The sequence below is a fragment of the Gracilinanus agilis genome, chromosome 2 (assembly GCF_016433145.1).
Source record: "Gracilinanus agilis isolate LMUSP501 chromosome 2, AgileGrace, whole genome shotgun sequence".
Classification (NCBI taxonomy): Eukaryota; Metazoa; Chordata; class Mammalia; order Didelphimorphia; family Didelphidae; genus Gracilinanus; species Gracilinanus agilis.
This window is the reverse complement of record NC_058131.1, coordinates 684,864,887-684,925,834: the sequence shown is the minus strand read 5'-3', so window position 1 is coordinate 684,925,834 and position 60,948 is coordinate 684,864,887. Positions and strand designations below refer to the sequence as shown.

Genomic DNA, 60,948 nt, shown 5'->3' with positions numbered 1-60,948 from the left:
ATAGAGGAGCCAATTAACTCTACAAGGAAAACAGACTGGCCTCAGCCAGCTAGTAATTAGTGCCTTTTCATTATGTCTTAGTTAAATCTGGGTCTTTTTTGTTGTTGTTGTTTTTGTTGTTTTTTTTTTTTAAACCCTTGTACTTCGGTGTATTGTCTCATAGGTGGAAGATTGGTAAGGGTGGGCAATGGGGGTCAAGTGACTTGCCCAGGGTCACACAGCTGGGAAGTGGCTGAGGCCGGTTTGAACCTAAGACCTCCTGTCTCTAGGCCTGACTCTCAATCCACTGAGCTACCCAGCTGCCCCCAAATCTGGGGTTTTTTAAAAGCAGGTTAGGATGATTCTATACATCTTGCCAGGAAATGCTATGAAAAGCTTGGCGCACCCTTTTAGCCCTGTTTTGTTTGGATCGGGCAGCGAAGGTTTTCTTTGTGGTTTCCTGAGAGTCTTTTTTTTAAACTTGTTGTTTGGGAAGGTGCTTGGCAACATCATTTATTTCGGCTTCAGCGAGACCCATTTTCCAAGTCCTCAGAAGTGATGGGTCTTTGCTCTAATTTTTTTTTTTTCCTTTTGGGGCTGAGTAGCTTTCTCAGGGACGGCTGAGTGCCCCAATACTTAAAGCTTCGTCCTGGAGAGAAAAAGCCCCGAGCTAGCCTCGGGTACACCCCGTTTAGTGCAGTCTCAGTGGCTTTGGTCCTTTCTGCCTCCCCAGCACGGGGAGGGGCCCGCAGGGCGGGGTTACAGCTACTGACCTTCAACCCTTATGGCCTTTGACCTCAGGGCGAGAGACGCCCGGTCAGGTGCCCTCTGTTGTTAGTAATGAAGGGTCAACATCCGGGCCTCTCGTAACCGACAACAGCCTCCGAGGTAGAATGGAGGCTCCGCCCCTCGAGCAACCGCCTGCGCTGGTCGCCGAAGCCCCTCCCCAGCGCGGTGCTGATTGGACGATCGTGTGAGCACGGGCCTGCGATTGGTAAGGGATGTCACAAAGGGGGTAGGTGGGAGCGGGGAGTGGGCTGGAGAGTTGGCCTGGCCGGTCCCCCCTCCGGCTCCGCTCCGGGAGCGAAACCGAGAGCTGAGTGTCCGAGGGGCTGCCTCCGCCGGGGGGCCGGGCTGAATGGGGCCGGCGACTAAACCCGGGGAGCAGGTGGCCCCAGGCTGTCTCGCCGCCTCTCCCTTTTGAGGAGGAGACGAGTCCTGGGCGCCGCGGCGGGTCTGCGCAGGTGAGCGCCCCCTCCCCCCCTCTACCTCTCCGTCCTGGTTCGGCTCCGCCCTCCCCGGGGCGCCTCGGTTCGGCCGTAGGGGCCGGGGAGCCGGTCAGTCGCCTGCCCCGGCCCCCGCCGCGCATGCGCGAGCCAAGCCACGCCCCCAGTCCTGACGCCTGGGGGCCCTCGAGCCCCGCCTCATTCTACGGACCAGCCCTCGGAGGCCGGACCGAGCCGGTGTTAGCCCAGCAATCCTCTTTCATAGGTGGGGAGCCCCGAGAGTGTCTCCCCAGACAGGGTCCGCCGCGTGGCTGGTCTTACAAACTGCGAGACGGCAGAACCCCCTCCGGGCATCGTTTTATGGTGATCAATTTACAGACAGGCAAACTGAGGCGTCGGACCCCTGGCAGTTGCTTTCCAACATCCCTCCGTTGGCACCTCTCCCCGCCTGGGGATCAATCTGATAGGGTTCCTACCCAGTCTCGGATCCCTCACTGACAGTCTCCGGTCGCGTTTCCCAAACTAAGCACCCCACCCCATGTTCACTTTCCTCCCCCGCCGGGATTGTGAGCCCCCCTCAGGCGGGTACTTTGTGGGGGTTCCTCCTTGTAGATGCAAGTCTCCTGCTGGCAGGGGCTCTGTCGGCCTCTTTACTCCCTTCTGTGCCAGCCCGAGTGTGGTGCGGAGTGCTCCACTAAGCAGGGGGTCAGAGGCTGAACCGAAGGAGGCACTTCATGGCCTGGTCATGTCTCTGCTGATGTATCGTCCCTTCCTCCCCCAAGAACACCTGCTTCTGAGGTGGAGAGGGTGGGGAGCAGGCCAGAGCACCCCCATTTGTTTCTAGGGCGTTAGGATGCCCAGCCATTGGGCTATGGTGGTGCCCTTGTTTGCCCCCATTTGACTAATGAGGAAACCCCTGTCAGGTCCTCCAGCTAGTGCGCTTTGGAGCTAGAATTCCAACCTAGATCTGATTCTGAGTGGAATCCTTTTTCTGCTGCATAGTGCTTTCCTTGAGTGGCTAAGAAAAAACCTTCCTTGCTGATGGGGGATGCTGTAGGAGCAATTTGTTTGAATGATCTCACCTCTATTCTCAAGCTATTCTACAGAGACTTAATGGGTTTCTTCCAGGCTTAAGAAAGGGGCTTCATTGGCCTCAATAAAGAAAATAAGAATAAAAGTAGCCCTGAATAAGAACAACAAAAACTTATCCCTTGAAGATTCTTTTTTTTTCTCATTTTTTAAGTCTGACAGAGAAGGTGCTCTGATATTTTAAACTAACTTAAAAGGTCCATTTTGGGAATTTGAAGAATTTATGGTTCTCCTGAAATCTTTAAGGTAGTCAAGAGAAAAGTCTAAGGTTAAGACTGAAGCTGTAAGGACCAGTAGATGAAATTCATATATCCAAAAGAAAATCATTAACAGAAATGGTTTACATGGAGAATAATGGTTGACTATTTTCCATCCTGCTTAAATGTTGGCTTAAGACTTCAAATCTTAAGATCATAGAACTGGACGGACACCCAGTGACTAGATGGTCCAAAACTCTCACTTTACAAATGAGGAAACAGGTGTAGGGAAATTTGGTGACTTCCCAAGATCACTCAGGGCATAAGAGAAGTAAGATTTGAACCAGATCCATCCTCTCAGCTCCATACCCAGCATTCTTTTCCGTGTACTACACTTTATTTTGCTGTTGCTGATTACTGTTTTGACCATTAGAATGAGTAATGGTTAGAGAAATGTGAGAAAATATTCTTTGGGAGTATTTACAAACAGGGTGAAGTAATGGATATTGTTAGTGTGAAATCGTATGCTATGAGTGTGTTTCAAATCCACTTTCACTCAGATTCTCCTTTTATAGCTCTTTTGTTTCATAAAGCTTTAGATTGAATCCTAGGGATTGATGGTTATCATTCAGCTATTTCTGTGATGAGTTTACAAAGGGTACAATAATGATAGCTCATATTTAGAAAGCATTCACAACCTTCCTGCGAGGTAGGATAGGACAGTTATGTTCCATGACATGGTGGATGGAATACTAGAACTGCAAGCAAGCAGACCCTTAGTGTGACCATCAACAAATTACCTGACTGCTCATTTTGCCCATCTGGAAGATGTAGCTGTTAATAACTGTAAGAGCTACCTCACGAGGTTGTTGGGAGTTCTAGGCTACAGATTAGGAAATGTTACATTTTATCTGTTATAATTGTTAGTCCCTTCATTTTACAAACAAGGACTCTGAAGCTCCAGGGTTGTGACTTGTACATTGCTCCAAAGCTAGTGGATGTCAGAGCCAGACTTTGAACCCACCACTCTCCTGATTCCAAGTTTAGTGTTCCCAGGAAGATTCCAAGTCAGATACTTATCACCTGTATGACCTCAGGCAAACCCTGTTTGCCTCAGTTTCCTCATCTATAAAATGCACCTGAGAAGGAAATGATGAACCACTCTAGTATCTCTGCCAAGAAAACCCCATGTGGAGTCGAGAAGTCAGACACAACTGAAACAAAGGAACCCAACAGTGCTCATGAATTAATTAAGTGTAGATAAAGCTTCTATATGCAAAAGGATATTCTGTAATGCAAGTTTGTTGTAAGTGCCCAAAAAGTGCTATAAACAAATTCTGAAAGAATTTAGTGTCAAGAGAGGAAATTCTTGGCTAACTTGAACAGAAATTTTCACCGACTTGTGAGTCTTGTTGGATAGGTGGAATTTTTACAACCAGTGAAGATCCTGGAAGGCTTTTTAGACAGTGATAATTTAGGATGGGGTTGTGTTCCAGTTTATGCTTTGGAACATTGAATATTTTTTCCATAGAGTGTTACAAATGGTAGCCAAACCTAGGCCAGTCCAGAAGAACTGCTGCTCCTTTTTGTACTATAGTACATAGTACTATAGGCCCCAGCTCCCATTCTTCCATGGGAGAATATGTTTCGATTTAGGACATTTTTTCTCTCATCCTTTGGTTGGGATTATGGGCTCTGTTGGAACCATCAGCTGTTTGACTCTCACAGGAACTCTGCCCTTTTGTATAGTTTTGATGAATTTATCATAATCAAATGTTTGTATTTAAACTTTTGAAGCTGAGGGTTATGAGAGTTCTCAAATATTCAAGCTCTAGCTATAAAAACAATTGGATGATTTGGGATTATAGTCAGCTTTGGGATTAGTTAGGCCCTTGGTTTCTCCCTTCCCTTTCAAAGCTTTATGTTTGGCTTAGGCTGTTAACAGTCATCTGTACCCCAAGTGGGTATGATCAGTCTCTCTAGATTTGCTAGGAAAAATATCAAGGTAATCATTAGTTTATTGCTATTTCACACTCTCTAATTCTGGAGGAGGACTGCCTGTTACACCAATCAGGAGATAGTCTTGACCTCCACCAGCATCTCCTGTTAAACATTCTTTTCATAACTCTCTCAAAGCCATGAAGATAGGCAATTGGAGCCAAGTTGTTGCCAGGCATCACAGCTCAGGGGACTTGGATGTCAGGTCACCTCAGGGATCAAGTCACCAGTTAATCATTAAAGGAGGAAACCAACAGTTAGCTTTGTCCACATCTTTCTGTAAGAAGTTTTGGGTTTGATTTTTAAGTTAAAAGTCCTGGTAAATAAATTTGTTTTTACACTCTTTAAGCAGTTTTTAATTGCTAAGGCATGCTTGATTACCTGGACCAGAGTGAACTGGTTGTATACAGATAGATTTCCTGTGTAAATCCAGCCAGCTACTTTTCCCAGAATTTCCTATCCAGCCCCCAAGCTTCCCCAACAATTACTTCTGTCAGAAGATACAAAGGATATACAACAAACCTGAGTTCATTTATTTTGTCATTATCCAAAGTCGGCTTCAACATGGCATCCCCCTGGTGCAACAAGACCTGAAGACTGCAGAACCCCCTTCACTCTCCAGAAGGCTTGTTTTTCTTAAGTGCCTTCCTCAGGCATTTGTGACTATGCCCCCTTCCCTCACCACTTAACTCCTCTTCCTCATGAATCCATCTCTGGCGTTGTGCTTGGGCACTGAGCCCAGACACTCTTATAGTTCCTTCACTACTTCTCTTGTCCCTCTTGTTCCTGCTTCAGCTCTTCCCTGCTCCATCCCATCTTATATTTGGTATTTTCACCACCTTGATTGAGTGCCCACTGAATGTATGTAGCATCAAGAAGTAAGAGAAACAAGTCCTATTCCCAGAGAGCTTCAAGCCATCTGGAGTCAATAAAACACTGCGTCAATAACTGAAATCCTTATTAGAGCTCCCCAGGGGTAGAAGAAAGCTACTGCAGCGGAGACACTTAACTTCAGGCCTGACAACCAGGGAAGGTTTTGTGAAGGCACAGCTTTTGAGTTTCACCTTGAAAGCTGGATTGGTTTGCACCAAGCAGAGGTGAGAGGGGAAGGAATTAGATAGAGGAATGTGGGCAAAAACATGGAAACGAGGGGGTGACTGGGTGTCTCAGTGGATTGAGAGTTAGGTCTATAGACAGGAGGTCCCAGGTTCCAATTTGGTCTCAGATACTTCTTATCTTTGTGAGCCTGGAGAAGGCACTTAACCCCTATTGCCCAGCCCTTATTACTCTTCTGCCTTGGAATCAATACACAGTCTTGATTCTAAAACAGAAGATAAGGGTTTAAAAAAAAAAAGGGAACTCAAGAGTTTGTATGATGTTTGCAAAGAGGCAGTAAGCGGGTGGCACAGTAGATAAAGTGCTCAATTGGAGTCAAGAAGACTTGAATTAAATCCACAACCACTTACTAACTGTGTGGCCCTGGGCAAGTCACTTAACCCTGTTTGCCTCAAAAAATTTTAATTTAAAAAATTTGTTTTTAATGAGATAATATAGTATAAAGAGAAAGTATAAGAAGTATGATATACCTCTTACTGGAATACTTGGTTGGGAAAAACATAAAAAAAGTATACTAATGGCTCTGAATAATAAATATTTTTATATTGAATCAGTCTAAGGTAGATGCCTAGGAATAGTAGGAAGGATTAAAGAAGAAAGTTTCATGATGATGATGATGATGACAGGACATCTCTGAAGACTCCATTTTGCTTCTATTTGAAAGGTCATCTTCCCCCTTCTTCCCTTTTGATTGTCTAGAAGTCTCGGTTTTATATCCTTTAATAGCATCAAGAAAAGGACTAAGCTCCAACCAGAATCAAAATTAAAGGAACCCAGACCCAGCAAAACTTTACAGGATTATACTATAGGTCTCAATCCAGAATCTAGCAGAACACAGTCCACAAAGTGGCCCTGTTTTTCTTACTAAGAAATGGTCCTTAAAAAAAATACATAATACTTCTATAATGATCCTATATCTACTTGACTAATTAGCATATTCTGAAAAGAAACATTGTTTTCAGAATCACTTGTGAAAATGAATCATCCTAAAAATGTACTTTTGCCAGTTAAAGTTCACCAGTTAGTAGAAAAAACCCTAGTGATTCTGTCAAAATAGATTTAAACTTAAAGAGAGGAGTTTCAAAATGTTATTCCATTTGTCAGGAATGTAAAGTATATATAGTAAGGAGTCAAAATGAAAACACTGTAGTAGAAAGGGGCCACACTGGAGGGACCCTGAGGAATGTGCTTGGGCTTTATAAGTTTTAAGCCTGAGGAATGGCATTAACAGAACAATTCATTCAGAAAATAAATATGGCATTATTATGTAGAGGATTTAACTGAAGACAGATCAGTTAGGAATTATTGACAATGATCCAAATGAGAATGAATAGACTCTTGGAATAACTTCCTGCTGGGCACTTCCCCTTCGGACCCCTTCCTCTCCATTTTTCATTTAGGTGCCAGAATTGTCTTCATAGGACACATTCCCCTAGTCACAAAACTTCAATGGCTCCTCATTGCCCATGGGATAAAATAAGAATTTAGCCTAGTTATAATATATCATTTCAGCTTTTTCTTTAATCCCTTTTATTGTACATCTCAACCAAACTGGACTACTTCCTTTTTATTCTTTTGTCTTCCTCAGTTTATTCCCACAGAATATCCCCCACACCTAGAACTCCCTCCTGCTCTATTTGAATTTGAAATCCTTCACTTCTTAAGGTACTCAACCTCCCTTCCAGCCTCATCTCTACTCAGTCATTCACAACCTCCACAGGCAACCTTCCCTCCCTTTCTCTGAAAACTATGATCAAATCACCATTACTGTTTTTGTAAAGAGTGTATTAATGGGTTACTCTCTTCCACTCACCATCTTTGTGACTGCAGACCATAACTTTCTCTCTCCTGTCCACTCCCCCCCCCCCAAATATATATCCCATTTTTGCATTTGTACAATGTGCTTGGCACATAAGTGTTTAATGCTTATTCATTAAAGGCAGTTAAGTGATGCAGTAGATAAGAGTGCTGAGTCTGGAGTCAGGAAGGCCTGAGTTCAAATGAAACCTCAGATTTCTTTTTTTCTGTAACCCTGGGCAAGTCATTTAATCACTGGCTGGCTACTTAGTTTCTTATACTGTAAAAAGGAGATGTCATGGCACTTATCTCCCAAGGTTGTTGTGAAGATTAAATGAGATAATATTTGTAAAGTCCTTAGCACAGTGCCAAAAATAGGCAAGTAAATACGAAATGCTTTTAGTCCTCCCTTCAATGTGTACGTGTATTTGCTTATAAATTCTTTGAAGGTAGATGCTGTTGTTTTTCATATTTGTTTCTCTGGTGTGTCTACCTTGGTGCCTTACATATAATAGGTCTTCAATAAACTGCTTAGAACGGAATAGAGAGCAAACTAGAATTTCAACAGGAGAAAGGAGAAAGGGATTTCAGATGTAGTCAAAGACTTAGCTACCTGTGAGAGTTGCTAGAGAGAGCTGGCAGTGATAAAATCACAAAGTATTCAAGTTGGCCATCCAGTCCAGGATTCAAAATCCTTCTTCAGCATATCCAACAAGAGATTGATTGCCTTGATTTTGCTCTTGGGTTTTGTTCAGGGGGTCCATTGCCTTGAGGTGGGCTTTCGAACTTTAGACTCCTTGGCTGGAGATTTCCTGATATCACACTTTATATTGTTTTCCTTCAAACCATCACTCAGTGCTCCTTCTGAGACCAGACTGAATAACCCAAATCTCCTACATGTCAGCCCTGCAGATGTTTGAAGAAAGGAGTTACCATGTTCCCCATCAAGCCTTTTCTCCAGATTAAACATGCCCCATTTCTTTCTGGATCCTCCCTTCCTTCCCAAGATGTACTGTCTGGAATAGAACACAGTGTGACTGACTGGAGAAAGTGTTATTGGTATTCACAGAATTTGGGAAGCATGAGGGAGAGCAAGTTTTAGAGGAAATGTTGAATTTGAACGTTTTTTCAGTAATATGGCCAAAGCTCCTCTTGAAGCTGTTGCCTCTGCTTGACATTAGAGATTCTTCATTACTTCTTTTCTGAGTTTTTGTCAGTGGCTTTGTACCTCTTGGTTCTTGAACTACATAAGTAATTGCTCCTTTATTATCTCTTGGGTTGAGACCCTCTTATCATGTCTAGTAGAGCCAAGGTTCTCTGTTGGGACCATAGCTCTTCTCCCTTTATATTCATTTTGTTTGTGAGTTCAACCATTCTGGGGTTTTGTCCTACTACTTAGAGATTATAGATCTCTTAGATGTCCTTAGTTTTCTGTGGCACATTACTTACTGTGGTCATTCTATCTAGAATGGAATATTCTGCCCTACAGACTAGGTTCAAAGCCGTGTAGGGAGTCTTTGACCCCTGCTCTTCCCTTGCCCAATTCCTAGGAAAGAGGATTATGGGATTTAGAGCTGGGGCATGACTTTAGATATCACTTAATCCAATCCTCCCACTTTACAGATATAGAAATAGGCTCAGCAAGATTAGGACCACCTGCCAAAGGTCACATAGGTCTGGACTCCAAAACTAGCACTTCGTATACCATCCTATTTCCTTTTCCTTAATATTGCTTGGATTTTATAGAATTCAACTCAAGAAACATTAAGCAGCCTACTTTTTGTAAGGGATGGCAATACAAAAAATGAAAGATTATTCCTGACCCTCAGAGATTCTCAGAAATCAGTGAATCGGGATCAAAAGAGCTAGATGAAATCTTGGATCCAGTCAGGCCTACTCTCTCATTTTACAGAAGAAACTGAATCTGTAAAGAAGAAGGAAGGGACTTGGCAAAGTTTACAGTCAGTGTTTGGGTTGTTCTTTTGACATTGAAACTCTGCTCTCTCCCTCACATCTTGCTAGTTCCAACATCCTCCTTTGCCCCCCAAATCCTAGTCATGTCCTGACATGCCTGGATTTTGAGAACCTCATTGGCTTCCTTGAATTCCAGCCCCACCAGTTTTGGAGAAAAGGGCATTATCTGATTCATGAACACTCAGCTTATAGTTTCCTTGGGCACATAAATAACCTGTACCCCCATGTGACTCTCCCCCCTTCTCACTACTGCTATGGCAGCCCCGCTCCCTCTGCTTCCGGGACTCTTGCCCATTCTTTCAGCCTCTCTGTATTTCTTTCTCTGCTTCTAGTCCACAGAATCCAGAGGGACTTGGGGTCCTGTTCTTATATGGTTCTAGAAACCAGCCTAATCATCATTTCTTCAGCAAGTGGTACAGCTAGTGGGTTTGGGGATGTCCAGAAAGTGAGTGTGGGCCAGAGGCTCAGCAGTGCTCTCAGGAGGGGCTTGGCTTGAGCTAGGACTGATACCGTTATTCTTATGTTTTAGGTGCAGAACTCAAAACATGACCAACAAGATATATAGCCAATGTTCAGAGCTAATTTGGCTAGAACTGGAATACAATTGTCTACAGCATATCCACAAGGAATCGGAAAAGTCAATCTAATGGCTAACAAGAAAGAACCTCCGTTCTTTAATGAAGATAACGTGGGACCATTTTACTACAAACTTCCTTTCTACGAGACTATGGAGCTCTTCATTGAGACACTGACGGGAACGTGCTTTGAGTTGAGGGTTTCACCTTTTGAAACTGTCATCTCTGTGAAAGCTAAAATTCAAAGATTAGAAGGTAGTCGTATTCTTAATTCTTACTACTAAGTGTGATGGAAATTCAATTTATGCTCTTAGTGTAGGCTATTGCTACTGAAGTGGAGTGATGGCTGGATAAGGAGGCAAACCTGGCCTGGGGTTTAATCTGTGGAGGAAGATTCTAGAGGGGAGGCTTTTTCCACCAGTGAGGATCAGCAGATTTTCTGTGACTTGGAGTCTAACAGCTACCTGGGACCCTAAGGGGTTATGTGCCTTGCCCAGGATCACAGCCAGTGTGACCCCAGGGATTCCATACTCCAAGGCCATTTTGTCTGTTCTCTCATTTTGCTTTTCATCTTTGAAATGACCCCAAAATAAATGACTTTATTTCCCCATTTTATTACCCCACAATAAATAGCTTGTTTATGAATTTAGAAAAAATTATTTCTATGACTCCCAGTTAAGTTGTTGGGTTATTTTACATGCAGATAGACTTAGAATTATAGCTGAGAAAAGTTGTGGCTTTCCAAAACATTTTCCCAAAATTCTAGGGCCATATTATTTACAACTGCTCACTTACATTTTATGTGTTGGGGACAGTCATTAGACCCTGACCTTTTTTTTTTTTTCCAGTTTCTAGCTTTTGTATATGCCTTCTAAGTTCCCATCACATTTCTCTTGATGCTATGTGCTTCTGAAAAGGACATAAGAATCCTTGGTTTTCTTTTCAGATTAGTGGGGTCAGCTTCATCAGTGACTTCCTTGCTCCTTCTCTGGATGTGTGTATAGCTGGCTTTGGCTCTGTAGTGAAGGGGTAATCATCTCCCTCCTTCTCTGCCAGAGGTCAGGGACTCCTTGGAGAAGGTTTTCAATGCCTTTTCCTCTGATACCTTAGCAGAGAGAGGTGGAATGAATCTGGGCTTCCTCTAGACCTGGGTTGGCAAACCTATGGCACTCAGAGCCCTCTCTGTGGGCACACGCACTGTTGCCCTTGCCCCAGTACAGTTTGCCAGAGTTTGTTACTAGCAAGCTATCAGGGCCTGGCTGCTCCCCTTCCCATCTCCACTCATGCCTGAGGGCATTTCTCACTTCAACTGCCCCACTACCCAGCAGCCAATGGGAGTACTTCCTCCCTCCCCTGTCTGGGGTAAGGCAGGGGCTCACATGCAACATGAGGGTTGCAATTTGGGCACTCAGTCTCTAAAAATCACTGCTCTAGGCAATAGAATCTGATTTTGATAGTTGCAGTATGAGAACCTTTTGTTCTTTATTAGGATCTGAAGGCATAATTCTGTAAGAATCCTGTTCTGCTTTTAGGTTTCTGTGATATCTTTTGTCATATCTCTGTCCCCTCTTCTTCATTTACAGAAATAGTTCAGGCCTTCCCACTTCTTGTTAGACTATTGCTATATGCTTCTAATTGCACTCCCTGCTTCATGTCTCTTCCCAGTCCATCCCATTAATGCTTCTTTCCTTCCGTCTTTCATTTCTTCTCCTTCCTTCCTTCTTTCTGTCCTCTTTTCTGTATGTTCTTCCTTCTCTCTCTCTTTCCTTCCATCTATCCTTTACCATCTGCTAAAATTATTTTTCCGAAACTTAAGTCTAACCATGATCACTTCTCTATTCAGTAAACTCCATGGTTCCCTAGTATCTCTAGGATCAACTATAAAGTCCTGCATATTTAGCACTTAAAACCCTTCATAACCATCCTCCCTTTCCAGTTTCCTTAAACTCTACTCCTCTCCTAAACTCTCCAATCTGAACCTGCTTCCTGTCCCTCACATGCAGTGCTTAATTTCCCATCTCCCTGCCTTTCCATTGATTGTCCCTCTTTGGTTGAAATACTTTCCTTTTTCTCTTCTGTCTCTTAGTTTTCTTGGCTTTCTTTTTAAGGCTCACCTCTAATCCCACTCTCTGCAGGGGACAGTTAGGCAGCACATTGGTTAGAGAATTGGCCCTGAAACCAGAAAAATATGAGTTCAGAGCCTGATTTATGAGCTGTGTGACTTTTGGGCTAAATCAGTTAATCTCCATTTGCCTCAGTTTCTTTAACTGTAAAATGGGAATTAAAAATAGTACCTACCTCCCCCAAGGGCTGTTTTGAGGATCAAATGAAAAGATATTTGTAAAGCACTTGGCACAGTGTCTGGCACATAGTAGTGTTATATAAATGTTAACTATTATTATTCCTATTAAATGAGAGTGGCAGGCACATAGGTTTTGCTCATTTCCTTCCTTCCTTCCCTAATCCCCAGCTACTATTGATTTCCCCTCTTGAAATTATCTTCCATCTTCTCTGTATGTATCCTCTACATAACCTAGTCGTTTTCATTTTTGTTACTCCAATAGAACATGAACCCCTTGAGGACAAGGGATTCTTTTTGCCTTTCTCTGTATTACTGTACTTAGTACAGTGCCTGGCTCATAATGAATATTTAATGATCTTTGTTGACTTTCTAACTTGTCCCTTAGAATCTCTCTCATAAGCCAGTTTACAGGATAAATTGCATGTAAATAATCAGACAGTTGCCTACGTAAATCCAACAGACTTTGCAAATGTGAAACTGAAGTTTGGTTGAGTACACAGAAACTCCACACCACAGACTTTTAAAGCAACTGGCAGATCCAGTAATTGGACCCTTCCCTGTTGTTTGGGCAGTTGTAACATCTCCACCTCATTTTGAACAAGGGACTCATCATAACTTGGCTACCCTGTTCCTTAACTCCATTGTTCACAGTGACCTTGTACCTGCTCACTTCCTCTATTCATCATTCCACCCCCCACTCCACAGCCTTGGCCTGGTCAGAGAAAAATAGGAATTATATTTAGTGTGGGTATGAGTATTAGTGGGGAAGATGTAGCAGGGTTAGCAGGTACTTCACGCCCATTCATGCCTCTGAATCAATGAAGGACTTCTCTTACCTCAAAGTTCCTGGAGCTGTTGATGAGGATAACACTGGCATGAATAGTTCTCAGCTGAGAAAGTTTGGGTTGAGTTGGGAGAAGAGGACTGGTCAGAACCTCACCGGGCTTATTACGTGAACCACTGAGTGGCAAGTTACTCTTGTCTAATCCAACCGCTCCCCTGAAACCTAACACTATATTCTTGGACCCTAAAACTTTTAACTATGCTTCTTTTCAGCCCTTTTCTTGAATCTTCTTATAATAACTGGTTTTGATCCTTTTCCCAGCCCTGATTTCATTGCCCTCAGTATGGTTCTTTTCTAGCTAATCTAATAAACCAGTTTGGGGCATTCATATTTTGTCCTGTGTACCTGAATTCATTTCTTAGAGTAGGAAGAGTTTATATTGAACCATTGACTCTGATCTCCTGTGGTATTCTGTCTTTATTTTCTTAAAATTAGTTTATAGCTGTGGAAGCTATTATGGAACTCCAACTGAGATTCTTATTTTCAAAGTATCAAATGACTTAATTTTTATAACTTATCTAAAACTATAAGGTCTTCTTTTGATTTCATGTATGAGTGATTTAGTGTAGGCAAGTATACTTTTCTGGGTTGGTTCTGTATAGCTGTAAGCAGGGCTGTATTTCTACTAAAGACTTTTTGGAGATCTAATTGATGTATTCTGTTGTCTTCATGGAGGAAAAGATTTTAAATGGCCTATGATGAGAAAGTGGGCTCCAAAGTGGGGCACAGGCAGAAAATTTTGGAATATAAGTGTTTATGTTTTATTTAAAAATCACAAAAACATCAAGCATATATTCTGTTACTGGATACACTCAATTTGTATGTGATGCAGTCATGGGTTATCTATAATGTGGCAGGTAACTGGATAGAAGGGAAGGAGGGAGTTCCACAGGGCAAAGTGCCCTTATTCATTCCCTTTTAGCTTATGATGTTCCTAGTTAAATAGATTCTGTTACCAAGTTTCAGCTAAACTAAACTTCATAAGATAGAAAAAGTAGCATACAGCTTCCTTGCTGATGCTCAAACAAGTCTCCCTCTGTGGGCTCTAGGCACTTTCTCTAACTGCTCCTCATATCTCCCTCCTCCTATCTGCCTTTTGGCTTCCTTTAAACCTTAGCTAAAATTTACCTTCTGTAGACATCTTTTCTGATCCCTCTTAATACTAGTACTTTTTTCTCTGTTGATTTTTGTCCATTTTATCCTGTCTATAGCTTGTTTATGGTTTCCCCTCATTAGAGTATGATCTCTTTGAGGACAGGGACTTTGCATCCCCAGCACTTTGCACAGTACAAGATAATTAATAAATGTTTATCAGTTAATATTAATAAAAGGAGCATAAGCAACCAGCAAAAAAAAGGCAGAGCTGACATTCTATTCCTAGTACAATCCGGAAGTAAAAAACAGTGATCTAATCAGAGTTGAGAAGTCAAAACTATCAGGAATAGTGTTTGAGATATGGATTTACATCCAATATACCTAATAATAAATAAATCTCACCATCAATATATTGATATAAGATATTAACAATGTGAAATTCTTACAATTATCAAGGCATCTAAAAAAAACAAGCTTTTGTTGCCAACAAAGGCATGAATGTCATGTTCACACACTTTAACAACTTTGAAGCAGAATGCTTTTACCAACTTCTTTAAAAATCATCAGAAAAGTTTCAAGAAATTTTGAACCTGTTTGTTAAAAAACATAAAAAATGCATTGCCGCGCAGCTAGTTTTCAAGAATAACAGGTTGTCATAAAGGAATATGAAAATTTACTAGTCCTCTTTCAAGAAAAACCTTTGCATAATCTATAGACAGTATTAAGAAAATGATTATTATAATTTAGCAAATAAATTTAGCCAGCAATGCAGTTCTCCCATTTGGAACTATGTTTGTTATCTTTTTTAATGTGATAGCCATTAAAATTATCTTTAAATTACTGTTTCACAAAGTGTTCAGCCAAGATTTTAAAAAATAATCAAGCCGATTGATGACACATGTTAAAGCCAGTGGAAATGCGTGTCAGCTGGGGGTTGGGGTTTGGGGATGTGAAGGGGGAAAGTAAGAACATGAATCATGTAACCATGGAAAATTTTTCTAAAAATAATCAAGCCTATCAAACTGCATTGGTGTCACTAAAATATCATTTAGTAATAGTTTAATAATTCTAACAAAAGTAAAAAGGTGTTTTGTACCTTACCACTAGTAAACAAAATGAGAAATGTTTTTTTTTGAAACTTGTTTATTTCGTCTTCATCCCAGCCTTTTAAAATTTTTGTGTTTTATAATTAATGTTAGTGTTTTGTAATTAATATGTTGATGTGTTGTAAATATAGTATGTAAATTGAGGCACGGACTGTATGGAACCTAAGTCTCTTCCCTCAAAGGAGAGCTACGCCCTGGACCGCTGTAAGCACAGACTTTGCCTAAGACTTCTGTCCCCCTTTCTCTGAAGAGGTATCAAGTGCCTATAACATTAAAACAGTCCTTATTAAGCAAGGCCATAATGTGCATGGGAACAAATTGGTTTAGTACCAAGAAGCTCAAGTATAGCTGGCCAGCACTTATTTTTATAATTCTTAATGAAAAGGAGGCAGGAAAGGGCTGATTCAGGGAGTTACCTGGTGTGGTATGGATGAGAGTTCTCCAGGTACAAGAGGGAAGAAAGATATCTCTGGTACATATTTTTAGCACAAGACAGTAAGATAATAGTATAAAGAGACTTATTCTGAAGATTTTAACAATATAATGACCCACTGAGTTTTACGGCTATATACATATAAACCATAGCTGAGACGCAATAAACTAAAACAGAGAGAGAGTCTAGAACCAGAGATAACAAATAAGGGACTATACAAAGTACAATGACTTTAGTTCTTGTGAGAGCTGGCTGGTGGGAGAGCCAATACCTGTCAGCCAGGCTGTAATTGTCAAAGACAGTCAGTTTCTTCAAATCACATTTGAGTCAGTCTTACACATTCTCATCACCCACATTGTTCATCAACTTTAGCATATCTAGATGGTTATCTGGGTAATTTGCACAAGAATGCTGCATAATTAATGAATAAATGGACATAGTTTGAGGTGCTCTGGAATTTTTTTACTGTTAGAGGATTTTGATCAAAAAGGTTTAGAGGTAGAGTAAACCTAAAATCATAACCTAAAATAGGGACTTTACCCATGATTCACCTTCTTTACTCAGTGGGAGGTGAAAACCTCGAAGCAAATGAGATGCTCATGACATGTTAAACATCCCAGGGCAAATCTCCCTCAAATTTTAGCTTCTGAGGAGGTTCCAAGGAGGGAAAGTCCCTCACTTATTGTGCCTATGCTGATTGGCCAGTTGCAGAATTCCAGTCCATGTCCTTCTAGTAACCCATAGACATCAGTATAGCAATCTATATGGCAGCCCACATCATAAGTAATTAGAAAGGTGTTTTTCTTTGCTAATAAACTGATTTTAATTTTTCATGATTGTTAAGGTTAGGGTTAGAAACACAATGTAATTTTATTGCTACAGGATTTAATTCAGCAAACAGTAGATGATCTTAGATTTTCTTATATTTTATCTATTCAATAGTTCCACACCTGATAAATGGAACTTGAAGCAGTATAGAACTGTATAAGATAGACCTATAGACTCTGAATACTTAGACTTAAATCAAAGTATTGGGCTGATTCATAGTTGAAGTTTGAAAATATTTTGCTCAGATTTTTTCCTATTAGTAGTCTTTAAAAATATTAGTTAATATTTTAATTAGTTTACTTTGTGCCCCTTTGAATTAAACTAAATTTTTATCTAGAACAAAAGAGACCCCCAACATAATAATATCCATTTTTATCCAGAGATTAGAATTCCCATAACTTTAACCATCTGGAACACAATCTAAAAATCTTTAAGTAGGCTAAAAAGGCTTCTGAGAAGCTGAAACAATTAAATCCAGGATACTTTCTTAGCGGAGTATAAGAACTCTGAACCTGGGAGTCAGGAAACCTGGTCTTGAGTCCCTCCATCTATACTTACTAACCCAGTATCCATAAGCAGTTGGTCATTAATCTTTTTGAGTCAGCTTCCTCATTTATGAAGTACAGGCAATACTTCATGTACTCCCAATATTCCCATTGTTTGGGGGAATATGCTTCTGCACTTGAAGCAGGATACGGATATATTAGTTGTTGTGGGAGAACTCATCAGAACATTTTGTCTTTATACCCAGTTTTAAGGTTGACACTCTAGTTTTTCAGAAAGGGACAAGGGAATATTGCTATATTACCTACATGTAAAAAAGGGGTAGGCAAGGGATAGCTAAGTGAAGTAGCACAGTGGCTAGAGCTCAAGGACCTGGGTTCAAATGTGACTTCAGACAAGTCCTTGCTATGTAACTCTGGGCAAGTCACTTAACCCTGATGGCCTAGCCCTTGCTATTCTTCTGTTTTAGAATTGATACTAAGATAGAAGGGAAGGGCTTCTTAAGAGCAGTGGAAGAGGGGAGTATAGACAATATAAAAATCATTTTTTAAATAAAAGAAAATACAAAGTGTTTAAAATGTTGTCCATAATGTAAAATTACTTTCTAACCTACTATTTTGGAAGTGCTTTTGAATTATTAACACATTTTGGTTTTCTCCTTTTAAGGCATTCCTATCTGCCAGCAACATTTAATTTGGAATAACATGGAGCTTGAAGATGATTATTGCTTAAATGATTATAAGTGAGTATACACAGTTTTAAAAAATTCTGATGATATTGAAGAGTAATCACATTGATGCCAGTTTTTTCCTTACTGCTTTAATTACACCTCATGTTGCCCCCCCACCCCCCACCCCAACCACTCTGGCAGCCTTTTTATAGAACTTCACAATTCCTCTAGGATCAGATCCATATTTCTCACCCTAAAGTGACTTGAGTCCTTTGCTTGAGGTACATCTTCTTTTACTCTTCTGTCCAATCTTTGCATTTCACTTTTGTAAAACTACTTAACTGCTCTTTTTGCAAGCTCACCCTACCTTTAAAATTTCGCACATTCCCACTGTTGGTGAAAGTATGAACTGATAAAACTATTCTGGAGTGTAATATGGAACCGTACCCAAAGGGCCATAAGACAATGCATATCCCTTGACCCCAGCAATACCACTAGTGGGTCTGTATCCCAAAGACATCAGAGATAGAGGAAAGGGGCCTATTTGTGCAAGAATATTTGTTGCAGTTCTTTGTGGTAGGAAAGAATTGGAAACTGGGGATGGGGGTGGGATGCACTGCATCGATTAGAGAATGGCTAAACAAGCTGAGCTGTAATGGAAAACTGTTGCACCATAAGAAATGATGAACAGGAGGAGCTCAGAAAAACCTGGAAAGACTTACATGAACTGATACAAAATGAAGTGAGCAGAACCAGAACAGAGTATACAGTAACAAAAACAATCAACTATGAAGCACTAAACCATTATCAACAAGGCAAGATTCCAATATAACCCCAAGGGACTCATGATCTAAAACCCCTATCCACAGCCAAAGAAGGAACCATTGGAGTCTGAGTGCAGATCAAAGCACACCATCCTGTGCTTTATTTATTGTATATGTGATTCATGTCTTCAGTCACAACATGGAAAATATGGAAATACATAATGAATGAAAGCCCTCGTGGAAACCTATGTTATACTCTCTACCACCTCAGGGAGGGAAGGAGAGAATCTGAATTGCAAAATGTCAGAAAACAATTGTCAAAAATTGTTTCTACATTAAACAATTACATGTTTTTAAACTTCATGCATTCTCTCCTAATGTTAAATGAGGGAGTAGAAGTAGGCCTTGTCTAAAGTCTCTTACACCTCTAAATCTATGATGCTTTTATTTTCTAGAAATTTGAATGCAATGACTTCCTGTCTCTAAGTGGTCAAATTGCTTCCCTTTTGTCATAGTCAAAAGATAATAAAACTTCACAAAACCTTTCAGTCTTTGATACTTAATGCTGTTTCTTTTTCCTTTTTTTTTTTTTTTAAACAACAAATTTCCACATAAGTTTTTCAGGTTATATGATTCCAATTGTCTCCCTCCTGGGAAAGCATTTCAAACTGGAATATATATTATCACATAAAACATAATTGCATCTTAATACTGTTTCAAAGAAAAGACTCCCATTGCCTTTCCCCCTGAAGAAGCACTAAGGATTTGTAAATAATCTACATACTTAAAAGACTACATAACAGAATGAATCTTGGTGTCAGGAAGATTGTGGTTCTGGTCTGTGACTTATGATGATTGTGACCCCTTTTCCTCCAGCCTTGTAGTTACCTAACCTGCTCTCTGAGCTCTCTAAGCTTAGTGTCTCTAAGATTCTTAAGTTGCAAAGCAGGTACTGACTGACTTGCATTGATAGAGGAAGCTTTCTCACCAAGAGTTCCCTATGCCAAATGAAATCCCAGGTCAGCCCAAGTAAATTACTGAAGGGCTTGAGTTGGTGTTCAAGCAGTTGAATGTATGGCCTTTTCATTTTTTAACTTAAAACTGGCCTTATAAATCCAAATTTCTTAAACATAGGCACTCTCTACAGCCAACTAGCATATTATGTGAATTTTGAGCAGTAAATATATTTTGGTGATGTGTTATTTTCTTCTGTTTTTTTTTTTGTTGTTGTTGTTTTTTTTATCTACAGCATTTCAGAAGGTTGTACCTTGAAATTGGTATTAGCTATGCGTGGTGGACCAATAAACACTAGAAGAGGTAGGCATATAAAGCACAACTGGAATATGCAATTTTTTTAATGTTTAGTTTTCACAAAATTTCAGCTAGGACATGATCTCTGTCTTTCTAGCCTAAATTGTTGGATATGTTCTACCATTGACCATCCAGCTCTTGAAGAGTTCTAGTAAGAAGGAAGCCCCTGATTCCTAAGGCACTACATCCCACTTTGGGGTAGCTCTAATTATTAAGAAGCCTATCCTTGAATGATGCTTAAGTTGGCCTCTTTGCATCTTCCACCCACTGGTCCTTGTTCGAACTTCTGAGGTCAAGCAAAACAAGCCTCAAACCCCTTTCTTATGATAGACCCTTGGCTGTAATAGGGAAAGTAGGAAAATGGGAGTGTGGGGGAGGGAGGAATTGGTTGTGTATTGAATGAGCCAGTTTAAGTGCTATGTGATAGGCCTAGTTCAAGCTCTCTAATGGGAGTTGGAGATGCAAAACTGGAAGTCAAGGGAGAGAAGTTATCATCTCTCCAGTATGTCATGCGCACACACACACATATACGCACACAGACACAGCTAGGATGGGATACTGGGCTTAGTGTCAAAATGACCTGAGTTCTAGCTTCAGACATTGATTTGTGACCCTGGGTAAATCACTTAATTTCTGTTTCCCTCAGTTTTCTCAAATAGAGATAATAGCACCTACCTTCCCAGGGTATCAGTTATCAGTATTAAATATCATTATCAGTATCAAATGAGATCATAATTATAAAGTGATTGCATGGTACTTGGCACATAGTAGGCACTTAATAAATGTCTGCTTCTTTCCTTCCTATATATCTTGTTCATATAAAGTTGTTTTGTCTCCTCCCCATAAGTTTATAAACTCTTTATGTTAGAAGAAAAAGAACTGAGCAAATCTGATTTTATTATGAGAGCTACAGTTCACAAAAGTCAGGGTCCGCAGACACACCCGGAATGGTCTGAAACTTTGAGTCTTACAATTTAGAGATATTTATAGCATAAAGTGAAAGTCATGGGCAATGACACAATAAAAACCCTTAGGTTGTTCTCCTGGGCTGTCTCCAACCCAACCCCTCTTTCCCTCCTCCTTCAGATATGGAAAGGTTAATGACTTAGTTGCATCACTGAAGGGCAAGATTCCTTTCTATTTTTTGCCACAATTCTGAGAGTATACAGCTTAGGATCAAAAAGTACACAGAGAATCTTTAGTTACTAACACAGAACACTTTATGATTATTTCTTGATTATTCTTACTGATTATTATCTCATACACAGTTATTCAATCAATCTAATAATAAGCTGTCTCTTACTACAAATTACACAGTTACCACTTAACAAAGTGATTAAAAGCTACTTAATTAAATTTCTTCTTATATTTGAGACCAGGCTTTTGCCTTTTTTCTTTAGCACAAAGCCTGGCACTTAGTAATCACTTAATAGATGCTTGTGAACTTGACTTTGTTGACTTATCTCTTGTCTTCAATTTCTTTATCTTTAAAATGAGGAATTTATACTAGTGACTTCTAAAGTTCCTCCTAGCTCTAAATCTTCTATCCTGTGAACATTTTCATAATTATAATCCTGAACTAATGAAAAAACAAGGTACTTTTTGAAATATCAAATTAATGTTGTGGATATTCTCTCTGGCTTCCGGTGACTTAATAAGGATAAGCATTGCAGCAGGCAGTTAAAAATTGTTCATAAGGAATTGATGCAGAGTGAAATGAGCAGAACCAGGAGAACATTGTACACAGAAAGTAAAATATTGTGGAATAATCCATTGTAATGGACTTTGCTACTAGTAGCAATGTGACAAGCTAGGACACTCCTGAAGGACTTATGGGAAAGAATGTTAACCACATTGAAAGAACTGTGGGAGTAGAAACGCAAAAGCAAAACATATGACATCACTTATCACATGTCTGTATGGGTATGTGATTTGGGGTTTAGGCTTTAAAAAATCTCTGTAGCAAAAATGAATAATATGGAAATAGGTATCAAGTGATAACATTTGTACAACCCAATGGAATTGCTTTTTGGCTCTGGGAGCAGAGAGGGAAAGAAAATGAATCATGGAAACATGGAAAATATTTAAAAATAAAAAAATTTTAAAATTGTTCATATGGAATGTTTTCTGAGATTCAAAATCAAAACTCAAATCTCCCATATATATTGAATCAGACCTTAGTCCAATCATATACTTCACAGGAAACTTGGCTGAGTATAAAAGTTGTCCATAGATAACCATAGATGATCTCTGCAACAGAGCTAGGGACAAATTATTGCATGAGGATTGAAGATTGCCTCATGAAGGGTGGAGAGGCTTCTGACGAATGTTGGACCACTAGTGTGGTGTTAGGGGGAGAATTGTGGGGTTTGGTTGGTTGTTGATTTTGTCAATGAAATGATGAAATTCTGCTCTTGAAAGATGAAAGTAAAAGATATATATACGCTAGATAAGATTGTTTATCCTGTTTTGAAAGTTGTATTTGTGCCATCTGCTTTTCACATTGTAATGATTCCTGCTATGTCTACCCCACCCCGATAAAACCACCCTTGTAACAAGCAAAAATATTTTTGCATCAAAGCAATAAATGAATTTATGGGATACATGCCATCTCAGAAATATATGTAGTGCCTTTCAAATGTAATTATCCCTTCAGTTATCATACATTTGAAAGATTATAATTACCATCCTGTTGGTTATTGGTGATGTTATCCATAAATAATGCTAAATCTAGACATTTTGAATTTCTTAAAATAATTATTACATCTGTTAAGTTTTATTTGTTGTGTGTATATTGTATTTGATAGTTTTTTGAAGATGGATTTTTTTTTTCCAGTGTGCACATAAGGTACCTGGGCCCTTTCAGAGAGTTGGAAAAGGAGTCTCAAAAATCTCTTCACCTGGGGACAGATAGATGCTTCAATGGACAGAGATCCAGGCCTAGAGACAGGGTCCTGGGTTCAAATCTGGCCTCAGATACTTCCTAGCTGTGTGACCCTGGGCAAGTCACTTAACCTCCACTGCCTAACCTTTACCTCTCTTCTGCCTTGGAACTAATACACAGTATTGATTCGGAGATAGAAAGTATGGGTTAAAAAAATCTATTTGCTTATATTTAAATAATTTAATGGATTTATCTTATTAGATTTTTTTAGAGTATAAAATCTTATATATGGACTGCCAAGTAGAGCTATATGTAAGTTAGGCTTGTGACAATAACTGTTACCCATGGTTCTAGTCACCCTGTGAGGGTTACTGTTCAGGTGCTGGAAGTTCCATTTACCTGTAATGTTCACAAATCTCTTTTAAAGTCTTAGTCACAGCACTTTGCAACATTCTGTAAAGACTTATTAGTAAGCATTGCAGATTTTGCTAGCATGACTCCCAGAGGATGCTAACAGCTAGCAAGGAGAATAGGTGCTGACATTACATATGCTTTCTCCTGGGATCACATGTGTAGGAAATCAGAGGGCCCCTCCACTGAATAAACTGAACTTATTCACCCTTGTGTAAATCCTTCTCATCCTGTACCTTGTTAGGAGGCTCTTTGCCTTTGGGGCTTTCTGTGCTGTTTCTCTATTGCAATAGATGAGATCCATTTGTCTTTCCTTGTTAGGGCTGGGGAAGTAGCTTCCAAGGAGGCTAGTGGTGCCAAGTGGCGTTGTGGTAATTAATCCCCACAGTCACATACAAGAGTTATACTTCTGATATTTAGAATTAGAATAATGCCCAGGAGAAGGTATAGAGCCCAGCAGCATCTCTGGAAATTGTGTTGATTTTTCTAAAAGGAAATCAATGCCATCTGGGTGAAATCTAGTAGTTTTAACACTTTTTGCCAATGCATGAGAGCAAGAATTCTAACACTGGTCCTTTTGCAACACAAAGTAGTCCTATTGGTGCTGTCCTTTGAGGGAATGCTAAGATCCTCACATAAAATTCCAGACTGGGTAAGCCAAGAAGGCCCATAAACAAAAGCTCTCCTCAGTGCTACTCCAGTTCTAGCTTTTAGGTTATAGAATTCAGAGAAATAATTAATCTTTTTGTTTTTAAACCTTTACCTTCTGTCTTAGAATCAATACTGTGTATTGGTTTTAAGGTAGAAAGTGGCAAGGACTAGGCAATGGGGATCAAGTGATTTGCTCAGGGTCACACAGCAAGGAAGTGTCTGAGGCCAGATTTGAACCCAGGACCTCCAGTCTATAGGCCTGGCTCTCAATCCACCGAGCCACCCAGCTGCCCCTGAAATATTTAATCTTTTATAAGACTTGGGGAAGGCAGTACAGTTTGTGACTTGTTTTAACCAGTTTGAAACTACCAGTGGCTTAAGATCTTGGGAATAGACTGTTTGGTTGTTGCTTTGGTATTGAGAAGGTCTCTAAGACTTCCTCCCACACTAAAACCAAACCCTGATAAATATTCCTGTGTATAACTCATAGTTGCCTCCACCACACCATGCCAATCTGTTTTTTCTGCATCATGAATCCTAAGGCCTCATAGCTAGTATTTACTAGGATATTGGATACTCACTGAAAATAACTTAGAAGAATTAGAGTATTGACTATTTATTACATTTCTGCTTCATTTGCTTTAAATAGTACTCCAATATAATTAATCTTCTCACTTATATAGCTGCTTTCTGCCAGGCTCTCTAAGAAAGTAAGCCAAAGGTCATAGGTTTGTTGCTTCTTCTAATTCTGTATATCTATTTCCCAATATAATATACCTGGTGTGTTACATGTTGCTTTTTACTGGCTGGGGTTTAGTTCCAGTGACAGGGTCAGAGAAAAAGGCACGATTATCAAAAATATCATCTGTACTGTTCTTATCAAGCACTTTGTAATGGATGCTGCACTGACATGATGAGACCTGTTCTATCTGGAGATATGACCAGTGGAACCCGAGAACTGGAAATGTTTTACTCTACCTTTCATATGGATGGAATGTAGAGAATGGTTGTATTAACTGCCAAAATGCCATAAATTTTCTTAGAGAAAAGTGTTACCTATGTAGTAAGTACAAAGAGTCATAAGTCCGAGAGAACTTCTTGTCAGGTCCTGTGAGCATAACTGAGATACTTTAAGCCAAAGAGAAATTGAGAACCTGTTTATCATTCTTTTTTCCCTTTGTAGTTCCAATGGAAGACCCTCTTAGGGAAATGGCTGAATACATGGACTCCAGTCGAGATGAGGTCTGGGAAAAGGCCTCATGCAACAAACAAGTCACCTTTTTGGTGTACCGAGAAGGAGATCAGTTGAATTTCTTCCGTGTAGTAGATAGGGGAGATGGCACTTTAACACCATTATCTGAATCCTTAAGGTAAAATGGGCTTGAATCTCTCTGCCTGCTTCATTCAGAAAGGGGGAAGTTAGCAGAACATTAAGTAATATGATAAACTTTTTAAATTTACTGAAATTTATCCAGATGATTTCATTATATAGGCAGGTGTTTTTGTTCAGGATAGCCCAATGGATAAAATTGCTTAAGAAATTCTAGACCTACCATCAGCTTGTTAATTCAGATTATGTTAATGTTGATGCTGGCCTCTTTCAACTGAATGTTTACAGTGGACTATTTGAAGGGTAGGCTCCTTAAAAAACCTGAAAATTGCTTATGAAGTTGGATTCCTCTCCCTCCCCCGTTTAGAAAAAGCATGAAAAGGTTGTATGTAATTTACTGTATGAAACTCTTATAATACACAGTATGATAAAACATATTATAACAGCTTATTATTACATTGATTCAGATACTTTTGGGGTCAGAACATGTCCCACTGACATAATCAGTAAAAGCTAAGTACAGCGTGTTTCACAAGGAGAGAATTTCCTTTTCTAGGGGCTGCATTGTGATCAATGTGGACAAATTGTTCAGTAAGTATGGAGGTATTGAGTTCTATAAAAAACCATCACTACCTAGAAGAGGTAGGATATTTGTAGCAGAACAGTGGTGGAAAGAAGACTAGTCTTAAAGTTAAAGACCTGGGTTCAAATCCTAGCCCCAATACTTCCCTATATGATAAAAGACAAATTAATTAACCTGTTTTTGTGCCTTTATTTTCTTAGCCATAAAGTAGAATGAATAATACTCACACTGCCTACTTTAGAGAATTGTTGTAGGAAAGCTCTCTGGAAAACTGAATTGTGAGAAGTTACTGTCTTGGATAGGTGTTATGCTCAAGTAAACTCTGGTTCATAGGGTTGAGAGTTGAGTGGACCTTCAAGATCATCTGATCCAATCTTCTCATTTTATAGATAATTCCATTGACAAGGCCTAGAGGGGTAGTGTGTTTTGTCTCCAATTATCCTTCAGTTATTTGGCAGAAGCAGAACTTTGAGGATAAATTGGAAGACTTTGTAGTTTCAGATCTAATTGTCTTAAGTCTTTCCAGATGTGCTATTTCTTTGATAATTCCAGTATACGGGAACTGAATCTTTCTTTGATAATTTGAAGTCCTTATGTTTCCAGATTATAGATATGAACATTATTTACCCCATGTGTGTGCATGTGTATGATTGTGTCTAGTATATTCTGACTACATAGTATACCAGAAGTACCGTGTTAGACAATAGAAGATGTATTTCACAGATCACTCAAATCTAAAATAGCCTATTTAAAATTTTTTTGTTTTTTATTTTATTAAAAATTTTAATACTTTATTCAAGTTTTATTTAAATATTTTAAAATACACAAGGAGGATGTGAGCAAGAGGCTATGAGATTGCTTCCAGTTGGAGAACCCAGGGAAAGTTTCAAGGAGAATATGACATTTGAATTCAACCTAGAAGAATGGATAAAATTCCCTCAGGATGGGAGGAAATCTACTTGTAAAAAAAGTATAAACAGAAATTTAAAGATGGGAACTTACAAAATATATTTGTTTAGAGAGTGACTAGTAAACTCCTTTGATGGAACAGAAGAACATGAGAATGTGTATGCTTAAAGGCTGACAGCATGGGTTGTATAGAATCTCTGATGCCAAGCCAAAAAGTCTCGAATTGTTCACGTAGTACCTTATGGGGAACGGTTAAAGGGTTTTGAGCAAATGACTTGACATTAGCAGGTCTATTCTGACAGTGGTGTGTAGGATGGATTAGAGAGACAAAAGACTCAGGGACATTTGTATTAGTGCAGGTAAGAAATAATGAGGACATTAGTTTTGTCTTTTTCTAAATAAGTACTGGATATGAGCTTTTTTTCTTATCATTTCCCTCCTTGGCCTCAAACTGGAGTGTTGTTCTTGGCATTATTTTGTTTTTCAAAGCTTTCCTCTCGTTCCTTCCTCTCCCCTCAATTAAAATCCTAGAGTGGGATGAGAGTATAGGACTCAGTTGTTGCATTAACAGGACAAGGGCCTAATAAGCAGCAAGAATATAGGGTCAGACTACCTCAGAGCTTGATAGTTCCCATCAGACACTTGGTGGGGTACAGAGAAGCAAAGTCACATGAGAGACAGAAAGCACCTGCCTCTCTTGATGCAAACTGTGCAGCCTGACAGTCACTGTAGCAATTTGAATCCTGTTAGCTCATGTGGACATTGTGAGTTGGGCACTGACACTGTTTTGCCTATGTTCTAAACAGGGCATTATTTGAAGTAAGATAATTTCTGTTGATCCACTCATCCTAAGGATGTCACAAGGCTAGTGGTAGCTTACTACCTAAAAGCTTTTCAAACGAATTGTGACTAGATTTTTAAAAGCTAGTTCATGTTGAATAACCATTCTATTTAAATGTCAGTCCTCCTCCAATCTTACCATATTTCCATGAAATTCCATAGAAATGATCTTCAAGTAAGTCCTTTAGAACCATGACAGCAAAATCCAAGCTCTGATGTGAGGCCTGATTTCTCAGAACAGCCTTTATGTGGGAACCCAGCAACACCTTGTTTGTGCTCTGCTCTAGGATTATTGTGGCTAGGAGACAGGGAGCCTCATTTGAGAGGAGCTTGGCAATGGGGCAGCAAGATGTTTTGGCCATTGCCACTGATAAAGGCATGGAGGGCTTAGAAACTGCACCTTTTCAGAGCAACCAAATACATCAGGCCCAGAGGTTTCCAAATATTGACATTTCTCCAAATTGCTATTTACTCTAAAATACTAATATAAAGTGCTGTTTTTAGTCTAAAATGATAGCTATCCTGATAAATTACAGCTGTTTATAACTTTAAAGGAAATTTTGCTAAGATGACCCCATAATGAAACTTAACGATGAATCCCATTTTGTGGAAAGATTCATACTTATGAAGCCAATTTTTTTCTCTTCTGGAAATAATTGAATTTAATTTTTTTTATTTGTATATATTTTTTAATTCCCAATAAGTAATAATCAAGCTTCTGCTATATCAAAGTCATTTTGCAAAAGGATTCACCATGATTCCTTGAAACTCTGAGTTTTCCTGATACACAGGAAAATTGTTTCATTGTCTAAAATTAAATTTACACCAAGAAACGGCAAACTACAGCCAGAGGACCAGGATGGAACTGCCACCTATTTTTTTATGGCCTTGAGCTAAAAATGATTTTTTTTTTGCATTTTTAAAAACAATAAAACTTTGTTGTTTATTTGTGTCAGACTCTTAATGACTCCATGGATCCTGGCTTTCAATGGGATTTTTTATTGACAGGAATACTGGAGCAGTTTGCCATTTCCTTCTCCAGTAGATCCTTTTATCAGGCTATCAGAAGTTAAGAGTCACATAGCTAGGAAGGTTCTGCAGCTGTATTTGAACTCGGGTCTTCCTGCCTCCAAACCCAGTGCTCTTAACCACTAAACTACAGCTGCCTCTACTAAAACTTTATTTAAAATGTAAAAACTATTCTTTGCTTAAGGTAGGTGCAAAAATAGTTAGTAGCCATATTTAGCTCAGACTGAGGGTGACTTACCCCTGATTTGCACATATCATATAAATTAAGTCCACTTGTAATCATTAGATTCTGTCACCCACAACTTTTCTTTGACTCCCAGGAAGACATACTCTTTCCTGTGTTTAGGATATTGGAGATCATGTGTGAAACACGGGCCTCAGAGAATTCCATTGGACCCAGTTTGACCATATCACCTAATTTGAGGATTATATGTTCCCTCCTGTTGCTTGGGGAGCGAGAAGATTTGGGAAAAGTCATCTCCATTCTTCTTTTCCACCAGGATAGGACTGCTAACCTGTCACAGGACTTCGATAGAGCAGTTGCACCTGAACAGGGATGACAGTTTTTTCCATTCTCATAATTAAACTTACTTTTATTCTTTATCTGTTCATTTTATAGACATTAACCATTTGCCTCAATTGTATTCCTTATATTATCTTTCTGGAAAAGAATGATAAAGATAAGACAGAAGAGATAGTTGGTGGTGGTGTTACACTTATTTGTGTACTCACTGTGTGCCATCTGTACTATAGTTATTTGTGAACATGTCATATTTTCCTGCTAAACTGTAAGCTCTTCAGGGCAGGGACCATGTCTTATTTAATAGGTACATCTTCAATTAGTGACTAGAACACTGCCTTGCTCAGTAAAAGTTTAATCAGCATTTGATGTTTGAAAGAATTTGGTTTAAAAGCTTAGAAAATCTGTCTACTTCTAAATAGGCTTCTGCATTGAGGGTCTAATATTTTTCCTATTTACTATCAATAGATATGAAATAAAATCAAATATGCATTTGCAAATGATATTCCTATAGTTCACCTTTGCAAATAAGTAGTTCATACTAGGTTTTATGTTAAAATTTTATTGTTGTTCTCTGAATTTTAAGACTACTGGACACTTTTTTTTCCTCTTCTCTTTTCCTTTTATTTATAAGAATTGATCCAGATCCACAGGATCAGAAGTGCTTATAAAAAGGGGAAAAGACATAGAAGCTAGGGGAGTCAGAATACCTAGATTCAGATTCTTTTCCTGCTATTAATTACTTGTGGGACTCTGACCAAGTCATTTAATCTCTTAAGGTCTCAGTTTTCTGATCAACAAAATGAAGTGGTTTAACAAGAGAATCACAAAGTATTCTTCCATCTCCAAAGTAGATGACTTTCTGAGGTGGCAGGAACATCTTTTTTTTTTTTAAACTCTTACCTTCTGTCTTAGTATCAATTCTAAGACAGAAGAGCAAGGGCCAGACAGTTGGGGTTAAGTGACTTGCTCAGGATCGTACACAGTAGGAAGTGTTCTGAGGTCAAATTTGAACTAAGGTCCTCCCAACTCCAGACCTGCTCTATCTGTACTACCTAGCTTCCCCTAGCACGAACATCTTAAAAAACTACTTCAAACTTTTATCTGATCACAACTTATAAATCATTCATTTTCCAGTGAAATGACTGTTGAGGATTCTGCATTACTAAGAAAAAGCTGGGAGGACTAGGTGCTCGTTAAAAGATGGCATAAGAGGCAGCTAGATGATTTAATAAATTGAAGAGCCAGGCTTAGAGATGGGAAGGCCTGGATTCCCTGGGGTAGTCACTTAACCCAATTGCCTAGCCCTTTCTGCTCTTCTGCCTTAGAACCAATATACAATATTGATGCTAACAGGAAGGTATGGGTTTTAAAAAAAAAAAAGTGGCATAGTTCTGAATATCCCCTTAGATCCTTACTGGCTCTGTATTCCAGACACAAAAGCTCCATTTTTCCATCTTGGGCCTCGGTTCCTCTTTTCTAGTCTAATGTATTGAATTAGATGAATTCAAAGGTATTTTGATCTTATGAAATTAGTAACCTTTATTTTGCCACTTACTTTTTTCACCATTTCACTTCTCAAAGTTTCAATTTCTTCTATTTAATTAAAGGATTAGGTTCTTTATCTCTTTTAAATGAGAAGCTTCTGCCCTGTTTCCTGTTCTATTCTGCCTTCTTTATTCTTAGGTAAAATCTGTCCCGAGCCATTTTTATTTTTCTGAGAAGGTACTTCTTTTGCTGCTTCAAAATGTGAGTGATTTTTCATTCATTAAGCAGAAAGGAAAAAATCAAGATTCTTGGCCATGAAAACCATGTTGAAAGTCTTATCTGACATTGGGGAAAGAAGGCACTACATGAAACAGAAACACTGCAAAACTTTCTGGGCCATGTACATTGGATACATTAGATATTTTTTTCAGTTAAATGAGGCTGTGTCCTCTATCCCAGTTCTTTTTGTTGTATTTCTAAATACAGATTTTTTTAAATTAGATATGGTAAGCAGGAAAAAAATTTATCTCCTGGCTATTTACCAATGTATCAATAAACTAGCAACATTCCTCTATTTAAAAGAATTGTATGCTATTCACAAGATCTCAGAAATCAGGCTGGTTCCCCAAAAAAGCAAATTTGTAGAAATACTTACTAGTATTCTGACATTATAGAATTCATGCTGTACATGTCAGAGGGATTCGATTTCTCCCTGTGCATCCATATTATCATGCCTTCTTTTCTAGAAATAGCAAAGCATCCTGGATTTCATCAGTTAAAGATGAAACTCAGATTTTGAATTGAAAAGACAAAATTTTAAATGACAATTAAAAACATTTCCTTTCTGACACCACAGAATGAATTTGAACTATATGGGGAAAAGGGGATCCCCAACCCTCTTCCCAGATATAGCTGAAATTGAAATGAGGCAGCTTTCATGCCGTATGCCCTGTGCCTTGTTTTAAATACATAAAAGTGACAAGGTGGGGCCTTAAAGACCATTGCCTAGTTCATCCTTGGGTAAGGCTGCTTAACCTTGCAATAGTTGCAAGGATACAGTGCCAAATAAGTTAACATCCATGATTCAAAAAGCTACTCTAGTCAGAAAAAGCTGCTGAGTTCACTTCCTTTGAAATTAAAAACCTTATAATCTCCACTCACTTGAAGTGGATAGGTTCAATCATTTCAAGTCCCTTTCTTGTATATTTTCCTACTACCTATACATATGTACTGATATGGTGGGCCTCTTTCCTCATCTTGTCTAGAAAATTGATGAACACATCCCCACTTTCATTAAATGGAAATGAGGCAAGTGAACTGTCTGCTTTCCTCTCTTGGGTAGAAGTGAGTGCTTCAGAAGTATTACCAAATGTGCCGTTATTGGCCAATGGTCACTATCCTGATATTTCAACCTTGTACAGCCATTGACGGTAATAAAATTTGCATCTAAAAACTTTTCTTACACAGATATATTCTTAAGTAATCTTCTTTTTAACCCTTACTTTCTGTCTTAGTAATAATTCTTAAGACAAGGGCAAGAACTAGGTGAATGGTATTAAGTGACTTGCCCAGATCCTTCCAACTCCAGACCTGGCACTGTATCTACTGTGCCACTTACTGCCCCATAAGTAGTCAATCTAAACAAGAAACACATCCAGACTTGATGCCTACTCAGTTCCATTCTGGTATATTTAAATTTTAGCTATTCCTAACATATTTACACTCATATCTCTTGAGTGTTTTTCCATATTTCTTCTCTCCATTGTCATTCCTCAAAAGTCTCAATGGAGTTTCCCCCCACCTTAATAGTGAAATTGAGTTTGGAAGTAAACTCCAACACAGTGATTTTTAACCAAAATGAAGTTTCTCAAGTTATAAATGAGGATTGTGATGTTGCTTCCTTTAAAGCTTGTGCAAAACCATGATTTCCTCATCATAGACACTCATACCATTGTTGCAGACAGTACAGTCTCTTCATACTTTAATAAACAAGATGGTGGTCATTATACATTGTTATATACCTCTTCCTCCCCCTCACCAAAGAAAAATCATAACTTTGTGGCCAGTTTTCAGTGGATAAACCTTAACTGGTCCCTAAATAATAGAGATATGTTCTGCTGCCATACTCCAAGGTTTTCCATTTTGACCAGAGTGGGCCAGAGTTTACAGTTTAATAGTATAACATAAGAAGGCATTTGGAGTGCTGCTAATGGATGTTTTATTCTCAGAGATCATGTCATTTGGTTTATTCCTAGTCAGGGCATGATATTTCAGATTAGTCTTAGACACTTAAGATTTATAAGCACTTTTCCTCAGCAGTTCTGTGAGGGAAGTACATATTTTACAGATAGAGTATGGTGATCAGGATGGTCAAGTGACTTGTCCTTGGTCATATAGCTTATATTTGGGCCAGGACTCAAACCCAGACCTTCAGACTCATTGACTCATTGAATCTAGTATTCTTTCCACTATTGCCCATTCTCCCTTTATCAAAGCATTTTTTTTTCTCTATCAAAGCATTTTAAAAGTTTCTAGTGACTCAAGTCATGAATTGCTAGGGTTGAGTTTTGGTTTGGTTTGTTTTTTTTAGATCCAGGGCATTATGGGTGGTCAGTTACATATCCAAGTAACACTTAGGAAATCCTTAAATTTTCCATCTTTTTGTTTTTTTGTTTTGTTTTATTCTTAAAAGCAGAAATAGAATGCCATATCCACACGAGTGTGTCAGTTCCTAAATGGTGCGAACCCCCTCGGGATGGATAGAAATTTGGACTTCCCTTCCATGCCATTGTCTGGTTAATGGAAAACTGATCAGCCTGTGATCTGGGTTACACAGTTAACAGCTTTGGCCATGCCAGCAGGAGACCCTTGTGGAACTGGATTTTGCCTCTGTGGGAATACTATAGTGAGTGCAAAAAAAAAAAAAAAAAACACAGTGTAATTAATTCCCAGAAGCTCAATTATCCCTATATTTTTAGCATCTCCACTTCATGGTCTCATATTCATTTTATTATTTTTTTTCTTCCAAAAACTGCTTTTAAAAATATTTTTGTTTACACAATGCTGACAGATGAATCTATCATTTTATCTGCAGTCACAACTGTACACTGTATATAACAAGATATTTTGGTTTTTTGCAGTGGTGGTTCAGTTTATAATTTATATACAGATGATGATGAAGAAATTGAGCCTTCTCCCTCTGGGCAACAGATTATTGAAAATTCAATCACTATGAATAAAATGAAGCTTCTGAAGGCAAAAATGGAGACCATGAACCTCAGCAAAAAGGTGAAGCATTACCATATGACCAGGCTTTTCCATTGCTTTACCATAGCAAAATTTTAAAAATACCACCTTGTTGTTTTTGACCTTATGTATAATAGTTTTATTTCTATATATAAAATTGTTTTGGATAATTGGCCTCAGTCATTTATTGGGATATTTAAAGTGCTATGTTTATTAACAGTGCTATTTTAATGTGAGCATATGCTTCATTTGTTATTTAAGTTACTTATTGATTTGCATGTGTATATGTGGGTCATAGAATTATAGCTCTAGATTTAGCCCAGACCTGAAATCAATTTTTTCTTAAGTGCTCTCCTAAACACATTTATTATCAATCTTACATCCTACATTTTTAATGGGATGTTTGCTTTCCTCTGCCTGGGGCAACTATGCCTTACCTTCTTTCCTTCCTGGTTTGACCAAGATGGTCCCTAGGATCCTGTTTGAGGAAAGAAGGCAAGGACAGAAGCTCATATTTTTTTGACTGTGCTTCCCTCTCTAAATTTTAAGGGCTCCAACTTGGAACTAGACTACTTGCCCCCACTCCCATGTTGAGATCTTTGAAGCTATCACAGCTCTATGTCAAGTAGAAAATATGATGAAGTGACTTTTTCTTCAAAGGTAATAGTAAGTTATTTAAAATGACTACAGTAGATCTTCCTCTATAAAGACTTACCATCTAATGTGAACACATTTTTAGAACTAAGAGTGAAGACCTTTTAAGCTTCTCCATGTGACTCAGTAGTAAATACATGATGAATTCCCCTTAGAGGTCACCTTACTCGTCTACTAGCAATCCAAGGGTGATTTTTAAGCACCCCAAATAGGTAAGATGACTATCTGACCTAATCCATCTACTTCAAATAAGTCAAAATAGTTTTAAAGAAAAATGCCATTTTCTTGGTGATTCGATTGTCTTTGTGACATAATCCAAACTGCAATAAGTTGGAATATTAATATCTTTAAACATTAATTGAATTTGAGGTATCAGCTAAGACAAGCTGGTAAGTCATTTCTTTCTTCTTGAATTATTTTTGCTAACTGGACAGAAATACTAACTATGTTCGTACAAATATTGCATTTTGAATCTTTTCTTTTAGCCTAAGAAAACTGTCAAGGTAAAACCTCGCCCGCCTATGGCTCCTCGACCTTCAAGTGGTTCAATGGCAGCTGCTCGTCACAGATTGTTGAGAGTGCTCCCCCATATTGGACAGTCTTGCCTGCCTCCACCTGGGAATTCATATCCTGCTGAGCCTTCCCAGAATGCACTTTCAGCCTTGGCTACTTTGGCCACTACTGGTAGACCTATACCATCTATCACTACTGATTTCCTTAAGGAAGAGGATAACTGGGAAAACACCACACTCTCCCAGACAATCAGTAGCATTAAACTACCAGCTAAAGTATCTCATGTGGAATTAGAAAATGCCAAACAGCCCATCTCAGACACTGTCCTCCCTCTTGTGTCATCTCTGTCCACACAGACAGAAATTTTTTCAGAAAACTTATTATCTAAAACAGAGGAAGACACAATGATATTTCCAAATGTGGAGTTGTGTGCCGCTGAAGAATCTCTTTTACCTGAAATGGATGCATTTGCTTTGTTAGCAGAAGGAAATGTGGCAGAGCAATACAGTGATCTCGACAGCCCTGAGAAGGTAAACCGAGACCTCGTACTGACTGATGGGGATAAAGATATTAAAACTCCAGAGCAGCGTCAGAAGCCTGTTGCAAGAATGTTGAATTCTGAGTCCATGGAAGCTTCAGTTCTTAACACTCGTGAATTAAGTCCTCAGAAGAACAGACTCTTGTCACCTCTTCGCTATTCTGCACCAGTAACACATCACGGTTCTCTGGTGAAACCACAAAGACAGTCCAAATGTTTTGAGACTGGTAACCTCAGGACCCCCACCTCACAAAATGTGTTTCGATCACTGGATGTCCGAAATATAGCTGATCCTTCCTTTCCTAGGACTACTAGATTTCGTGGTGTTAAAGTCGACTCCCCTGGTAAAAGATCTGACATCATTTCCAAAGTTGAAGCCAGGGACATCACAGAAATGGCTAACAAGGCATGCAAAGAGCCTGTTGGGTCTGTTAACAACATAGGTTTTCTTGCTTCACTGGCACGGAGTGCCAGCCGAGACAGCTTACAGAGCTCTTGTGGGGCCAGTAGGCTTCGGACTTCTGCCATTGCACTGTCTACAAATCTTCAGCATTTTCAGGAAGAAAACCTTAGGAAAAGCTCTCCCCAAATTGAACCTGCTGACTTCTTTCTAGTAAGTATTGACCTTCCAAGTGTTTTCCCTCTTTTATTCATATAAACAATTGGGAGATATATTAATAAAATTGGAAGATGAGGCTTATGGTTAAATTTCAATTAGGTGATATTAAGCATTGTTTCTTTATGAAGTTACTATATTTCATTCTGCTTATCAAACATGTTTATCATATAAGTCACTGTAAAATAATTCAGTTACTTTTATTCCTCATCAGGAACCTCATTTTAGGTCCTCACATTTCAATATATTGATTATTTAGTTAAATGGTTGTGGTTTTCGTTTTTTTATTAAAATGTAAGTACATTCATATTTCTGTTCTGGGGTCTTTTAAATTCAGTACATTTGAAACTTTATGATTAGTTTGCCTACATTTAACGTTCATGGGTATTTTTGTTTTGTTTTTAAAAATCTGACATTGCAAATGTTAATTATTTACATAAAATATTGGTACTTAATGTTCTGTCCTCTTCCCATTGATTCACTTTTGTAGATGTTGTTTTGTTTTTAATTGTAGTCTACCCATGGGCTTGGAATGAATGGAAATAATACATCAGCAGGGAAAAGAGTAGGTAAGCAATTTAAAGAGAATTTAGAGGAAACTATAAGGGTATAATTCTGTCATATAATCAAATGAGCCAAATAGGAAGAAAACATTCCATAGCATGGAAGACTAGTATTCTCTATTTGTTTATATTCTTCACCTACTCACAGTCTCAAGAAAGAGCAGGCGAAAGTTTGGGTTCAGTACAAAATGAACTTGCTAGTCTTTTTTTTTTTTTTAATTATTTTCCTCATTTACATGTAATAACAATTTTCATTACACATTTTCCAAACTTATAGGATCCAAATATATCCCCATCTTCAAGGTACCTTTGATCTATTTTAAAAGATAATACAAAGGAACAGAGTGAGTGTTAGTTCCTAAACTCAAGTCAAGGAGCAAAATAGGGATGCCATTGAATACAGGTCACACACACACACACACACACACACGTAACCCTACAAAAAAACAGTGCACCATTCCATCACCACCCCATGCCACTCTCTCTCATCTCCCTTGTCCAACACAGAAGTGTATAAGGAAGCTACTCAAGTATGAGGTGACAGCAACTCCCTCAGCATCTTGGTGGTGACCATGGTAGCAGTAATATTCAGGAGATGTTTTGATGAGTCATCACCTCCAAAGAAGCTGTAGCTGCTTCCTCAGAACTTCAGTGAGGACAGACTGAGTGATCACAGGAGGAAATAAGTGGCCTGTGATGCAATGCACCCCATTGTTATTGGGATCATCATTTTTGTTACATGTTAGTTTTGCTGCTTTTAAAGAACAGCTACTCATTTGTTTATATGGGTATAGAATTTGGGGTTTGTTTTTTAAAAGATTACTCTATTACAAAAAATGAATAATATAGAAGTAGGTATTGAGTGATAATACGTGTATAACCCAGAGGAGTTGCTAGTTTAGTTTTCTTTTAGACCATAGGGACACAAAAAGCTTTGTTAAATAATTTAGCATTATTGTCTCAGGGGGGAAAAAAGTAAGGTCCAGGAATTGGAGGTTCTAAACTAGTTACAAAGACTCAGGTCTAACCTGCCTTTGTTTACTACTGAAATGCCTGCCATCTTAACACTGGTCATTTCTTGGCAAAATTGATCTGAGAACTTTAGGACAGTATAACTCCAGTGAGGAATAATACAAGGAATCCCAATAAACAATAATTCAAGAAATACTTCCTAAAGGCTTTTTTTTTTATGTACAACACTTTGTTGTTGTACATAAGCTGGGGCTTTTACAGAATTTATGGTGAGTCACAGCCTTTCCCTTTAGACTTTACAGACTGGCAGAAGGATATAAACATATATACAAGGATATATATAAACATATATACTTATCATACACATAAATGCTATAAGTGTTTGAAACAATAAAATGAGACCGAGAGGTTAGCAACAGGTTTTTAGGAAGAATATCATAGAAGAGGTGACAGGTTACTTTTTAAAAATAGGTTGGAATCCAAAGTGAACTAGAGGGAGTGAAGACATTTGAGGCCTTGAGAATAGATGCAGAACAGAATAGTATGTTTGAGAAACAAAGAAGAATCTCCTTTGACTGAAGTATAGATTATGTACATGGATAAGGGAAGCATGTGAAATAAGACTAAACAGGTGGGTGGAGGGATGCGACTGCTCAGCAAAGGAATTTGAACTTTTAAAGCAACAAAGGGCTAGTGAAAGTTTTTGAGCAAAGGATGAACTGTTTGATAGTCTTTTCATTCATGATTTTGAAGAGAATTAAATAATTAGATCTTAGTTTAATCGTTCAGTATTTGTAAGATTTGTAATATTTTATATGTCTTCCACTAGTATTAAAATAACATTTTTTTACATGGAAAGGAAATAAATTAGAAAAGTCACATCTCATACAATATTATTGTCTTTATAAAAATCTTAATTACCTAATTCAGATCATGCTTTGTGTTTTGATAACAAGATGGATTAAATAAAGCTATTTTGTTTCATTTTATAAAACATTTGATAAATTCTTGGTTTGATCAAAATAATTTACTATTCAAAAGTGACACATTTGCTTTGTTTATTTTAGAAACATCTAAAGTTATAACATTACTTCATAAGTGAAATATTATATAGCTTTATAATTTATTACCAGTTCTATCTCCTGACCTCCTCTCTAACTTCTCCCCACCTCCCTTCCCCACTAGCTCTGAAGTCAATGAACTGGGTTCATTTCCAACCTCCTTGATCTTGACACATTCCTTAACCTTCCTAAGCCTCAATTTCTTTGTTCATAAAATGAGATTAGACTAGATGGCCTCAGGAATTTTAACTTAGGTGATCTCCTCCCCATTACAATTTCAAAATTGCTTATTCCAAACTTTCCCCTCATTTCTCAAGCTTTTACCACTTCACTCTTAGCTTATTGCCGTGCCTCTTACTACATAGAATAGAATGTAAATTCTTTGAGAGCTGGAGTTAACTTGTCCCTAGGTGCATACAAAATTCCCTTGTAGGAGATAGAGAATAAAACCATTCTTTCCTGTTCCCTATACCTTTCTTCTGATCTGGCATGTCCCTGTATGAATGGACAACCTTCTATTATTCTGGCTTTACTGATCTCCTGGTCTCTAGCTTGGCCTGGCCTATCTGCAGAGAACAAAGAGAATCCCTATTCTATTGGCTTTGCCTTCTGTTCCCTTTTCTTTTTTCCTTTTTTTCCTTTATTTTTCCCTGCCTAACTCCCTGAGAGGACTCCATCCAGAGGCCAAAAACCCAAGGATGTTGATAATCTGTGAACTCTTTGTCAAAACAAACTTCCATCTGGTCACACTGTCCCCATTCTAGAAATTCTGAACCCCTGACTATATTATCTTTTCTCATAGCTTCTTCCTTTATTCCTATCCACCTCAACCCAGCTCCACATTGTTTGGCTAAGGCTACCTTTTGCTGTGTTCTTTGAAATATGTGCTCCATAAATAATATACTTGCTTTTATCCTGTTAGCAAGCTGGAAGTTGCTACATATTTCCCTTTTGTCTTCACTGTCTGCTCTAGTCATTGGGCTGTATGCTTCAGACTGACCGTGGGGCTAGTTGAGGCCCTGCAGATATTGCTTCATTCTGTTCCTGTTCCTTCTCTAAGATCTCCTTACAGGCCCTGGCCTTTTCTTGCCCTGGACTACCACTCAGGTCCTCCACCCTGGAAGCAGATACACTCTTGGATCTGTGACCCAACTCTGGTGGGTGAGATACAGAACTGCTTTTTGCACCTATTCCTGTGCCATGTGCAGGCCCCTCTGTGCTAGATCTGGGACCTCTTCTTGTGCACATGAGAGGTCCTAATTCAAACTTGAGGGAAGGCCCCCTTCTAGAAAGGAAAACTCTATTCCCTGCCTACTATGGTGGAATTACCTTTGTCTCCCTAAGCCAATCTGGTGGAATTACCTTTGTCTCCCTAAGCCAATCTGAGCTGGAAAATGACTCACCTTGTGTTTTCCTTGGATTTCCCAATTGGGACTTGGACTGGTATATTTTCTAGGTCTTTGTAGACTAGTGATCTGGACTGTATGTACTGCTTCTCCCTCCACCATTTTGACTGGTCTCCTTCCCTGTTACTTCTGAGGGCACCGCCATCATTCCAGGCCCCTAGGTGCCATTCTCTCTTACTCTCACTCACTGCACGCCAGGCAGTTGCCACCATCCTAGTTCATACCCTCACCCACGATAGCCTAGAGGGGCCAAAGGAAAGGAAATGCTCATCTGTCAGTCTGTTTCTAAGGCAACTCTTTTGAAGTTTCATTGTACTGTGTCCTACTCATTGTATTCGTCAGATTAGGAATAATGTGGGGGGTCTGGATAGAACATTTCAGGGGGCCCGCATCTGGTCTGCAGGCTGTAGTTTGCCCATCACTGGCCTAGACTATAGCAAAAGTCTTCTGGTTGGTCTTTGCCTCACCTTTCCCTAGTCTGGAATGCTTTCCCTTCTAACTTTTGACTGGTTTCCTTTTAAGACTTTCTGCTCAAGTTCTCTCTTCATCCCCTAAGCTGCTAGTGCCATCTCCTCTGAAATTACTTTCTCTCTACTCTATATTAATCTTCTATATTCTCATTTATCTCTGTTGTCTCCCTCATTAGAACAGAAATTCCTTAAGGTCAGTGACTGCCTTTGCTTTTTATTTGTATCCCCAGCACTTATCACAATGTCTGTAGTATATGTCAAAAAATAAGAGATTTTATTTTTTAAAAGAAATTTATTTACTTATCCTTAAATGTATTTATATTACTACTTTCCATTGCCCTCTAATTGAGAAAACATACAAAACATTCACAAATCCCCACATTGGTCATTCTCGAAAATGTATGTCTCTGCATTTTAATTTTATCACCTCTGGCAGCAGATAAGTGTCATGTTTCATTTTCCATCTTCTGAACTCATGATTTAAGTTAGCTCAAAGTTCTAAAGTCTTTCAAAATTGTTTTTCTCTATAATATCATGATTTTCTTCTAGTCCTACTCCAAATCTGATCATAGATGTCTGTCTTCAGAAAATTGTCCATTTTGTAATTCTTACTATGACTTGTTATACCATTACATTGACATAGTATATTTTTTAAACCAATTTTCAGTAGGAAGACACTCCCTTAATTTCCAATTGGCCATTATGAAAAGAAATGCTATAAATATTTTTGTGTATTTAAGTGCTTTTCTTTTCTCTTTGATTTCTTTGTGGTATAGGCCTAGTAATGCTGTTGCTGGGTCAAAGGATACATATGCACAGCTCCGTCATCTGGGGAACATAGTTACAAATTGCTCCCTTACAGTGTTCAGCTCAGAAGTGTGTTAGGATCCCGTCATTTTTTTTTTTAACTCTTCTCCCCAGCATTACCATAATGCCTTAAACAGAATAGAATGTTTCTTGAATGGCCATTAAATTTTCCTTGCTTCAAAATTATTTAGTAGACTGTGTCATCCTTCGTGGATTGTTTCTTATTAAGTTAACTTTGAATTTCAGAGAAATCTTCTTTTGCTTTGAAAAAATGTAAAGAGACTTATTTTCATTTTATTTCTCCATTATTATTATAGGTATACAAGGATATGATTGGGTTTTGCATGCATTTTTATCTTAAAACCTGCAATCAAATAGGCTTTGAAGCAAATTGAATTTGCTATGGTCATCTTAATAAATTTGTTGTTGAATTCCTAAGTATAAAATCGTGCAATTCTTACTTCTTTTTCATACATCGTTGCAATTGATACTTCCAGTACTATGTGGAATAGAAATGCCAGCTGGCATATTTTGGATTCTTTTACTGTTTTTAAGGGAAATGACATGAAGGTTCTGCCATTTAGGACTCAGTTTCAAGTAAACACTTTTTTGTCATGTTGGAAGAAAACCTTATTATTATTACTCTTTAGAGATTTTCAATCATTGATGAATCTTTATATTAAATGCTTTTTCTGCACTTAGTAATAGCAATTATTTTCTTTCTTGTTTTCCTTTTTCCTGCGTTATATTAAGCATATTTTCTTATACAATGCCATCTGCTTTTCCTGGGAAAGAAAAAAAAAAACATCATTTGTTATCATGAATTCGGTGTATTTCCTACATTCTGTTTGGAAAAATTACATTTGACATTTTTCCATTTTTTTAATGAAATCTGGTTTATGTTTTTGGGGTTGTTTTTATCAAATTTTAAAATGAACATTTCATGAAATAAATTGTATCATTTACTGTGTTTTTCTGAAAAGTCATGTATGTAATATAAAAATTATTGGTCCCTGGGTGGTGGATTTTAGAGGGAAAGAGAAAAAAGTTGGTACCTTGATATCTTTTCCCTTTTTTCCCCTTTGTTACTAGATTCTATTCAAAACACCTTTCTCTTACACTAGCTTTAAGATTTTTTACTTTTTAAAAATACATTTCTAATCTAGCATAACATTCTAGCTAATAGGATATAACATTCTCTTTTTAACTAGCTTTAAGATTTTTTACTTTTTAAAAATACATTTCTAATCTAGCATAACATTCTAGCTAATAGGATATAACATTCTCTTTTTAAACTCTTGATTTCATAGGTATATCTTTTATATTTCTAATTTCATTAACAAATATTCTCTCCTTTTAAAAATTATTTATATCATTGCAGTAATTGGATTAAAAGAAATTGGGTTGGATTGAATTGCCATCTGAAGACTGTAGGAACTAATGATGTGTAGGATGGATAAAGGATGATTCAGTTGAGGGAGTTGGGGGGCCTGAGAGCTAGAATCAGGTATCCGATGCAGAATTAGTTGTATTTTGCTTGGCACCTAGAGGTAGGAACTAGGACTAATAAGTGGAAATAAGAAACAAATTGGCACCTGATGTATCCAGCCTTTGAGACAGGCTAGTCCCTCTGTGGACAGAGCGCAGAAGTGTCCAGAACTTGTTCCTCCAGGCTTCTGGGAGCTGTAGTCTAATGGGCCAATGTAAGTTCTTCTTGCTTCTAGGGAAGAGAACATCAGACATTGGGAAGGAGAGGTTTGGTGTGGCAGATCTGCAGCATGATACATAAAGCCAGCAGGGAAGCAGGGACATCTGAGGTTAAAATTCAAAACCTGGTGGGCAGCTGGGTAGCTCAGTGGATTGAGAGCCAGGCCTAGAGACATGAGGTCCTAGGTTCAAATCTGGCCTCAGACACTTCCCAACTGTGTGACCCTGGGCAAGTCACTTGACCCGCATTGCCTACCCTTACCACTCTTTCACCAAGGAATTAATACACAGAAGTTAAGGGTTTAAAAAAAAATAAAAAAAAAAAATTCAAAACCTGGAGCCTGCTGGCTGGCCACCTCCATTTTATATAGGAAAACTGGTGGGAATCCCTGGTAAAAGTTCCTAGAGAGGAGCAAAAGGATAATAAAGGGTTAACACTTCCTGGTGCCTTGGAGCCACTCCTAATTCTTAATTTTGTCTCATACAGAACTGTTAGTTACAGATCTTAAATGATTTGGATCTCTAGTATATAGAGGGATTACACCACACACAGAACTCAGATGGGCAGAGGTTTGAACCTGGTTGAAAATTCTAGATCTAGTCACTATCACTTGTTAAGTACCTACTGTGTGCCAGGGTGGATCCAAGAGACTGATGCTTTGAGACTCTTTGTTCATATTTAAAGTAGACAGACCACAGAATGGGGCCCATCTGCCCTGTCTCTCGGGGCACGGTGTCTGGAAGGCGGGAGAGCAGGGCCGAAGCGGCAGCGTGGACAGAGACGAGGTCATGCCCTTAACGGCCCATTGGGAGGAGGAAGGCATGCTTGGGGAGAATGGCCACACAGCCAGCTTCTGCCTCAACAGCCAGCTTTGCCCAGGGATGCCACAGCCGGTTCTCTGCACGCCGAGCCCTGGGCCTCATCACTGCGGGCATCTCCCAGCCTCCATGCCTGCTCGTTGGCCAGCGACGCTCGGCTCTGCCTTCCTGCCCTGCTCTGCACTGGGGTTTCCCATCTCCAGCTGCCTTTCAGGACACGTGTGGAACTTGCTCTGCCCGAAGCAGAACTCATTGTGTCTCCCCAGAGCTCCCACCCTGCCCTGTTGCCAGCCCAGGCAGACGCCCCTCGCAGTCCTCAGCTCACAACCCTGGCTGCTGGCGGATGCATCACCTCTGGCATCTCTTGGTGGTTTCACCTTTGCAGCGTGTCTTGGGTCCCATAAGAGCCTCCTGGGGACCTTCCTGCCTCCCTTCCAGCTTTCCAGGCAGGAAACCTCCAGGCCCTTCATTTAGACCTCTTAGATCCAGGGACGCTGGCTCCGGGCTCTGTCTCTGACCTCCCTCGGCCTCCTTCAAAGCCTAACTAAAACCTCTACAGGAAGCCCTTTTCCTTCTAGGGCCTTCCCTCCAGGGAGTGGTTCCTATTTATCCTGCACATGGCTATAGCTATTTGTTTGCCCCATGTCGTCCCCCCCATTAGATTATAAGCAGCTTGAGGGCAGGGCTTGCTTTGGGCCCTTTTTTTGGTACCCCCAGCACTGAGCACAGTACCTGGCACATGGTACGCCCATAATAAGTATTGAGCGATGGATTGAGTTAGTTCCCCTCCACCAAGAGGTGTGCTGTGGGAGCTGTGGCGTAAACAGCTTTGGTTTGCCCAGGTGGCCTCTGAGGGCCCTTCTAACTCTTAGCTCAATTTCAGTTATGGTTTGGAGTTTTCTGTTTTCTAAATTAATATTTTTCCGTCTGGATTGCCTTGTCTAGGTGGGGTACAGCTTCACTGGGGCCACTAGAGGGCTGCTGAGGGCTAAGAACAAGTGTTCAGCCCAGCAGCAGAGGCCCGAGCTGGCCCTGGATGGGATTCCAGTCCAGCTTGTTCCAGGGGACAATAAAGAGATGACAGCCAAGAATGACAAACCACGGCGGACACTTGAACATCTGTGTGTCCAGCCTCTTAAACTTGGTCTCTTTGAGTCGTTGTTCACGTGAAAGAGTTCGATATTTATTTGCTTCACCTTTCAGTTTGATAATGAGATAAAAAGTATCCCCATTGCAACTGGGCTTTTCCTTTCTTTGCATTTCTCCATGTTTTACTTTTCTGTGTTTTATTGTGTGATTTGGAGCCATATAAATCTTTGCTGTTTAATATTCCTTCTCACATCATGAAATGCCTTTTCTCATACTTGCTTAATAGATCTTGACTCCACCCTTTTCATTTTGGTCTCCATGTGTGGGATTTTGACTTTTTTTATTTATATTTCAAAATTCTTACCTTCTGTCTTAGAATTAACACTGTGTATTGGCTCCAACAATGGTGGTAAGGGTTAGGCAATGGGGTTTAAGTGACTTGTCCTAGATCACATAGATAGGAAGTGTCTAAGGCCAGATCTGAACCCAAGACCTCCCATTTCTAGGCCTGGCTTTCAATCCACTGAGCCACCTTGCTGTCCCATGTTTTGCCTTTTCTCATAAGCGGTATACCTTTTGGTTGGCTTTTAAATTTAGCTTATAACTTTTTAGAAGAGTTTAGCCCATTCACACTTAATGTTATAATTTGCTATGTTTTTCAAATTTTTTATGAACTGTATCTTTCCTGTGGTTACTAATTTTTTTCTCCTTTGATGATATTTCTGCTGTCTTTTCTGGATGTTTTTTAGGTTTGGGGTAAGGTCAAATAGTAATTTGTGTTAATCTTCTCAACAGCCTGAAAATCCTAAATCTATCTACCAGAAACCAACTGTGTTGTTAATTTGCTTTCCATATTTATATACCAATTTATATTTATATTGAGGCAGCATGGAAACTAATAAATAAGTCTTAGCTTTGAGAAGGTCTGAGTCTGGGTCCTGGGAAACACGGGCTGTGTGCCCCAGTCTATCACTTGACCTTTCTCTTGGTATTCCCCAGCAAATCTGAAACTATAATTTGTAGATCAGATGTCAATCTTATTTGAAGAGGGAGTTTCCACAGCTAGCTCTCCCTGTAACCAAATGAATCACAGATCTAGTATTTTTATAACTTTACCAAATTTTGAGCTTCATGTGTATCAAAAATATGCTTTGCTTCCACATTTATCTCATCCTCTCATTGCCCACCTCTTCATTCTTGTATCTCGGTTTGGAACTAATCCCTTCTTGCCTTCTCTTTTTTTCCATCTCTCTTTTTAATCTTAAAAGTTCACATCCAGTATTAACAACTCTTCTCTTCTTGACACCTGTTCTTTGAAATAGAGTTCTTCAGTTGAGTCTTGTGAAAAGAATATCGGGATGTCCAAACCTGACTGGAAATCCTGGCTTTGTCTTTTACCATCTTCTGGGGCTTCAGTTTCCTTATTTGTCAAATAAAGGAGACAGTCTGTGAACCAGAAGCATTTTGTTACTTATGCACCATTACCAAACATCGAGGGTGCCTCAAGTCTTGGCATTGTCTTAAGCTTTAATAACTTCAGAAGTGTAAAAGCTACATACTTACCCAAAGTCATTAGAAAGCTTAATTGTTTACCTTTCTTCTAAACTTATTTAGCTTTGTGAATTTTTTTTATCAAGAAGGATGAGGCATCCTACTCATTGCACAGACAGTAGTTTCTGATTGACACTTTGTCAGACTGCTGTATCAGTAGAAGGGTGGCCACCTTAGCCATCTGATGTATCTCAATTAGATTTATGTTTGTTGGGTCACATCCAGACTGTTACATACACATCAAAAACTCATTCTTGGAATGATCCTTAGGGTGGGATTGCAATATTTTACAATTTTAAATAGCCTTCAAAGTTATTTTTTCTAAGTTTATAAGATTTATGCTTCTGAAATTATCGTAGCTTAGAACAGCACTCACACTTTTGGGACATCCTGTATAATTGGTGATTCTCCATTTCTTAGTCTTAAAGCCGAGTTTTGATTTATTGTTTTAGTTAATTGTAATTGAGATATGTTCTTGCTTCTATTTTGTCTTTGCCTTGTAACTTAGAACATAATTCATAAAATTCTAGAATCTTAGATCTGAAACCTTAGATGTCATCAAGTCTAACCTTATTTTATAAATAAAGAAACAGACCTAGAAAATATTAAGTGTTAAACGTTGGGTTAGGCAGCAAGCCAATGAGAGAGTCAGTGATGGAACTGAATTAGAATGCTTTCCATTCTTAACACTTTTTATCTGATGAAAAGAGAACCTCCTAAACCAAATATGTCAAACATACATAGGCCACAGGTGGCTGAACCAGTTAAAAATGTAATTGGGAAATATTTAACATAATTAAATAAAAATATGAAGAATGTAGAAAATATTAATATGCAGTTTTCAAAGTATATGGCCCTTATGGGATCCTTATGTAAGGTTTATTCTCCCCATTCCCCCCATTTCTCTTTGAGTTTGATACATTATAATCCTCTTAGTCTGCAATCAGGAAGACCTGAATTCAAAAACAACCTCAGATAATGTATCTGTGTGATCCTGGGCAAGTCACTTAATCTCTTTCCACCTCAATTTCCATAACTATAAAATGGGGATAAGAATAGTATCTGCCTCCCAGGGTTGTTAAGAGGATCAAATGAGATATTTTTTTAAGTGCTTAGCACAGTGCCTGGTACACAGTAGACACTTAATAAATGCTTCCTTTCCTCCTTCCTTCCCTCTCTCATTCTCTCTCTGCTTCTTTCCTTCTCCTTCCTCTACTTCCTCCTCCTTCCTCCCTCCCTTCTTTCCCTTCCTTTCTCTCCCTCCCTCTATGTGCCAGGTGCTGTGCTAAGAGAGCAAGGAGTCAAAAGAAAAAACTGATCATGCATTTATAACCAAAATGGAAATATCCATCTGGAAAAATATAAATCGATTCTAAGTCCTAAAAACCTGTAGCTATCAAGGACTCATAAGTAAGTTGTTACAGATCCTTGCCTTTTCTTTCCTTGCATCCATGTAAGTGCATTCCATTTTATACATCAAATGTCATGTGTGTATATGTAACAAGAGGGGCAGCAGAAGGGGAGTGGTCCTCACTCAGAGAGACCTGGGTTCAAATCCTGTCTCTGACACATTTAGGCTCAGAGACTTGGAACAAGATGCTTTACCCAATGCCCCAGGCAGTTTCCCTAAGTCTATAAGTTGCAGAAAAGGTGCTGATTCTGTACAGTAGAGGGAGTTTCAACATTAGGATTTCCCTAAACCAGTGAAATTCTATATCTAGACCAAAAAATTTTAAATGACTATATAATAAACACATACATATCCATATATGTGTGTATATATGCATATACATATGCTCTGAAATGCAATGTGTAAACTTGATTTCTGTACATTAAATCAGATTTCCCCATTAAATTACATGATAGGGGCACAATGTCAGGCCTAGAGTTGGGAGAATCTGGGTTCAAATGTGACCTTGGACACTTCCTAGCTGTGCAACCCAGGGCAAGTCTTTTAACCCTAGTTGCCTAGCCCTTGCTGCTCTTGCTCTTCTGTCTTAGTACTGATAATGAGTAGGAGGTAAGGATTTTAAAAAGAAAAATAAATAAATTACATGATAATTTCAGAGAAGTTTTATTGCTCTATTGTCATGCTGATTTCAGGAAAATCAGTGAGTGCATCTAAAAATACAGACTTAAAGAACAAGATAATTTGGTATTATTGAATATTCACTTTGTATAAAGAATTGGCCACAGTTTTCCCTTTTCATTTTGGTTTTGATATATTATAGTAAAGCCTTGACTCTCTGGATAGCAGCCTTCCTGAACCCTCAGATTTCTAAAAGGGCTCAGAACCTGGAAGTAGCTGAAGGGGAAACACCCCCAAACCTCTGGGCAACAAAGAAGCAGTCTTGAGCACCTGTGAATCCAGCTGAGAAAATGCATCAGTCTAAAGCTTCTTTCCACCATACTGTGATCGTCAGGAGCTCTAGAAGGCTAGTCTTGTGAAAACAGGAGAGCTGAGAAAAAAGTGGCAAGAGACAGAAAAGACAAAGGATGAAAAGCTCAGAAAACTAGTCAATGGGCAGTTAATAAGCGCCTCCTGTGAATCAGGACCCTGGTAGGCATAGAGGATATAAAGACACCAATGAAATGATCCCTGTGCTTAGACAACATACATTCTGACAAAGGAGACAACCTGTATGCACTTCAGTAAGTCTGTACGGCATGAATACAAGACCCACTGTTGGAGATTAGCCAAGGCCTCGTGTAGAAGCTTCAACTTGAGCTGAATTTTGAAGTCAAGAGATTCTACAAGGCAGAGGTGAAGAAGGGAGTGGATACTGGATACAAGGCAAGGGGGACAGTAGGTACGAAGGCTCAGCAATGGGAAATGGAAAGTCATTGGTGAGAAAAGGGAGTTATGGCTAAGACTGAGAGCTTTCAAAGCTAAACAAAGCTTATGGTTGAGGCTGAGGGCAATAGGGAGCCATTGGAGTTTGAGTAGGGGAGAGACATGGTCAGACCTGTATGTTAGGGAAATCACAAAGGGTGACAGGAGGGTTTTGAATATTTGTAACTGTGGTACTGATTCTCATTTGTGGGATCATAGTTTAAGCACAGAGAGGAACACTGGAGATCATTTAGTTCAAATCTGTCTGAGGAAACAGAGTTTCTATGCCTTGCCTCGAAGAAACTCATAATAGAGAAGACATTTGAACCCAGGTCTCCAACTCCAGTGCCATAATCCTAGTGCCACATTGCTACTCAAGATTGTAATGACTATGATAAGTAGCAAGATACCCTTAAAGAAGAGAAAAGAGCTAGGAAAGAGAAGACGAAAGCAATTCTACCATGTGAAGGGAGGAAACAGCCATGTAAAGCCATAGCATTCTATTCTTGGAGGCATAGGAACTTTCTTCTGTGTCGTGCAAACCACTGACCCTCTGCACTTGAATAATGTGCTTTTGAAAGAGTGTGACTTTAGTGACAAGCTAAATCACGTTACCAGGGCATTTCTAGAAAACTGATCTCGAGCATGGCAAAACTAGTTAGAGCCTCAGGAACCAACTCTGGGAAAGGGGAAAGAATAAAAGGGAAATTGTGCTTACCATAACAGTGGTGGATTGGTGACTCCATTATTATTCTCTACCCCATGTGGGGTCAGGAGCTGAGCAAGCCCTTTGCAAATTCTGATACAATGATATGCAGCCGGAATTAGAGCACCTTGGATTTAATTCTCAGTGAGTGAACCTTTGCCAAAAAAATCCAGAGGTGCCTCTGATTGCCACCCCTAGTGCTCACTGGAATGATGAAAGGCTGCTTCTAAATAAATGCCTTTTCCTAGTTGCCATGAGTTTTCAGGATGGTTTTGGCATTAATTTACATACAATTGGAGCCTAGGTAGTATCTAATGAAAAATAGCTGCGGAAAAACATTTTTTGTGTTTTTTTTTCCCAAAGAACTTCTTGCTAAATAGCATTTACCTCTTACGTACCATTCCTATATTAGGGAAACCTTCCAACTTAAGTGTACCTTAGCAGGTGTGTGTAAGTCAAGGCTCTGACTTGATGTAGAAGAAGCACAGAATCTCTGTATTGGAATGAAGCTCAGAAGCTATCTGGTCCAAAATACCTGAAAAAAAATTCCCTTTATGGCTTAAGTGGACCCATGGCCTGTCATCTAGCCTTCTCATAAGACGAAGCTCACTATCTCCTGACTTCCCACGGATGTGTTGATTGGTCTTGTGTGTGAAGGCAGATAAAAGACACTTCCAAGGTATTCATAGGTATCACATAGGTTACCCAGTGCTAGCAAACTAATGCATAATTGAACAAATAAAATTTTCTATCTTCTTTTTTGTCTCTTTCTACCTGCATTGAATTCAGAACCAAACTGAAAGGATAACCAAGCTTTTTTCTCCTAAAAATTTATACATTTCACCGTGAGGACATAAAATTCTAACATTTTTTACTACCTTCCTGGCACTTAAAATTACTTCACTGATTCTATTTGTGGACCAGGATGTTATTTAAACTGTGGAATATTATTTAAAAACAGATTTCATGAGATATTTGATCAGTCTTGAAAGTGATATTACAGAAAAGATTTGTGCCTCAGGTAGGGGTTAGACTGATTCATCTTTAAGGACCTTTCCAACTCTTGAGACTGTAGTAAGGGACTAGATCAAGGCCTTCCTGCCGACTCTTCTGCCCTGAAGATTGACTTAATTGAGCAAGACCTGGCCATTCCATGATTATTGGAAATAAGCTCCATCTTGTGGTCTCGGAGGAGACTGCAAGAAAACAAAATGGCAGTGACAAGCACCCAAAGGCCTCTGACTCTGAGCAAGTCAGGTTATTTGTGTGATTTAGGCATGCCCTTCCTAAGCCTTTGGCCTACTAAGTCTTCTGCCAGATTCAGCAATCCTCAAGGTTAAATAATAGTGAAGAAAGGGGCTCAGTAGATAGAGAGCCAGGCCCGGAGTCAGGAGGCCCTGGGTTCGAATGTGGTTTCAATATGTTCTAGCTGTGTGAGCCTGAGCAAGTCACTTAACCCCAATTGCCTGGTCCTTAGCACTCTTCTGCCTTGAGACCAATACTTAATATTGATTCCAAGTCAAAAAGTAAGGGTTTAAAATAACATAATGATAGAGAAGAAGCAAGGGGACAATGATTTCTTATTCAAAATTGAGAGAAAGGTAAAAGTGAATAAATTTATCACTGACTTTCACTGTAATCAATGGTTGTAAGTGAGATGTAAATGCTATAAATCGCTAGTCATTTAGGACTTTGCCTAATGTGTCATGCCAAACCATAAGTCTAGAATTGTAAAAGGAGATGGAATGGTAAAACCATGTTAATTTGGAAAGACCAAGCTAAGGAATATTTAAAAAGAAATAAAAATGGTTAAGTACATATTAAAACTCCAAATTACCACTAACCTACTTTTTTAAAGTATAGGTTTTGTCAAATCAGCATTAACGGATAGATAATATTCAATTGTATTTAAAAAGACTCATTGACATATAATATACTTAAAAAAAAACTAAAAATACATGGCCCTTTTTTTCTTCACCTCTGCCTGGGATTTCATTTTTCCTAATATGCATCCCTTTGCCTGTATTGTAAACATTTGAGAGCAAGGACGACTTACTAGTACTTTCCCACCTAGGGTGCCTAGCATACCTTTGAGCTGAGAGTAGGTGTCCAAGATGTACTTGATTGGCTGCATTTTCCCAAACCTTGCATTGGAAAGCTGTGGTTTGTTGGGACTGAGTCACCTGCCCAAAGGGGTTCAGGGTGTGCTATAATTACCTGGATTTACTAACTTCACCTTGACCAGGAATGTGGAGGGTGGAAGCAGAAGTAAATATGCCAGAGGAGTGTTAGTCACAGAGTGGGCACTCAATAAATTGTTGACTGACAATGTGGGGAAGCACTACTCTCTATCTTCTCCTAACTCCTAATTCATGGAATAAAAAGTTTTGGGAAATACTGAATAAGATGTTACTAAAAAGACTGTATAATGCTGAAATGAGTCCTCGTGTGCTTCTGCTAAACAAACCTGTCTTTCTGGAATTCTGAGTATAGATAGTTCATAATTACTGAGTTATACCTGGATAATGATTCTTTGTCAGTCCATGATCTTGCCTACTTTTTAAAAAATCCTTATCCTCTGTCTTAAAATTGATACTGTGTATTGGTTCCAAAGCAGAAGGGCAATAAAGGCTAAGCAATTGGGATCAAATGACTTGTCCACAGTCACTCATCTAGGATTTGAACCTGGGATATCTCTCTAGACATGGCTTTCTATCCACTGAGCTGTGTAGCTGCCCCTTTCCTACATACATTTAATCAATTTGCACAGTTATTCCATGAAAAAAGCAAAGCAGATATCTCCATCTTTTAGATGTCTCTAAAGTCAGGAAAGGTTAATGGACTTGGCATCTCTGCCCAGATGAAGCCAGAATAGAAAGGCAGTTCTGTAAACTTCAGTCTTCCAGGAACATGTCCTGTTAGGCTTTGCCACTGTCTCCAAGGGCAAGCAAGGAAGAATGTTTTATAAAATATTAGTGGGAGACCAAGTGTAGAAATCAGTAGTCAGTATCATTTTTTTAAGGCATAGTTGGGTTGGGGGGGTGGGGAGGATGCTGGCAGGTTTTTTTTGCTTTGTACAGGATTTTTAGTCCATGCAATGATCCTTCAGTCTTCACTGAAATACAAAATTATTTCAGTCCACTGGTCATTTCTCAGGCTCACTCCTGTATTTCTCTCTCCCTGGATGCTCTTTCCTTCCTTAGCTCCTGCAGTGCTGCTCTCTCATAGCTTTCCTCACAAAGATGTAAATTGTTCCTTCTCTATCTCCTTTGCTGTTTCATCCTCCTCCTCTAGCTCCCTAGACTCCTAAGACTACACTAGTCCTTTTTCTATACGCTTCTCCATTAGTGATCTCATACATTCCTCTGGACTCACTGATCATTTCTTCAGAGATAATTCCCACGTCCACACATCCAGCCCTCCTCTCCTCCCTCTCTTAACTTTTTCAAATGCTGCTGACCAACCTCTCCATAGAAGACCTGTCAGCACTCCAGACTTCGCATCTCCCCTCCTCCCGCCCCAAACTTGCCTCTACCAACCTTCCTAGTTTTTGTCAGTGCCTCGTCTATCCTCCCATCAATCGGGTTCCATCATCTTTGACTTTTTCTTCTCCTGTAGCCCGATATCTGATCATTGCTAAGTCTCCTCTCACATCATCTCTTCCATACATCCCCCTCCTCCACTCACATGGCCACTGCCTTGTTCAGACTCTCCTCGGTGCCTTTGTGTTATCTGCCCCCATCAAGGGCATGGGGCTATCTCTTATCCCTCACCCCAATCCATGTACAGTCCGGCTGCTAGGAAGCCCTTGCCAAGGGCTTGCCACTTATTCATTCCCCCTTGCCTAAGCTCTTGGAATTGCTTCTTCATTGGTCTCTTGGGCTCTAGTTCCTTACCTTTAAGGCATGGCTGACTTACCTGTTCAGAATTCTTCACTTGGTTCCATATTACGTTCTTAAATAGCATTAATCCCTTTGGAAGGCCCTCCACAGTAGCCTCAACCTAGCTTTCTGGCTTTATTGTAGTTTAATTCTATTCTCCAGCCCTGCCTAGAGTCTAAGCAGTTCCCTAAGCTTGGCTGGCCTTACCTTGTAAGGTTCCCTTCAAGTGTCACTTCCTTTGTAAAGCTCTCTCTGATGTAGCCCTTAGACCCAGTCACACCGCACACATGCACACAACCTGCCTTCCTGAAATGTTTATTCCTCCTCTTCAGATTTTCCTGATGCGGGGTGTCAGCACCCAAAGTGCTGCCCCCTGTCCATGTCATACTTCTGTTTGTACCTGTCCTGTCCTCTCAGTCAACTAAATGATCTTTAAAAGGAGGCAGGTGTTTTTTTTTCATTGTATTTGTCAGTGCTTCACACATAGGAGATGCTTAATAAATGGGAATTGAATTATTGTTCCTCAGGCAACATTTTTTGGAATGTTTTCCTTCAACTGAAAATCATTGGAAATGAGCAAAGATGGTTAGTTTATAAAAGAAATGTTCTTGGTTAAGGGAATCTTTTTAAGATACTGAGTAAATTCCATTTAAAATCATATATAAGTTCATTCAAATCGCTTTTGGTTAAATAATAGAAATTGAAATAATTTTTCACATTGTACAAGGATAACTGTAACTTTGAAACTGATAGATGATTTTTTCAGGAAACATGTTGTGCTGAGTGGAATCTTATATCATTTTATTTTATCCCAAACTAATCTATATGTTTTGTCTCAAAACAGGTGAAACCACCCATCATCTTCCCCCTGTGAAAGCCCCTGTTCAGACCAAAAAGAAAACATCCAAGCATTGCTTTCTTTGTGGCAAGAAAACGGGACTAGCCACCAGCTATGAATGCAGGCAGGTTGCCTAGTTGGAAAAATTGAAATACTTTGTGTAGAGTGATCCAGCATGAGGACTCTGCTGCCCCATCCTCACTCCCAAACCCCATCCCACCCCGAAAAGCTCAAATTTAATTATTTACATTTTCATTGTTAGGTAATGTTAAATTAATTGGCCTTAATCAAACAGTGTTCTGCCTTCATGATTGGCCTGAAATAATAGTCAGAAATAATGTGTAAGTCCTTAAAAAATAACCGGGGCCCTAGAAACCTCGTAGATCCATTAACAGAAGAGAGGAGATAATTCATCTTTAGCCCAAACCTCAGGATGGGAAGATATGCTCTGTATTAGAGAAAAAACTTGCAGAGTTGCTGTTTGTGAAAATAAGGAATTTGCATTTATGGACTTTGGAAGCATATTCACAAATTTTTTATTTTCCAGTTCTACTTTCCCAGTGTAATTTTTATCTTCTCAAAACTTAGCATGAACATTATATTTTCTTTTTTAAAAATAAGCCTTCCTATTGAAGAGATCAGATCAGGGTTAAAGGGAGAAAATAACTGTATTTTAATTCTGCATTTGCATTGAATTCTGATTTTTTTCTCATTAATATTTTTAATCCTCATAAGTACTAACTAGCCCAATGAGAACTGCCTCCCTTGGGCCCAGACTATGTAACTGATGCTGATTTACAGTATGTACATATGTATGTATATGTATATGTATCTATATATATGCATATATATATATAGTTACCTTTTCTTAAAGTTGTATGATGATACCCTTTTGTCTTTGGTTGCATCATAGTCATTTTCCTCCCACCCTAGCTCCAGATCGAACCCTCCCTTATAACAAAGAAACAATTTAGCAAAAGCATCCCATTCCATGGCTGCCCCTGACTAGGTGTATAAGTTCAGTTTCCCTCTTCTTTGCATGAAGTGGAGAGAGATTTTTCAAAGCCTGTCCTCTGGGCTCAGCATTGCTCTTGCCATTACTTTTAGTATTCTTTTCATTTATACTCAGCCATATTTGAAAATAGAAAAGAATAGCTTATTGCCCAAAGTCCATTCATATATATTTTAAAATTTCAGATGTCAGTCTTGGGTAGATTTTACATTATTTGGTTTTCACCCATGACTCAATTCCCAAGATATTTACCCTTCTAAATATATCAGGGTACAAGGGAAATTTTGAAGACGTGTTTTAGTATGATGCGGTTTGAAAATTCTTTAGAGAACAATTCTTTAGAGCCCCCATTCTATCAACTGAATAATGTCATATTCCCAAGCTGGCATAGGTGGGGGTTTTTTGAGGATTATTTTGTGGCCTTAGTTTTCCTAAGTGGGAAGAGAATGGCAGCTCCAAAATGGCTCCAGAAAAACCAGAGGGTTCCATTGGCCCACCCAGAGCTCAAGCTCTGCTTTCATGTGCCTGTCATAGAAATGTGACTATTCATACACACTTTCTTTGTGCTTTAGATGTGGAAACAATTTCTGTGCAACTCATCGATACGCAGAAACGCACGGCTGCACTTATGATTACAAGAGTGCAGGAAGGAGATATTTACAGGAGGCAAATCCTGTTGTTAGTGCACCAAAACTTCCAAAAATCTAACTATGGTGGCACTGCCAGAGGAAATGGATTATTAATGACAGAAGAAGTATTGCTTAGACTGAATTAACTTTGTTCGACTCCAAAAAAAAAAAAAAAAAGATTTGCCAAGTAACAAAAAGCACACAATTCATACTGTTGGAGAGTAATGTGAACACTACTGTCATTAACATCTTTATTCTTTAGTGAATCAAAAGTTTTAAAAGTAGTTTTTAAAAATTTACACTATAATGATTTAACTTTGTTATTGCACGTCTTGTGTTAAGTGTTTTATATTTGAAAATGCTATTTCACTAGACAAATCTTTCAAAGATGCACTTTACTAAGTTAATTTTACTGTGTAACCAACCAGATTTGAGGGGGGGATGCTAAATGAGTGTGTCATGGAAAGTGTCTTCGTGTCATGGAATGTCTACCTGTTATTGTTTTTATTTCATTTTGTTTTGAATCCCATGGGTGATCTTTTAATTTAATTCACTAGGAAGTTCCCCTTCAAGCCACATTTTAAGAACATTCAATTTACTATGTGTTGTTTATCGCACATTTTTCTCTTCCATTCAGATTGGCATTCAGATATTGTGTATACATTCTACAAAACATATCATGTGAATCACAATATATATTTCTTAAAACATTACTCTGTGTATGGCAGTTTTTTTAAATAGACAATGTCCCACTTTTTGCCATGAAATACAGAAAACAACTTATTTTAAATTTTTGTAATGGATAGATTTTTTTTTTAAAGACTTCACAACTTGGTTTGTTTCGCTAAGATGTTGAATACTGTTACCAAGAGAAATTCAAATAAATATTCAATTTTATTATGAGTCTGATGCCTTTTTTATAAGTAACTGAGTAATTTTAAATTTTATAGAAGCCAATCTGAAGTGAATGCAGAAAGTAAAGCATTTGAAAATAATCAGTCTTCATCATTAAATTCATGTTAACTGGTCGCTTAAGTCCAAGGGTTTAAGCTGGTTTAAACCCAGCTAGAAATACATTTCATGCATTTGGACTAATTAAAATACCAAGGTCGAACTGGGGTTAGAACTACAATAGGCTATTTCCGTATCAATTGAGAGAGGATCTATGTAAATGCAAAGGGAATGACAGCTTTACCAAGCAGCTAAGAAGCAACTTGTCTGCTACAAATCCATCCTGCAGATTTACCATTAAATGCCAATTAGTTTATCCATAAGTATTTTCTTGACTCACCATGTCCCCAGAATTTCCCCCTCTCCCACACTCAGAAACTAAGAAATCTCCCATAAAATGGGAGAGGGAGAAAAACTAGACATAAAGTGGAAGAAGAGACACGTTGAAGAAAATAAAAACCCAAGTGGGTTGAGGAAGGAACAGTGGCAAATGAGAGACTTGATGTAAGTCAGTCACCTGAAGTCACCTACATAAAGATGTGAACAGTCTACAGCACTCAAGAATCCTACCCTGAAGGTAAAGAAACTCATGGGCTCACATGCCTTCATCTGTGCTAATGTATATCCTGGTGGTGGCATCTTATTTTCTCATCACTATAGGAATAATTTCTGGCATTGTGGAACCTCCCAGAGAGGAGCATGGATACCAGACACACAAGTGGCTTTCTTGACATATAGATATGAAAAATATATAGAATGGACACTAAATTACAGGAAGACTTGGATTCAGCTTCCTGTTTACTGTGGCAGAATTAGGTTTCATAATCCTAGACCAATGCTTATACCAAATATTCCAAAGCCTAATCAGTTTCTTTTCTTGATTGGTTTCCTCGGCATCCCATTAAAGTTTCTTCAAGATTAGGGTGTTCCTGAGATTGAAATTGATGGATTCTCTCTGTGGGCAAAAGTGCTTTTTGTAAAGAAATAATAGAAGCTGGATTTTCCCCTTTTAAAGCAGTGACAAAGGACATACCTGCCCTCTAGTACAAACTATGGAAAAGGAATTATATCTATTGGGATGACACAAGGTTTGGTATAAAAATGGAAAAGGCCTGATTCTGCCTTTTGAAAGAAACTTCCTTAGTAGCCTCAAAGAGGATAAGCTTGCAGCAATTGTTTTTCCTCACCGACTTACCCATTATAGAAAAATAGTCACTTTCTCTTAAGGATTTCTTTTTTTTTTTTTATTTGTAAGAGAAAATATTTTCCTTCATTTAATGAAAATATTGAATGAATTTTTGCAACTCCATTTGTAAATTTAACTTTTTTTAAAAATGAAAAGGCACTACTATAAGGAACATTTAATACATGTAAATTTAGAAAGCTAGAACTTCCAAACTGATAACTATAAACAAAATGCAAGAATGTACATTATTTTAAATGTAACTTCAATTAGCCTATGACTTTATGTGAAGCTTTTCCCTAAGCTATGGAAGGAACTGTAAAATTTTTTCTTCTAAAAGGAAAAAAAAAGAAGATTCAAGTACTTGGTTGTCAGGAATTCAATTTAGAAGGGAAACATGTTTTTAGTAATTTTGCTTTTTCAGTTCTGTCCAGAAAAGGAAACTTAAGTTTATGTTTTGTGTATAATAAAATCTAATATATGCATTATATTACGTGGTCACAAACATTTTTGAAAACATGGGGAATATTGTTTTATGAAGTTTAGAGGGTTTTCTTAATATATTCTATCTGACAATTTTATAAGGACAATAAGAATAAATAATCTCAGGTGGTCTTGCAAATGGTGGTGCTGAGACACTTTACATTCCTCTCAGCAATAATAATAGATTCTAAATAAAAGCTAAATTGCTTTTAAAAAAAAAAGCAATGCAAGAAAGTAAAAGGTGCCTCCCAAATTCAATTTAACAAACTATTAGAAAATGAGAAAACTCAAGAAGAGTTCACACTTAGTTTTAAGTAATCAACTTCCAAAACAACACTAGAAGAAATATCAATGGGAAAAGAAACTATTAGCTATTCTGACAGGTCCTCAAATGGATAAATGACCCAAATAATTTAAGGAAGATGGAGTACTGGAAAGAATGTCAACAAAAGAGCTTGCCATAGTTAAAAGAAAATCTTAGAAAGAACCAAAACTTAATAAGTTTAAATAAAATCAAATCTAGAATTTCAACATAGCTGAAAAAGATCAAGAGAAAATAATGCCTCTCTTCACTCTCCAGAAGAACAATATGGAGAATTTAATAGGAAAACAGAGCATTTATGGGTTAAATAAAAAACATAGGCCCTAAAGCTGAAAACCTAATCACAGTTAATATAGAAGAAGCAAAAGTACAAACGTAGAAAATAACCTTAAAATGTGGAAATGATTTGGTTGTAAGTAACAGAGTAAGACACAATCTTAGAACTAACTTTCATTGACAAGAAAAAATATGAACACCATATTCCAAAAACTTGCAGTATTGTTAAAAATTAACAAATATTATATATGACTCCAAAGAGGAAAAACTAAAAAATTGTTTCCCAGACATGTTAAGCTTAATTAAGCATAATAATAGTTGCAGGAGGTGGGACAGTGCTACAAGAAGACAGATGAAGCATGTCCAAGGACATTAGCAAATTTGTCAAGTTTTTCCAGGAAGAGCAAAGAAGATTTGAAATGGGCCATATATAAAATAAACTACCAAAGACTATAAGCCCATGATCAGCTTTCCAGCAAAACTAAGTATGCTATTCAATGAGAAGTTTTCACTTGATGTAAGAAAAAACTCAACATTTGCAGAGACCCCAAAGTGACATGCCTTGAGAAGAAGCAGTAGGTCCCTTCAGAATGTAAAAGTGAAGCTTGGATGGCCTCTCAATAATATAGAAGAGATTTTTAATGGTTCTATTCCAGTTGGACCTCAGGTTTTTTGCGTTCATCTTTGTGAAATATAGTAACAGTTAAAGACTGATGTAATACTGAGTAGCATGCCAATAATTCTCTTCATAGAATTAAAACAAAATTAATGTAGAAAAGAAAATGAGCAAGAATTTGAAGACTAGCCAAAAAAAGAAGAGGGGAACCATTCCTACCAGATTATAAGATTTATGCAGTAATTCTGAAAAACTATAGAATGGGAAAACTATCAATAGAACTTTCCATGAGGATTTACCAAGCATCTATACAAAAAATAACAAAATTGTACAAGTAATTTCCAGGGATAAGTCACTGGTAACTAGACATTGGGGGAAGAGTAGAGTGTCAGGCCCTCTAATGGGGTGAAGGAAGTTTGGGAGTCTGTTTTCCCAGCCTTAGAGCACATTACTGTCATCACGTAGTCTTTGATCTCCCTCAGGAGTTCCAAACCTGGGATACACAACCCTCAGGCTACAAGGAGCTTGTCAAGGGGGCCCATGGAATATCTGGCAAATGCATTTCTGTACTGAAATTCCCCAGGTATAATAGTGTTAAAGCATACATGGTTTGCAGATACAATTGTGAGGAGAAAGGGATAAGGGGGAACTGGAAGAAAACCAAGTCAGTTGGAATAATTTCTATTTGCCCAAACCAAATAAATGAGGTTTGGGTACAAAACCCTTCGTGTACCAGAGAAATGCAGCACCAGT

The 60,948-nt window shown here is 38.6% G+C and overlaps 1 protein-coding gene across 1 annotated transcript; it reads left to right on the top strand.

The window, feature by feature from the left end:
- Positions 1 to 243: 243 nt before the first annotated feature.
- On the top strand, positions 244 to 57,261 carry ZFAND4 (zinc finger AN1-type containing 4). The gene is made up of 10 exons (XM_044659149.1): positions 244 to 1,223; positions 9,906 to 10,206; positions 17,730 to 17,805; positions 19,747 to 19,814; positions 24,938 to 25,124; positions 33,594 to 33,741; positions 34,839 to 36,017; positions 36,535 to 36,589; positions 54,730 to 54,847; positions 56,308 to 57,261. The coding sequence occupies exons 2-10, from the start codon at positions 9,945 to 9,947 to the stop codon at positions 56,441 to 56,443; spliced, it is 2,229 nt and encodes a 742-aa protein (XP_044515084.1). The 5' UTR covers positions 244 to 1,223; positions 9,906 to 9,944; the 3' UTR covers positions 56,444 to 57,261.
- The last annotated feature ends 3,687 nt before the right edge of the window (positions 57,262 to 60,948 follow it).

Coding starts and splice junctions, on each gene's coding strand:
- ZFAND4 (XM_044659149.1), top strand. CDS start 9,945: ATGTTCAGAGCTAATTTGGCTAGAACTGGAATACAATTGTCTACAGCA. Junction 33,742..34,838: donor CCATGAACCTCAGCAAAAAG/GTGAAGCATTAC, acceptor CTTTTCTTTTAG/CCTAAGAAAACTGTCAAGGT. Junction 36,018..36,534: donor AACCTGCTGACTTCTTTCTA/GTAAGTATTGAC, acceptor TTTTAATTGTAG/TCTACCCATGGGCTTGGAAT.